The 67,141-nt window shown below is 41.5% G+C and overlaps 1 protein-coding gene across 1 annotated transcript; it reads right to left on the bottom strand.

Moving 5' to 3' along the window:
• Positions 1–12,492: 12,492 nt before the first annotated feature.
• On the bottom strand, positions 12,493–63,913 carry SPTLC1 (serine palmitoyltransferase long chain base subunit 1). The gene is made up of 15 exons (XM_055310436.1): positions 63,819–63,913; positions 60,851–60,958; positions 58,808–58,902; positions 49,448–49,541; positions 48,805–48,877; positions 42,404–42,536; positions 35,219–35,348; positions 31,487–31,576; positions 25,351–25,458; positions 23,135–23,230; positions 22,693–22,789; positions 21,607–21,661; positions 18,455–18,572; positions 15,478–15,551; positions 12,493–13,910 (listed from the first exon to the last, which is right to left on the bottom strand). Exons 1-15 carry the CDS (start codon positions 63,873–63,875, stop codon positions 13,817–13,819), a joined length of 1,422 nt encoding a protein of 473 aa, XP_055166411.1. The 5' UTR covers positions 63,876–63,913; the 3' UTR covers positions 12,493–13,816.
• Positions 63,914–67,141: the final 3,228 nt, after the last annotated feature.

Below are 67,141 nucleotides of genomic sequence, written 5' to 3'. Positions count from 1 at the left end.
TCTCAGAGATCTGTGAAACAGATGTCTAACTAAGTATCCAAAATATCCAACATTTATCATCTGAGTTCCAGAAAAAGAGAAAGAAGCTGTGGCTAGCTGACAACTTCCCAAATTTGGCAAAAGACATAATACTACAGATTTAAGAAGCTGGGGGAAATCCAAATTGGATAAACTCAAAGAAATCCAAACAAAGACATGTCATCATTATTAAATTTTTAAAAAACTAAAGACAAAAAAAAATCTTAAAAACCAGGGAGAAGTAATGCATTACTTGTACTGGGACACTGAATTAATAACACCAGATTTCTTTCCTGAAACCATCAAGGCCAGAAGTCGGTGGTACATTTTTCTAGACATAAAAGAAAAGATCTGTCAACCATGTATCCTGTATCTGGCAAAACTATCCTTAAAAAATTAGGGGGAAATAGACTTCTCAGATGAAGGAAATTTAAAGAATTTGGTGCTAGCATACCTACATTTAAAGGTTGGTAAAGGAAAACCCCCAAACATTAAAAAAGAAAAAAAGAAAGTTACCGATTGAATTGTGCCCACTCATTCCTATGTTGAAGCCCAACCTCCAATGAGACGGTTTTTGGAGATAAGACCTTTAAGGAGGTCTTAATTAATAGGTCTAAGGTCTAAGCAGGTCTAAGTTAATAAGCAAGGCTCTAAGGATGGGGTCCTACTCTGATAGGACCAGTGGTCTTAACAAGAAGAGGAAGAGACCCAGGGCATGTGCACATAGAAGTCATTTGAGGACGTGGCGGGGGCGGGTAGCCTATGAACCAAGGAGAGAGGCCTCAGGAGAAACAACGCCTCCCAATATCTCTCACCTTGGACTTGTAGCCTCCAGAACTGTGAGGGATGCACTTCTGCTCCTTAAGCCCCCAGGCCGTAGGATGTCTAATAGCAGCCTGAGCAGAGTATAGCAGAGAATGACAACAGATGGTAGGACCTACAGAGGAGAAGACAAGGACAGTGGAATGAGAAGACAGAGGCAGGCAAACCTAACAGACTGTTCTTTCCCTCTTGAGTTTAAGTATACTTTATATTTGAAGCAAAATTATAACACCATTTGATGTGGTGCTCAGTGCATGCAGGGGAAAACACTTAAGACAATTATATTTAAGAAGTGTGGAGAGTCAAAGATCTAAATGGAGGTAAGGCTTCTACACTCAGGGTAAAACACTGATAGAGCACAGGTTGTGGTGTATCACAGCGGTATCGGGTCACAGGGCAACTGGCAGTAAAGTTACACAAAGCGGTATATAAAAAAATGTTATAAATAAAGAAGAATCTAATGCTGAATAATGGTCAAGTAACTCACAAGAAGGCAAGCAAAACAAAAACAAAGACAAAAAACCCCACAGAGGAATGAAAAAAGAGGACAAATAGAAAACAAAACACTAAAATGGCAGACTTAAGCTCTAATATAAAAGACTATTTTAAATAGTAGTAGGAAAAATATACCAGTTAAAAGACAGAGACCAGTTGTTCTTCAGTAAAGTTGGAAACAATTAAGAATGCAGAAAGGTTGAGATAGTGTGGGTAACACACATGACTCAATCACTTGCAGCCTTTAAGAAACAGGACTTCACAATAACACCATAGATGCAAATGTGAATTAGAAAAGAAGCAAGAGCGACTATAATAACACCAAAGAAAGTAAGCTTCAGAGCAAAAAAAAAAAGTTATTTAGGAACAAAAGAGGGCATCACAGAATGATAAAGGCTCAGTTAACCCCCTAAGATCCAGCAATCCTAAGTTTGGGTATAGCACACAGCAAAGTTTCAAGTTTTTCCACGGAGCAAAAACTGGTGAAGAAAAGAGAAACAGACACACTCACGGTTGTAGCTGGGGATTTCAAAACCCAGCTTGCAGTGTTTGCTAGGACTATTAGAGATAAAACCAGCAAGGCTGCAACAAACAACGCCACAGCCCACTGGGTTTGCCTGACATTACGGAATACTCCACCCGGTAACAGGAGGATACATACCGTAGGCAAGTCTCAGGGAAGACTCACTGTGAAGAAAGGCCATATCCTTGGTCATACAACAAACCTTAGCCAATCTGAAAGAATTTAAATTGTACAGAGTGTGTTTTCTAACCAGAACAGAATCAAATTAGAAAACAGTAAGTGAAAGACGACAGAACCATCTCCAAATTCTTGGAAATTCAATAACACACTTCTAAATAATTTGTGGGGCAAAACAGAAGTCTCAAAGGAAACTGAAAAATAAATGAATGAAGGTGAATGAACATTGAAATGAAATTGAAAATACAACATCAAAGCTTGTGGGGTTCAGCCAATATGGTGTTTACATTAGAAAATAAATGTTTACATTACATTAGAAAAGAGAAAATATATCAATCAGTAATCTAAATCCCCAGCTCAAGAGGCTGGAAATAGAAGAGAAAGGAAAAGTACAGCAACTAAAAGCAACAGAAAGAATGAATTTTTTTTAAAAGGGCAGAAATTAATGAAAATAAAAGCATGAAAATGAGAGAATTAGTGAAAACAACAAACATATTTGTCAAAAAAGTCAATAAAATTGACAAACCCTAAGCTCAACTGACAAGGATAAAAAGAGAGAAGAGACAAATCACCAGCGTCAAAATGAAGGAAGGGCACCACAAAGGATCCTGCAGACATTATAAATCATACATTTGTCACACGTGTCAGAAATTTGACAACTCAGAAGAAATGAACTAATTCCTTGAAAACCACAAACTACCAAAACCCAACAAGATAAAACAGATACATGACTAATCCTATAACGTCGAAAGAATCGAATCTGTAATTTAAAAGTTCCCGAAGAAAGAAATTTCCAGGTTCCAGATGTTTTCATATAGAGAGTTTCTCCAGCATTTAAAGAATTAACATCAATTCTACAAAATGTCTGCCAGTGAAGAAAAGAGGGAGGGAACACCTCCCAACTCATTTTATGAGGTCATCGTTACCTTGATACCACGGTACAAACAGGGCGTGCATAAAAATAAAGCTATACATCAACCTCTCTCATGAATTTAGATGTATAAATCCTCAAGAAATATTAGCAAAGTGAGTCCAGTGATGTATTAAAACAATCGTACATCATGACCACGTCATCCCCACCAAGGATGCAAGGCTAGTTCGACGTTCGAAAATCAACCAGGGCAATCCATCATACCAAGAGGCCAAATCACTTGCGCGTCTATTTCTGTCTTGATGTCTGCTTCCCAGAGGATCCAAACTCCATTCATTTGCTGAGGGCTATAATACCAAAAATCCCACAGCAACTTAAGTTGAGAAATGTAACACAGACACTTTAGATGGGTTTTCTTTATGATTAATTACAAGGTAGGAATGCCCAGTGCCACTGCCACCATTTAATCTTGTTCTGGAGATCCAGGGCCATGTTGTAACAGAAGAAAAGGAAGTAAGCAGCACGATGAACATCTACCTAGAGAAAAACCAAAAGAACCACCAAACTGCGTTGACCCTTGAACAATAGGAGGATTAGGGACAAAGACACCCATGCAGCAGAAAATCCCCGTGTAACTTCTGACCATCCCCCCCCAAACTTAACTACTTGATAGCCTACTGTTGACCAGAAGCCTTACCGATAACACAGCTGATTAACACATATTTTGTATATTATGTGTGTGATAGACTGCATTTTGACAGTAAAGTAAGCTAGAGAAAAGAAAACGTTATTAAGAAAATTATAGGAAAAATACATTTACAGTATTCTGCTGTATTTACTGGGAAAAAAATCTACGTAGAAGAGGACCCGCGCACTTCAAATCCATGTTGTTTAAAGGTCAACTGTGTCAGAACACATACAGAGTTCAATGCTCCAGACCAACTTACAAAGGATTCAGTGGTCTTGTGCTCGCTGCAGCAGCACACATGCTAAAATTAGAAAAATACGGCGATTAGCCTGGGCCCCCATGCAGGATGACACTCTAGTGAAGTGTTCCATGCTCTTATTAAGGAGGGCCCTTGTGATGAGCTCCGTGTGTTGTACGTTAAAGTGTTGAGTCACTGAATTCTACACCTGAGGGCAGCCCGGGTGGCTCAGCGGTTTGGCGCCGCCTTTGGCCTAGGGCGTGATCCTGGAGACCTGGGATTGAGTCCCTTGTCAGGATCCCTGCATGGAGCCTGCTTCTCCCTCTGCCTGTGTCTCTGCCTCTCTCTCTCTCTGTCTCTCATGAATAAATAAATAAAATCTTTAAAAAAAATAATAAATTCTACACCAGAAACTCCTACTACACTGTATGTTAACTAACTGGAATTGATAAAAACTTGGGGGGGGGGGGGAAGCAAAAAATTGATGGTCTTTCTCTAATAACTATACTAAATATAATAAAAGATACAAAGTACAATTACTAAAAGTATAAGATATCTAGAAATTATCTGAGAATCCAAAATCCTTCTATGGGGAAACAAATACTCTAATGAAGGAGATTGAAGATCCGAATAAATACAAAGACATCCCACACTTCAAGATAGGAACATTTAATATTATAAGATGTTGATTCTTTCTAATTTAATCTGTGAATGAAATGCAGTACCTGTCAAAATTCCAGCTGGTTTTTTCTTTTAAGGGAACTCAACAAAATTATGTAAAAATACATGTGAAGATGTAAGAATCTATGCATAGTGAGGTAAATTTTACATACTGAGACATGCTGAAAAGCCTCATTTTATTTTAATTTTAGTTTTATTATTTTATTTTTTAAAGGATTTTATTTATTTATTTGAGAGAGTGAGAGAGTATGAGCAGGGGGAGGGGCAGAAGGAGAGGCCGACTCTCTGTCGAGTGGGGGGCCTGACTTGGGACTCGATCCCAGGACCCTGAGATCATGACTTGAGCTGAAGTCAGACACTTGACTGCCTGAGCCACCCAGGCACCCCAAGGGCCATATTTTAATAAAGACATACTGAAATCCGCACAAGAACAGATGAACAGACCAAGGGAAAATGATGATTTGGAGATGACCCACATGTTTGTATAACACTCAGTATAAGATAAAGTATAAAGATAAATTAATGAGGAAACAACAGACTGTTTAGAGAATGACCTGTGAAAAGAAAATTGGGTCCCTATCTAATCCCGGATACAGGGGCAGACTCTAGATAAAGTCCTGAATGTGAAAGATAGAGACTGGATCGAAGTCAAGAGAGAGCAAAGAATGCCAGAAAGTTCTCAAAGAAAAGCACTAACCGTAAGAAAAAAAAAAAGTCAGTAGCTCTCATTACATCAAAATTCAGGCTTCTGGGCAGCCCCGGTGGCTCAGGCATTTAGCGCTGCCTTCAGCCCAGGGTGTGATCCTGGAGATCCATGATCGAGTCCCATGTCGGGCTCCCTGCATGGAGCCTGCTTCTCCCTCTGCCTGTGTCTCTGCCTCTCTCTCTCTCTCTGTGTGTCTCTGTCTCTCTCATGAATAAATAAATAAAATCTTAAAAAAAAATTCAGGCTTCTGTTCAATGAGAGAGCTAAGATACAAATGGTAGATATTTAACAACACAGCTGCGTGAAACTATATGGGGTTGGTGCCTCACACAAACCAGGAGCTCCTAGAAAAATAAACCAGAGAAAGGAGTGTAAACCACATAGAAAAATGGGGAAAGGATACATACAAAACATACAAGGATCTTCAAAATAGGAGATCCTAATGATGACCTCAGGGTGATAAATGAGGAAATGGGGCCATAACATATATTTAGACAGATGTTTTATTCTCCAGAAGGAACAAAGGGGAAATGCTTTCGGTGGTTGCCTCCTCAGAGTGTGGCTGAGTGTGGGAACTGTTGGGGTGAGAAATCCTTCTATACAATTTGATTTTTTAACCATGTACATGTTTTGCTTTGCTGATTTTTTTAAATTTAATTTTTTAAAAGTAGGCTCCACACCCAGCATGGAGCCAAAAGCAGGGCTCTAACTCATGACCCTGACGTAAAGACCTTAGCTGAGATCAATAGTTGGACACTTAACCGACTGGGTCCTCCAGGCACCCTGGACATTTTTAAATTTTAAGAGAAAAGGAAAGGAGCTAACGGCCAATACCCTTATCCACATCTTTCAGAAAGTTAAATATTTCACCCAAGAATCATCTAGCCCAAAAGAGTTTCATAAGAATGAAAATTTAAGGATATACTTCCCCAAATGATGGCAACCTATTATCATTCTTTGGATTAAATATAATCAAGAAACAGAGGTAGCACAATGAAGATGTGATCTTGCATAAGAAGCTGTATGATTTGGCGGTTTCTTCACTTAGCAGAATGTTTTTGTCTTTGAGATTCATCTGTATTGTTCTTTATTTTTTTAAGATTTTATTTATCTATTCATGAGAGACACACAGAGAGAGGCAGAGACACAGGTAGAAGGAGAAGCAGGCTCCCTGTGGGGAGCCCGACAGGGGACTCGATCCCAGGACCCCAGGACCATGACCTGGGCCAAAGGCAGTGCTAAACCGCTGAGCCACCCAGGCTGCCCGAGATTCATCAATGTTGTAACACGTGTTAGCTTATTTAACTGCTGACCTGTACTCCACTGTATGGATATACCATCTTTTGGATGTTCATCAGTTGGCAGACGTTTGGATGGATTCCAGTCTGGGTCTACATGACTAATGCTGCTATCAACATTCACGTATGAGTGTTTGCATGAGCAGGTGTTTTCATTTCATAGAGAAAAGTTATGCTTCTTAGAAAACTGCCACAATTTCTCCAAAGTAGTCGCACCATTTTACATTTTCACCAGAAATGTATGAGGTTTTCATTTTTTTTCTCTATCTTGCCAATGGCTGGTATGACCTTTTTTATTATACTCATTCTACTGGGTGTCAGGGGCTATGTTGGAAGTTTTGATTTGTGTTTTTCTAATGATTAATGATGTTGAATATATTTTCATGAGCTTTTATAGACACTAAATGACTCTTGGTGGCATCTTTTTCACCATTTTTTAAATCTAGTTTTTAAAAATTATTTTTATATACATGGATACGCATCCTTTATTATATATGATTTGCAATATTTTCTTACAGTCTGTGGCTTGTCTTCATTTCCTTCATTCTGTCCTTTGAAGAGCAAATTTAAAACATTTTAAAGCATTTTCTTGTTGAGAGAGAGAGAGAGAGAGAGCACGCACAGGGAGTGTATATAGAGAGAGAGGGAGAGAGAGAAAATTTTAAGCAGGCTCCACACCCAGCACGAGGTTCAATCTCACATCCCCAAGATCACCACCTGAGCCAAAATCAGGAGTCGGATGCTTAACCAACTGAGCCACCCAGGGGCCCCTGCAAATTCAGAAAAATTTTAATGAAGCTTATCAATGTCTTTCTTTGGCTTATGCTTTTCATGTTGTACATAAGGTATCTTTGCCTAACCAAGGATTTACAAAGATTTTCTCCTAGGCCTTCTCCTAGAAGCTTTATAATGTAGCCTGTTATTTAGGCTTCTGGCCCATTATGAGTTGATTTTTATATATCGTGTGAGGTAAGGGTTTATTTTAAATAAAGGTGTCATAAAGGCAACACTCCATCCATGTCTCTGGGGGGAATCTGTTCCTGGAACAGATTCTGGTGGTTGCTGGGCTTCCTCCACCTGTCTTCATAAAGCCTTCTTCTCTGGAGTGAGCTCCTCTGCGCCTAAGGGTCATCTCCTTTTGCCTCTATCTTAGGACATGTGTGATGGCCTTTAGGGAGTGCCCACCATTGTAATTCCTGGCAATCACGGACAGCCCCGGTGGCTCCGCGGTTTGGCCCCGCCTTTGGCCTAGGGCGTGATCCTGGAGACCGGGGATTGAGTCCCATGTCGGGCTTCCTGCATGGAGCCTGCTTCTCCCTCTGCCTCTGCCTCTGCCTCTGCCTCTCTCTCTCTCTCCCTCTCTCTCTCTCTCTGTGTGTGTGTGTCTCTAATAAATAAATAAAATCTTTTGAAAAAATAATTCTTGGCAATCTCATTTTAAAATCCTTAACTTCATCACAGCTGTACAGATCCCCTTTTCCAGATAAGGTGATATTTACAAGTTCCACGGATCAGAACTCAATTCTTTGGGTGGCCCATTATCTGATCTACTACGATACCCAATTTCTCTCAGCAAAGCAACATTTTTTTTTTTTTTTTGCAACATTTGTTTTGAAAAGGCTATCCTTTTCCCTTTGAATTAGCACTCTGGCATTGTTGAAAATCAACTGACCATAAATGTAAGGGTTTCTTCCCGAACTGTCAAATCTGTTCCATTGATATATCCTTGCATTGGCACCATCTTGTCTTGCTAACTGTAGTATTAGGGTAAATTTTAGGATCTAAGTATTGTAAATCATTCAACTTGATTCTTCTTTTAAAAAACTGTTTTGCTACTAGAGGTCTCTGTTTTCATATCAATTTTAGGATCAGCTTATTGATTTCTGCATAAAGGTCTGTGGAAATTTTGTTAAGAACTGCATTGAATCTATAAATCAATGTGGGAAATCTTCCCATCTATGAACATGGAAATCTCTCCACTTATTTGAATCTTCCGCTGTTTCTCATGACAGTACTTTATAATTTTTATACTTTTCAGTGTATGAGTCTTACACTTTTTGTTACATTTATTTATTTTAATGCTACCATTCATGGAATTGTTTCCTTAATTTCATTTCAGATTACTTGTTGCTAATATACAGAAATACAATTCATTTTTTTTTAAAAAAGATTTTATTTGAGAGAGAGCACAAATGGGGAGAGGGAGAAGCAGACTCCTTGCTGAGCAGGGAGCCTGATGCAGGGCTCCAGCTCAGGACTCCCAGGATCATGCCCTGAGGTAAAGGCAGATGCTTAATCCACTGAGTCACCTAGGCACCTCCAATTCATTTTTGTGTATTGATTTGATACCTTCTGATCTTGCTAAATGCATTTTTACTATAGTTCTTTAAGAGATGCCTTAAGATTTTCTTTTTTTTTTTAAGATTTTATTTATTTATTCATAGAGACTCAGAGAGAGAGAGAGAGAGGCAGAGGGAGAAGCAGGCACCACGCAGAGAGCCTGACGTGGGACCAGATCCAGGGTCTCCAGGATCACACCCCGGGCTGCAGGCGGCGCTAAGCTGCTGCGCCACCGGGGCTGCCCAAGATTTTCTATATATAGTGTCATCTGTAAATAAATTTATTTCATTTTTTCCAATCTAATTCCTTTCCCCCACACTTATTACACAGGCAATAATTTTCTCCCTTAAAATTGTGACTAGGATTTAGGACTTTCTAAACCCATGTTCAGGAGGGAAATTATATGTAGCTTTCTTTTCTTGTGATTTGTCTGGCTTTGGTATCACAGATACCAAATAGAATGAATGGACAGATGTTCCCATCTCCATTTTTTTCTGAAAGAAATTTGTGAATAATTGGTATTACTTGTTTTTTAAATGTTTGATAGAATTTACTAGTAAAGCCATCTGGATCTGGACATTTTTGTGGGAAGATTTGGAATTACTTAATCAATGTATTTGTTATACTTCCATTCAGATTTTTGTAACTTGTTAACTGTCTTCCTTGGAGTTCATTCACATCATTTGTCTAATTTTTTGGCACAAACTTGTAACATTCTCTTATAATCTTTTTAATTTCTCTAGGGATGGTAGCAATGTTACCCCACTATGTCCTGGGTTTGGTAACTTGTGTCTTTTCTGTTACTTCCTTGGCCAGTTCAGCAAGGTTTTGCCAATAGTTTCATTTATTTCCTCTATTTCTGTTTCCTATTTCATTGATTTCCTCTCTATTCCTTCTTTCAGGCTTAGTTTGCTCTCCTTTTTCCAGTTTCTGACGGTGGAAGACTAGGTTATCAATTGGAAACCTTTTTTTCTGATATGGCATTTAAAGTTACAAATTTCCTTCTAACTCCTGCTTTAGCTGTGTCACATAATTTTGTCATTCTATTTAACCAGTTCAGAGCATTTAAGAAGCCTCCTTTGTGATTCTTCTTTGATCCATGAGTTATTTAGGGTTTTTCCAGTTTTCTTTTGTGACTCTCATAGTTGTGTTGTGGACAGAGAACATATACTTTTTATTATTTCAATCTTTTAAAATTTACTGTGACTTGTTTTACAGCCCAGTATATAGTTTACCCTGAAAACTTTCATAGGCAGTTGAGAAGACTATGTTCTGGAGTTTCCAAGTAGAATGTTCTACAAATGTAGGCAGGTTTGATCAAGTTGGTTAACAGTGCTCTTTAGGCCTTCTTTATATACTAATTTTCTTACTGGTTGTTCTATCAGTTATTTAGAGTGGCCTTTTTCAAGGTTCCAACTATTACTCTTAAATTATCTATTTTTTCAATTATGACAGTTTTGCCTTATGTATTTAAGAAGTCTCTTTTTAGGAGCATATATGTTTATAATTATTATTTTCCCTATGCACTGACAATTTTATTGTTTTGAAATATCTCTATGTCTGTAGTAATCTTTTTCGTCTTAAAAATCCATTATTTTTCTTTTTTTAAAAAAGATTTTTATTTATTTATTCATGAGAGGCAGAGACACAGGCAGAGGCAGAGGGAGAAGCAGGCTCCATGCAGAGAGCCTGACGTGGGAGTCGATCCCGGGTCTCCAAGATCAGGCCCTGGGCTGAAGGTGGCACTAAACCGCTAAGCCACTGGGCTGCCCTCCATTATTTTTCTGGCCTACTCCAGCTTTCTTATGGTTCTTGATTGCACGGCATATTTTTCACCTCCTTACTTTCTACTTATTTGTCTTTGAATGTGAGGTGTATCTAAGCATATTTAAATTTTAAAAAACTTTAGTCTGCCAATCTCAGGCTTTTAAATGAAGTGTTTTGTCCACTTATGTTTTAATGCAATTATCTATATGGTTGGGTTTTTGCGATTTGTTTCATATTTATTTTTGTACCTCTGTTCTTTTATTGTTTTGTGTTAGATATTTTTCAGCTTACTACTTTAACTCTTCTAAACTCAATCAATAAAGTTATTTCTTGATCAGATGGAGCAGATTCCTCAGGAAGGGCTCCATGAACACAGTACTGAACTCTAAGTTGTTTTTCTACCAACTTCTTCCTTGAAAGACTGCTTTTCTGGATACTTGATTCACATTTCTTTTTCCCTCAAATCTTTTGACAATGTTGCTCCACTTGTTTTGCTTTATATGTTGCTTTTCAAAGATGATCTTTTACGTGTGTCACCGTGATTAAGCCTCCTAGCTCATTATCTTTACAAGGCACGAGGTAGGAAAATGAAGTTTAGATCTTCTCTACAGCATAATCCATACCGTAGGTGTGGGTTATGGATGATTTGATGTCCTCATAAGGACAGTGTTTTGGGTAGACAGAGATAACTGAGATATAGGTGGCCATAAGTGTCCTCACACATTTTGTCTTCAGGGACACTAAGGTTTTAATGTCCAAGAGGAAAGAGGGCATTAGGCCTGCACATCCAGTGATTACTGTCCTATTTTACAATTTATTTTTATTTTTAAAAAGATTTTATTTACTTATTCATGAGAGACAGAGTGAGAGAGAGGCAGAGACACAGGCAGAGGGAGAAGCAGGCTCTACACAGAGAGCCTGACGTGGGACTCAATCCCAGGTCTCCAGGACCACGCCCTGGGCTGAAGGCGGTGCTAAACTGCTGAGCCACTCGGGCTGCCCTTATTTTACAGATTTAAAGATGCACCTTTTCCACACACATTTTTATTTCTGATATTGAAATGTATCCTCCAACTGGCATATTACATTTCCGTAGTACATAAAACAAATGCACACGGTCTCATTAGTGAAATTCTAGATTTGAAACAATGCTCTTTCCTATCCCAACTTGTTCAGAGCCCCTACATTTCCTGAGTTGGAAGCTAGCTATAGACGACAGAGGGGAGCAGTCATTTGGTTCTTCCCACCCCTGTGGGAAACCAGTCCCCAAATGGTTTCCATGCTGCTTGCCCCAGCCAGGTCATGAACAGAGCCTTATAGAACCTTCTCACTGCTTCTCAGAGAAATGTGTGCCCTGCTTCAGATTTGACGGTTTTCTCTCAGTGTTCTGCCTCAGTTTTATATAACTTTATTGTTTCGAGCATATTGTTTTTGTGGTGTATGTCATTTGATGTTGCTGTGTAGTTTTAATAGAAAGACTTTAGTTTTATTTCGGCCAAAATGCTGATGTGTCCCAAGGGCTCAAGTTGTTTCCACCATCTTTTCCAGAAGCTTCTGTCATTTTTAAAACATAGCAGTGAATATCTAGATGTTGAAATGTTGATTCAGAAAATATTATAAAAATAGCTGAAAAGTTGCTATCACCACCTGCTAATAATGAAAACAAAGGTTCAACCATCTGTGTAGTAATAGTGGCCGAGGCTCACGCCAGTAGGAACCCAGGGAATTCCAGATACTATACACTGAAGAAAGGTACTAAGAAATTTAATTATTTCCTAAACACAGACACCAAGATTACTCTTCTATGTATGCAGATAAGTTAAAATCAAGAGACTATTCTGTTGAATAGATTACATATGCAAATAGACTGATTGTCAGGAATGTAGGTTTATTTCATTAAAAAACAAAGCAAAAAGATTCATCCCCCCAAGAGTACTGTACCCTTTAAAGCAGCAGCAATCACAAGGCACATATGTACGAAATACCTCAAGCAAAATAGAAACAAAATGTTAAAAAATATGTTATTTAAAAAGATGTTGGAAGACCATTTGTTAATATGAACATAGACTGTAAAAATGGCATTCTTAAACATATTTTTTAGAAGTTTTATTCCTTCACCTTTACTAAGAGAAGAAACAATGATGTAATATTTATGCACTACCTTGTGGCACAGAGCACAAACGTTTACACCACCTAACCTGGTTTGCTAAAGAAAAAACAGCTAAAGTACAGCTTAAAAAAACTTTATTTTTAGTGTGTTCACATTTTTAGATATTTGAAATTCATAAGCTAAAAAGTTATTTTCCTTAGCTTAGAAAAAGACTGTAGTTATATGTCCTTAGGCAAACCCAGTCCACAAAAGGAATACATTCAAGATATTTTAAAATATCAAGGACATGATTTCTATTCTAGCTAGGATCATCACAGTAACCCTCTTCCTAAAACAGATTAGAAGTCAACACATAAATGTGAAGGTCAATTATATTAAAATAAAGTAGCATTTGATTTAAATCATTGCTCACTTAAGAAATACAATGACTATTCATTCTCTGGTCAGGGCTGTTAAGATTACGTATTAAGAAATGGTGTAACATCAATACTTAGTGTATATAAAAATTCTAGGATTCAAATATATTATAATGAAAAGTTCATCATAATCACACAAAAAGTGTTTCCTTTATATTAGCCACCAATGAGCCGCACGGGACGAAGGCTGAAAAAGATGCGGTTGAATTAACTCCTCGAGAACAGGTTTTGTGTCCTAGATGGCGAAGTGTTCCTCCAAGCTCTAGTGCTGCAGAGACATTATTCTAGGAAACGTTAAGGAGTGCTTACACGCTCTTTACTATTAGAGGGAGGAAGATAAACTGAAGCTCCGTTTTTAAACAAAAAAAGAATATAAAATACTAGTATAATAAAACATTTAAATAGTACTAAATCGCACAATTTAAATACTAGTTATATGCTGTCATTAGTTTTCTTCTTTAAAAAATCAGTTCCTGGGCTTTTAGATGTGTTTTCTTTTTAAAAATAACCAGCATCCTCCTCGTGGTTGGGCGCCAAGTCCACACCCATGCCACCCGGTGGCCACCCCTCCAGGTACCCACAGGCCTCTCCTAGGTCACAAGGAAGTGACACAGAGGCCTGTGCGTGTGCCGTGTGGCAGCTGCCCGCCGGGTGCTAAGACCCAGCCTAAAGCAGCACAGCCTGGGCCACCTCCTTGATCGTGCGCGCAGCTCTCTCCAGTTCTTCATCTGTTTGTTCCACTGTGACCACAACCCTGATGCTGGGAAATAAGGACACAGAAAACCGTCAGAGGGGCGAGTCTATGGCAGCTGTATCTGAAGTCAAGTTCTACTGGAATATGGCCCCACCCATCAGCGGGCCTACTGTCTAAAGCCACTTCCTTGCTGCGCAGCAGAGTTGGGTGGTTGTGGCCAGGACCCTCCGTCCCAGAGCCTGGACACTGGCCAGTGACAGACGTCTGCCGCTCCCAGCCCCACTGGTGGGAACCTGGGGGTGGAGCTCTGCCCAGGGGTGCTGGGACCCCCGCCCTCTACATCATCTACTGCTCAGGCAGCACTAGGCCCCAAGCTGCAGTTCAACATTTCTCAAATTAAGGGGTGTGTGTGTGCCCACACTCATACTTACAATTCAGTAAGTCATGTGGAAGTTCTGTACTACTTTGAGGCAAGGCAGAAATGTTTAAGTTTTTAGGAAACTGAAGACAAAAACTATCAGCTTGACAGGGCAGTTCTACCTCTCTTCTCCCAGGCCCCTCTGCAAAAGTCGGTAGCATCCATTGGACATGTTCACAGAGCTGTGCCAGGTGGCGCACAGAGCCCTGCGGGCACAAAGCAAGTGTGGCCCCTGTTCTCCCACAACACAGGATTATACCTTCGCCTGGGTGCGATTAGGAATGCGAGGGCAGGATCTTTAGGGCGTCTCTGAGCCGCTGCCAGTGGTCTGCCGCCAGAATCCTGGCCTGGCCCTCCATGTGTGCACGGTGCTCGGGACCCCAGGGCCTTCCCTGTTCTCCAGGGCCCTCTCGTGCATTCCCCCTAAGCTTGTGCTCTGGCTCCCCAGAGGCAGTTGAGGGTCCCCATCCCACTGCGCAGCCTGCAAGAAGGCGGTATCGACGAGTCTGACATACCTGATCTTTCGGGCTCGCCTTAACCTTCACCTGCTCTTGGAAGCCTGAGTCCCTTCCAGCCCGGAATGACTCGCGCCCTCCTCCTGTGACTCACCGACCTTGTGCTATGACCCTGAGCACTTCGTGTTCTGGGTGTCTACCCCCTACGACTACACTTTAAGTGCTGATGAACAAGCACCAATTTTCAATCAAGAGTCCAAGTACCCTCCTCCTGTGTATGGCTTCTTGAACCTCTCTAGATTTTCCCCACTGTTGCTGTTTTCCTCTGGATGGTTTGTAAGTGTTTGCCAGATGCAGTACCACACGGCCTCCAGCCGGCAGCGGGGTAAACATCACCACCCAGATGTGCCCCTCGCACCAGATGGCCGTCGTGGCAGATGTGGTTGGACCGGCGCGTGCACCTCAGGGCCTTGGCAAACCTCTGCCGATCAGAACTGTGGCCATCCCAGTTCAGTCCTGGGATCTCAGACGCTTCTCTGAGTTAACTGGGAGGGTACAGCGAGTCCTGGTGGGGCTTTAGAGTTAATTTTAAAATGGCTGGTTTAAGAGGAAAAAACATGATGCACTAGACTTTAGTACAGTACATACTCTTCCTTATCCTATGATAGTCTTTCAAACGTTTTCAGAACAGAATGTATTTTATACAGAATTCTGAAAGGAGGAAAAACAAAAGTCAGGTCACATTTTAACGTCCACCAACCTTGGAGGAGGGAGGTACTTCTCTTCTTTCTCCAGGTAGCGTGCCTGAGTTAATGCGATGCTTCTGTCCATGCACTGTATGAAGAAGAGGGACACATTTGCAAGCTTGGTGGCAGACACTGTGCTCACTATGACAGGAAGGTAATCTGAAATGCTATCCTTAATGGCAGCATTAATTCATTTTTGCAGTTACAGCTGCGAGAAGGCAATACCGAAGATGGTAATACCAGGACAGTCCCCAGCAGCACCAAGTGGCACGGACGTTCTGCGGCGGCGGCCCTCACTCTGCACTGCCCAGGGCCACTGCCGCAAACCGTGTGGCTGCCAGGCACCGTGAGACAGGGGTAGTGCCACCGAGACTGAACTTTTAATTTTACTCAATTTAAATTTAAATAGTCACACATAGCTAGGAGTTTCATTTTAAACAAAGTAGTAGTAAGACACAGGGAAATAGTACCTGCAAAGCCCTGGAAACTAGCCAAAAGTTGAACTTAATAGTAACACCAGGATAGTTACAGAGACAAAGGGCTCACACTTCAAATGTCAACAATTCCTCTGATTTCCATGGGCTACCTTCGAGCAGGTGCTACCAGGCTAAGAGTCTGGTGTCCCCCCATAATTTGCATAGCTTTTCCATACATTAACCATTTGTAAATATTTAAAAAAAAATTAAAACATCTCTATCAAAATAAAGTATAAAAATCAGATTGAAGTAATGGTTTATCAGGTTTTTTTTTTTTTTAGATGATGAAAATATTTTGGAATGAGGTGGGTGTACTCAAAACTACTCAACTGTATTATCTTAAAAGAGGGTGAATTTTTTGGTATATGAATTATATTTAAAACAGCATAAGTCAGAGCAAGGGACTCATAAAAGTAAGGAAAAGTATTCCCAGTGCTGGGCAGTGAGTCTGCTTAGAGGGCCCCACTGTCTGCCGCTGGGCTGCTTTCCTGCTGCTAAAAAACAGCACACAGAAAACAACAGCAGGCGACAATGACAGACTTCTACTGATGCTACATCTGGAGTGTACTTGGAGAACCTAACTCCTCCTGAAAACATCTGGACTGGCTCTGTTCCTAGGCCTGGCTAAGAAATGTTATAAACCATTGTTCAGTTTATAAAAACAGTGTCTTGTCAAGCAACAAGAACTTGGCAAGAGCTCTGAGTTCTGCAAAGCTCACACGAGAGTCTCTGCACCGCAACCGTCTCCTCAGATACTGACCAGGGTGTGAAGCAGAGCTGGAGATGAGGACACAAAGACACTGTAAGACTTCTGTTCTTTGCGTAAACACAGTTTCCAGGCTGTATTTTGTCCCTGCCTGGAGCCCCTGCTCCCTGATTCAGCTCTCACAAGGACTTCTTGGAGACGGTCAGCCTTGGGCCGGTGCCCAGATCTGGCATCCGTGAGCTGTGCAAACTTTCGCCTTCTCTTCTGTTCTGAGGACAATTCGCACAAGTGCGGCCTGCATATCCGATGCTTCTCTAACTTGCCCTCTTCAGTGTCTCTGGTACAAGTAGAAGGAAGACCCTACTGCTGCGATCTCTCGAGGAAAGAGCGGAGGGCGAGGTCATGTGGAATAATCACCCTGGCAGCCAGGGATGGCCTGGGTCTTGTGGCGTGGAGCAATGCAGGAGGCTGTCTTGAGGGGGGTGGAAGGAGACTGGGGTTGGAGGGCAACGGTGATGGGACTTGCGGCTCCAAGAGGCTGCTCTACAGCAGCTGGTGTCCGGGACCCCAATGGGCAATCTGCTTAGCGTACAAGCTGTGCTGTCACATGAAGCCAGTATGATCGCTCTGACTTTTACTGCTGTGTCCATTTAGCTTGTATTTAATTTATAAACTGTTTCGGTGCCACGTCTGTGTAAGAACCCTAACCACAAGGATGCTGTATTTTCTTTTACGTCTCTACACACTTACGTGACATTATAGTAAAAAACACTGAGGTGATAAAAGCGCCTGTGGGGTGTTTCTTCCTTTGAAAGAAGTCTGTCTCTTTTTGTGCTTGCAGAGCTGTACCCAAGGGACATGTGTGGCACCTCTGCACTCAGACGGTGTCGAGACTCACTCCAGCCGGACTGCTCATGATTCACACATTCACTTAGTGAGGAATCTCAGGGTCTGGGTTTGGTTTTGTTTTATAAGACGACTGACTCCAGAAGGCCACAAGCTGCTTGAAGCTCTCTCTCCACTATCTGTCCCCCCAGGTGATGCAGTTCACACACCGTAGGAGGCAGGATGCTAGAGCAAGCTGTGTAGCAGAGGCCAGCGTTGCCTGGTCTCCTCGTGGAGCAGCCATGTGACTGGGGAGAGCGGCCTAACCCGCTGGCCACAGCTGGACAAAGGCACACAACAGATGACAGCCATCACCCTGATGCCTGGAGCATGGCCTCAGAGCAAGAGCCCCTGGAAGGAGCCATCAGGACAGGGAGGCAGCACAAGCCTCCTTTCATCCTTGTGTGCATGCTAGCATTCTGGAGGAGTCTCGTCAAGGTAGGGCTGCCCCGGCACAGGCTCATCGAGCTGCCACATCCACACCTCTCTGAGGAGGAGGAGGAGGAGGAGCTGTGTGGAGGCAGGGGAGGGGGGTTCTAGGAAACACAGCTCTACCAAGCACAGAGGGGCAAGTGGTCCTCCCCAGGGAGGCATATCTTAGTCAATAGCTAAGGTACAATTAGTAGTAAGATCACTTTCAGGAGATAAGAATGTTTAAATCAACCTCCAAATTAGGCCTGGGAAAGATACCGTCTTTCTTCCTTTCTGGTAATAAGAGTATTGTGACTGGTCTCTGGGCTATGCTGGGGGTTCACCCTGGAGAGCTGTCCAGGGCTGTGTCTGATCGTTACTCATAATGTCAACCTGGCCCACATGTATGAAAGCCTGGGTTTGGAAATGCTAAGCGAATGGGTTTTCTGGAAGGCTAAGTATTTAGACATTTCAGCACTGTGTGGATTAAGGGTAGAAGAACTACATACTTACATGATTTACAATCTCCTGAAGTAGTTTAACATCTTTTTCTCGAGACCCAGTGCTGTCTTTTAGCTGCAGGTGAAATGCTGGAGAAAGGCACTCCCCCACCACTTTTAACCCAGAAATGCTGAAAGGAAACACACACACACGCAAGCGTAAGTCCCTTCTAGGCACAATGATATCCCACGTCTAAGTAATTGTATTAAGTCTGCATTAATGAGTGGAACAGAGGCTTATGGCTTTTCTGGGCAGAATCATCCAGTGACTCCAGTCCTGACAGAGACAGCAGAAATCCAGCTCTGGGTAGGGCTTGCTCATCTAGGATGCACCTGCAAGGCCACTTCTGTGAGTGTGGCTGTGCAGGTGCTCCCTGTCTTGGTGGACAGCTCTGGCTCACGCTGCACAGAAGATGAGAGTCATCCCCAGGCTCCCACCAGGAGGCCTGCAGGCTGCTCCCTCCCTCCACAGCCCAAAGGCCCCCTCCTCAATCGCCTCCTCCCCATCTTTTGCAATGGCCAATAAGCCAGGTCCCAGCCTGAGGACTGCCTCCTGGGGACTCCCTCCCAAACCATTCCCCTAGAGAAGCATCTACTCCATGGTTTTCTATTACTGTTTCCTTCATGACCACTTATTATTGATACTGTTCCCTTGTTCATTATCTCAGTCTTAGTTATATCTCGCCTTTCATAAATTATGCTCATATTGTATAGTTAGTTCCCTTATTTGCGTGTTTACTGTTCAGTTTTACTTGAATTATGATTATTTTCATCTTTCTTAGGATAAACAGAACAGACATCTGCTTCTCAGGGAGGGAAGAGAGACTTCTTTAGGAGTGAAATCCTGTATTTTCAAATGATTTTTATAGATGTCATGAGAATTGCAGGTCAGGTTCATTTAAAGTCCATTTTTATCCGATACGATTAATAGTTTGATTTCTGACTTATCTCCTAGGCTACAAATGGTGACACATGACTTTGAAATTGAGCTAAGCACTTTTAAATGTTTTAAACATTTAAAAAAAGATTTTATTTGAGAGAGAGAGAGAACACGAGCTGGGGGGGAAGGGCAGAGAGAGAAGCAGACTCTCTGCAGAGTACGGAGCCTGAGCTGGGGCTCTATTCCAGGACCTTGGGATCATGACCTGAGTTAAAGGCAGACACTTAACTGACTGAGCCACCCAGGCGCCCCTAAGCTAAACATTTTAGATAAACTCTGTTTAGCAAGCTTCACTTAGAAAGATTTGCTTTTCCCTTAGAATAAAATTAGCACAAAAAACACTTCATAGCACATTTGATTCCTTAAGTTATTTAGGATTCAACAAACTTTACTGAATGACTGTGTCACACCATGCGAGGTGCCAGAAGCCAACTTCACCTGCCTTTCAAACCACCAATGAGCACTATAATTTGCCACTTTTCTTTAAATGTAATGCATCCTACTAGACCTCTCAATAAACTAGGCTGCAAAACAGTGCAGTAAAACGTACTATAATAAAAGGGATTTACTCCAGAATGCAAGCATAATTTAATACCAGAAAATTGTAACAGTGTAATTCAGCATAAGACATATCTATGATTTTTTTTAAACGTCTCCAAATCTAGGAATAATCTGATAAATACTACCTATAGAAAATTTAAAGTATGATGCTTCATACTTCATGAAGAAATGCTTTCATACTGTGAATGACAGAAGAGGTGTACCACTACTACAATGGAAGAATCACTAATGTGCTAGCGACTTACACCAATGCAGTAAGACAAGAAAAGGACCAAGATGTCTAAGAATCTGGAAGGAAGAGAAAACCATTATTCAGATAACAGGACTTTTATAGATGTCATCATAAAGAGAATGAAACGAACCATTAGAATAAACAGGAGTTTGGAAAGACTGCAGGATATCAGATCCTAAGGACAAAATGCAAACACCAGAGAAGACTAGCTACAAGGAGAAGCTGCAACTGGCTAGCAGCTGGAAGGGAAGGTGGGGTCCAGGGAAAGAGGTAGTTAGGAGGCTAGAGGATGGAGAGTATTCAATGCTAATCAAATGATTCCAGAAAGCATGACAAGAGGAGAGACAGCCAAAGGCACCGGGTCCTTGAGGAGAAAGGGCTATGATACCACGAGAGGAAATTTCTTCTTCGGCTGTACCTGGAGGAAAGACTGGTTCGGATGGATGGCTGTGTACAGGTTTGTGAGGGAAAAAATGGGAATCTGTGTGACAGCAATGAAGCCAGGCTGTCGCGGGCAGTGGGCGGATGCAGGTGGGGAGTGGGGAAGGGATTGAGGGGCTGGGGACTGGGGAAGGGGGAAAGATGGGGAAGAGAAGGAAGGTGGAGGGCTGGGCTTATAAAATGAAGACAGCAACACCACTAGACAGAATGAAGGGCACCTGAGGTTGGTGTTCCTGATTTTATAATGAGTCCAACATGCTGCGCTGTATTGGGATATCAATATTTCATAAAACAAAGTAACTGGAACCAACACAAATATCATCTCCTAACCATAAATCATGCAAGAACTTTTGTTACTATCATGTAGACACACCCAGAACTTTAATTATTTCTGCCCCGACTGTACCTGGAACAGCTGTGACCTGCTCATTTACTCACTGCCCTTGTCCATTAGAAGTACTCTTGTGTAGTTAAGACAAACAAGTAAAAACGCCTAAGGTTCATTTCAATTTCACCTGTTGTTCTTATATTAATTTAAAATAAAACTTAGTATTTTTCTAAAAAATAGGGCCTGTATGAATCCACTGTCACCTAATTCCATAGCGTATAATGATTATCATTTTATCTGTATGGATGTGAAGAGATTCTCCTGTGCTCACCTGAGTTATTTCTGGTGGTAGCATGTTTGGTGGTTATTTTCATCTTTGAAACAAATATATTGCTATAATATTAATGAGCTTTTAACCTTTTTAGAAAAACAAAGTCATGGTTCTTCAATGACAAAATGGGTCCTCTGGCTTCAAGCCCACAGACAAATCTGGCTGAAGAGAGTTTCTCATTTCTTAGTTGTAGTTCAGCTAAACTGACCCAAGCCTATGGGTCTGAACTGACCCTGACTTAAAACCAAAGAGGTGACATTTAAAATTGTTCATGAGTTAATTAAATGTGGTACAGACAGACTTTAAGTTGGTTGACAATATATAAAACTTACCCTTGTAAAGCTTTATGAATTCGCTTGCACTTTTCCTTCAACACTGAAAAAATACCTGTACAGAAAAAAATGCACTTGAGAGTAATTCTGCAACATCTGATACTACTAAAGATATTTTTAAAGATTTTAAAGTTCAAGTTCATCAATTTAAAACGCCGCAAAGCCTCCTACAGACTCCTAGCACACAGGAACACTTCCAAAGGCCCAAGCCTCGGTCTTCGACATACATCATAGCACCTCCTCACCCACTTTCAGTAGAATCTAGGATGAGGTTTTCCACAACAAAACAATTGCTCTTCTCATCAAGATAATCTGGCTAATAAAGGGTATAAACATACTACTTATTTCTGGACCCTTAACAATTTGGTAAAAGATACTGTAGGAACGTTCACGATCTTTTCCTTGCTATTTTCACTTTATTCATGGAAAATTAAAAAACTAAAATATCTAAGCAAGAAGCAGGAGTGCTAGGCCTTCTGACAAGCATGAATGTGTACCCAGAAACACATTTCCTGATTCTCTGAATTAAAGCCATTAACAATTTATAAATTAAAAAAAAAAAACAGGTAAGGCTTGCTTTTTCATTTCTGTTTTAGGCTTTGTGAGGAGGTACTAACAAAGCCTAAAGACACATTTGAAATTTAGTCAAACTGGCCCATTAAATAAAGGAGCTTTAATGGTTGATAAACTGGGTTTGGCTTTTGTATAGACTAATGAATCAAAGGCTGAAGGGAAAAACTGGATAAGCTATAAATTATATGTACTGAGCATCAGCAGCACACTTCAGCTAACTTCTCAAATGACAACCAGCCCAGAGCTGACTCCTCCTCCTGGCATTTCCGCCCATCCTGGGATCCAGTCCCACTTTGGCTTTGGCTCTGCCTCCTGGGCTGGAGAAGCTCTACACTGAATCTCAGGCAGGACAACATCTTCACTGCAATTCTCCATATAAACACCAGGTAATATCATTCACATGCACAGTTCTGTCTGGTAAACACTTTGCCTCTAGCTAATTCCTCCAAAAGCACACCACAACCAGGCTGACATAACTGCGATGTCTGCTGTCCTGGGTTCAGAAGATTATACCTGGATTCTCCTCCATGATGTTGAGAGCCTCAATCGCAGCAGCAGCCAACAGCGGGGGTAGTGAAGCTGAAAAGCAGTATCCCTGGCCAGAAAGTCGCTGAGAAGAAACAAAACAAGTTAAAGACATAAATATGCTTCTCATTTTTGTGGGCTAAAAAACCTAAAGGCACCAGATCTGCATCACCTCAGGTGAAGGTGTAAAGATTTATGCATGTATAAAAGTTATACATGTAACACAAATAAGGCTTTTTAAAAAAGAGATAATTTCAAATATAAATATTCTGAGTGATTCTACAAATCGACTTTTAAATAAAAATTGTGATAAATTAAGTCAGAATGAAATTCTGGGATTGGAAGTTATATGCTGAGTAACTTTCAGCATGACCAGTGGAGCAACTAGTTTCAGTTTCTGCTTTTGTTTTTAAAAAGTTTAAGAACCCACCTGGTGGTCAATTACAAAAGATCTGCCACAGCAGAAACCTCCAATAGAAGCCAGGGAATTCTCCATGTTGGCGCTGATAAGATCAATATCATCAATCTGCCAAAAAAGTGGGACAGTGGTAGTTATTCTTCAATTTAAAGAAAAAATAGGGCAGCCTGGGTGGCTCAGTGGTTTAGCGCCGCCTTCAGCCCAGGGCGTGACCCTGGAGACCCGGGATCGAGTCCCACGTCGGGCTCCCTCCATGGAGCCTGCTTCTCCCTCTGCCTATGTCTCTGCCTCTCTCTCTCTCTCTGTGTTTCATGAATAAATAAAATCTTAAAAAAAAAAAAAAAAAAAAAAGACCCCTGTCAGGCCTAGAGACAAAATTTCAGCATTGAGCATATCAACACCTTGGTTCAAGCAAATTACCTTCATGCAAATTAAAAGATAAATCATACAAAATCTATCGTTACAAGGATGGATGTTTCAAAGTGCACCTCTGAAATGGTCTCACTTTACACTTTTTGGCCACTTCATCATGCACGGACAATTTATTCACAGAGGAAGGAGGAAGAGAAATTAAAAGATGAAATTCAAAACTGCTTAGTATTAAAAATATTCAAAGGTACAAAATAAGATCATTTCCTTGCTTAAGTAGTAGTCCAGCTGGCCTTTCCCTAAAAGGTATTTGAGATAAATACTAACAAATCTATCAGAGTTTTGAGCATTTTACCCCTGTATTCAATTTACCTTTCACCTTTTCAAAAATAAAATCAATTACTGTGTGTCTTGTGGGCTTCTGAGTCCCCATTATCTTCTCAACTCCATGCTTTGCTGACCCTCACCTTCTGCTCCAGCACTAGCACCTGGTGCATGCTGGGCACACAGCAGCCATCCTAAAGCACTCACTAATGGTCATGATCACAAATGGTCTGAGCACATCTGGGGGTTTCTAAATGGTCCACAGACCCAACAAGGAAATCTGTGCAGTTTTTTAGAATAACCTTTTATTATGAAAAATTTCAATCACACATGGAAGTAGAACAGAGTATAAGGCCTCATCACCAGATTTAGCAATTACCAGCTAGCTCATGGACAATCCTGTATCATGCAGAGCCCCCTGCTGCCCTCATCATTTTTTTGTAGCAAATCCCAGACTTCACATGGTTTCATCTATAAATATTTCATGTGCATTTCTAAAGGATACAGACCTTTAAAAACATAATCACAAAACTATTTTCACACCTAAAAAATGAATAATTTCTTAATATCGTCAAATATTCAGTGTTCAAATACCTGCCTCACAAAGCTTGTGTTTTGCAGTATTTGCTGAAATCAGGATCTAAATATAGTCTATATATCCTGCACTTTTCCTCAGTGCATTTACTCACCAAACAGCAGTCTGTCTTTGAGGAGTATGCATCAATCTAATGTCATGTGATATTTGGTCTGTTCTCCAGTTTTCTCTGGACCATATGGGCAGTGGGATGGAGATAATCTAAGGTGATTTTATGTTCTTTAGTTCAACTTTTTAACATAGGTTGTAAAACTTTTATGCATAGGATTTGCAGGCAAGTTCCCTTCAACTCAACCAGTTACACAATGGTGGGTGAAGACAGATCCTACGGACAGGCTGGCACTGCTCCTCCCTGAGGCTCCAGGGGCATAAACCATTAAGACTGGGAGCAGCTGGGACTCATTTCCAATCAGCAAAAGAACACATGACCAACTCACTCCAGTTGTCTGGGACCTTGAGGCTTTGTGTAATCTGTACCAGCACTGCTTTAGACACACTCTCTCTCTCTCAAGAAGTCATAACTAATACCCCATACAAAGAAATAAGGGAGAATTCAGAATTATAAATATTAGAAAGAACATTCTTTCACTGCCATAATATTTTCTCAAGAACTACTTTAGGGAATTCTTACTGATTTTCAGAAAAACACAGCAGGCAAATTTACTGGTTTCTAGAGAAGAGACATTGAAAGCTAAGATCAAATACTACCAGGTAAACAGACCACAACTGTATGAGTAGCCACTGTGAGTTATAGGTTCTGAGGGAGGACAGGCCTGATGTGGCTGAGCTGATCCTCTACAGGCTCAGCAAAGTACCAGATACCATACTGCATGACCCTGCACACTGATGATGACCATCATCTTGTGCCCATGAAATGTATGCAGCAGGACGAACTGCATGTTTTCTATATGAGGAAATGTCCCAGAAAAGGAAAACTTACACTGATTCCAAAATGTTCTGTGACTCCTCGACCATGCTCCCCCAGGACTCCAAACGAAAGGCTTTCCTCCAGAAAGATTCTTGCTTTGTATTTGTATTTTAACTTAACCTAAGCGGTAAACAAAACACAACTTTAAAATACTGATGATTAGCACCCTAGAGTATGTACGAGGAAGAACAAAGTTAAACAAAAAATGAAAACATAGATCCTCAACACTGATGGATTTGTACTTGTACATCTGCTGACTGGCTGAAATTTCTTTGTAATCTATGTGCAAGGCAGAGGGGGAAGCGGCAAAAACTGCATGTTCCCAGCTGAGTGTGACGACTTCTTCAGCTCATACCATAAACAAGTGTCCTTTCCAGGGTCTCTTTATTGCCATGTTTTTTGCATTCTGTACTTTTTGCTAGTGATTTTGTTTTAGGATGGTCCTGCGCAGAGCGCTGAAGTGCTGTCTAGTGTTCTTAAGCTCCAGAAGGCTATGATGTGTCTTAGGGAGAAATGGTTGTGTTGGATCAGCTGAGTTCAGGCATGAGTTAGAGTGCTGACCGCCCTGAGTGCAATGTGAATGAACCAATAATATGTGTTAAATAATGTGTCTTTGAGCAGAAAACACATAAAACAAGGTTACATACTAACTGATGAAAAAGCTGTGATCAGAGGCTTGCAGAGAACAAATGACATTTTTGCAGCCCATTTACAGAACATAACTATGTACGTGCACTTTGTAGAACATAACTACAGGTGGCCCTGGAACAACACAGGTTTGAACTGCGGTCTGCTGAGTTGTGGATTTTTTAAATAAATACTGTCCAGCACTGTATTTTCTCTTCCTTACGATTTTCTTAACATCTTCTCTTCTCTACTTACTTTACTGTAAGGACTACAAAATATGTTTTCATCAGTTATTTATGTGATAGGGCTTCCAGTTAACAGGAGACTATTGGTAGTTAAGTTTTGGGGGGAATCCAGAGTTATGTGGACTTTCAACTGTGTGGGGGTCAGGTCAGTGCCCCTAGGATCTGCATTGTTCAAGGGTCAACTGTACCACGATGATGAAAACATACTGTACTTTAGATGCTCTAAATTTAACTAACATAGACAGCACAATGCCAATTTTTAAAGAGAGAAATATTAAGATATCTCTTTGAATAAAGACATGTAATCTCCCTGTTAAATACTGTTTTGATTATACACAAAACTCCTGAGGATATGCACATATTCTTCCCTTTGTGGTACTATGTTTTAATTTGAACTTATGGTACTTTTTTTTTTAAATCAGAAAAAGCTTTAATATGCTTTACAATCTGTTTTTCTTTTTGATTGTAGGCTTGTAAGAAAGTCTTTTCCCGTCAAAGGCTTAGATGTATATTTATCTGTAGATTCTTCTAATTATTTCATGTTACTTTTTTGTTTACAGAGTGGAAAGCTGAACATATGCATGTTTGTATATGGTTTTTTCCCTCTAATGTTTTTTAAAATATTCATTCATTCATTCATTCATTCATTCATTCATTCATTCATGAGAGACCCAGAGAGAGAGAGAGGTAGAGACATAAGCAGAGACAGAAGTAGACCCCATGCAGGAAGCCTGACACGGGACTCGATCCCAGGGCTCCAGGATCACACCCTGGGCTGAAGGCAGCGCTAAACTGCTGAACCACCTGGGCTGCCCTCCCTCTAATTGCTTTATCTCTAAATAATACGAATGTAATCAGTTTCACAACTGAATTAAAATGCAGCTATTATTAACCACTAAATTTAGATGAATTTTTACTAACAAAGAATAAGCTAATTTGGGGGAGAATTCTATCTTTTCAACACTGTTTTCTATTCATTAATATGTATGGAACATTATATGAATATTTTCTAAAATTCTTATTTTAGAAAAAATTTTATATCATGACAATAGTGGTACACAATTAGACAAATCAGTGAAACAAACAAGAATCCCAAAGTCAAACCCTAATTTGTATCCTATAACCTTTACAAACTCATTGCTAATATATACTTGACCCGTTCCTTACACTTTACATTTGTTTCATGGTTTGGCTGTATATCTATCCATTGGTACTGCTTTACTATTAATAGTCCTAAATATGCAATGCTGGTATCTTTTGGTCTTCTATCACTCCCATATCCTTCTATCAGTCTTTGACACGAAAAGAAGAACAGGAAAATGAATACATCTCTTTTACTGATACTTAAGATACACCTAGATTTCCTCACGAAACAGTGAAAAGCTTTAAAAACAAGATATGAAATCCTTATTCTGAATCCTCATTCAAATGATGGACTTATAGATTCACATTTCAGTGGCTGAATGCAAGGGTTCAACATAGGAAAATTAACTATATTAATAGGATGAAGGAAAATCACACGATCAACTCATCCACCAATGCAGAAAAAGCATTTGACAAAATCCAAATCTCTTATGGTATAAATACTCAACAAATTAGGATGAGGAGGGAACTTTCTCAACCTGATAAAGAGCATTTATAGAAAACCCACAGCTAATATCATACTCCATGGTGGCAGCCTGAAAAGCTGCTCCCTCTTGCCACTCCTAGTCAACATCGTATGGGAAGTTTTAGCCAGAGCAATCAGACAAGAAAAACAAATAAAAGACAACCAAATTGGAAAGGAAGAAGTAAAACTATCTCTGTTTGTAGATTATAGGAGTTTTATGTATAGGATAAGATCCACAAAAATACTATTTGAGTTATAGTAAGTTCAGCAAAAGTTCCATGATACAAGATCAAAACACAAAATCAGGAGCACATGGCTGGCTCAATCAGTGGAGCATGCAACTCTTGATCTCAGGGTTGTGAGCCTGAGTCCCATGTTAGGTGTAGAAATTATATTAAAAGAAAAATCCTTAAAAAAAAAAAGAAATAAATAAAAATAAAAAATAAAACCCTACCAAATCAGTATTTTTTATTGTATTTCTATAAACTAGCAGTTAATAACCCCTAAAACAGGTCCATTTATAATAGCATCAGAAAGAATAAAATACTTAGGAATAAATTTAACCAAAGAGATAGTAAAAATCACAAAACACTGCTGAAATGCAAGATCTAAATAAATGGAAATACTTTTGTGTTCATGGATTCAAAGAATTAATTAAGCTGGAAATACTTCCCAAAACAATCTATAGATCCAATCCAATCCTGATTCAATACAATCACTATCAAAATTTCAATTTACAGAAATGGAAAAGCTGATCCTAAACTTCCAATGGAATTTCTAGGGACCCCAAAGAACCAAAACAATCTTATTAAAAAAGAACAAAGTTGGAGAATTCACATGTCTTGATTGCAAAATTTACTATAAAGCTACAGTAACTGAGATGGTGTGATAGTGACATAAGGCTAGACATACAGATGTGGAACAGACTTGAGATAAGCCCATCTCTCTATGATCAATGGATTTTTGACAAGGGTGCTAATAAGACCATTCAATGGAAAATAATAGTTTCTTCAACAATTGTACAGGGACAACTGGTAACTACATGCAAAAAAGAATGAAGCTGGACACATGGCTCATAGCACATACAAAAATTAAGTCAAAATGGATCAGAGACCTAAAATAAAAGCTAAAACTATAAAACTCTTAGAAGAAAACATAAGGGTATATCCTCATGACCCTGGATTTGACAACAAATTTCTTAGGACACCAAATGCACAAGCAACAAAAAACTAGATAAAGTGTACTTCACCAAAATTAAAAAGTTCAGTCCATCAAAGGACACTAATCAAAGATGTGAAAAGATAACCTACAGAATTGGAAAAATATTTGCAAATCATATACCTGGCAAGGGTCTAGTTTCTAGAATATATAAGGAACTCATAACAGTAAAAAGACAACAATCCATTTTAAAAAGGGCAAAAGACCTCTAAAGACATTTCTCCAAAGATATACAAATGAACAAAAAAAAGAGGTTCAACATCATTAGTCCTTTGGGAAATGCAAATCAAAACCATGTGCTTCACATGGCAAAAACTGAAAACAAACAAACAAACAAACAAACAAATGAGTGATGAGGATGTGGAGAAACTGGAACTCTCCTCCACTGTGGATGGGGATATGTAAAATGTTGCAGCTTCTGGGGACAACAGTCAGGCAGTTCCTCAGTAAGTGAGACACAGAATTACCATTTGACCCAGCAACTGTACTGCCAAGAATATATACAAAAACACTGAAAACAGGGCAGCCCAGGTGGCTCAGTGGTTTAGCACCGCCTTTGGCCCAGGGCATGATCCTGGAGACCTGGGATCGAGTCCCACATCGGGCTCCCTGCATGGAGCCTGCTTCTCCCTGTGCTCCCCCCTCTCTTTCTGTGTCTCTCATGAATAAATAAAATAAAATAAAATAAAATAAAATAAAATAAAATAAAAAAAAAACACTGAAAACAGGGATTCAAACAAATACTTGTTCATAGAAAGTGTTCATAGCAGCACTCATAACAGCCAGAAAGCAGAAACAACCCAAATCTCTGTCCATAGATAGATAATGCAACAGGTCCACATGACAGACTATTATTTGGCATTAAAAGGTTCATGAATGAAGGACTGATACATGCTAAAACGGGATGAGCTATGAAAACATGGCAAGTGGAGGAAGCCAGACACAAAAGGTCACATGTTATATGATCCCATTTATCAGAAATATCCAGATTAGGTAAATCCACAGACAGAAAGCAGATTGGTGGTTGCTAGGGGCCACAGGCAGGGAGAAATGAGGACTGACTGTTTAGTGGGCAGGGGTCTTCTTGGGAGGTAACTAGAGAGTTGATGGTTGCACACCACGGTGCCGATGCTAAATGTTAAAACTGTACTCTCTAAAATGGCTAATTTTATCTTATGTGAATTTCACCTCAATGAAAAAAAAATCTCAATAGTCATGGTTTCTAAAAACAGTATATTGTGGATGGAACTAGAGGATACTATGCTGAGGTGAAATAAGTCAATCAGAGAAAGACAATTATATGACCTCACTCATGTGAAATTTAAAAAACAAAACAGAGGATCATAGCGAAAGGAGAAAAAAATAAAAGACGATGAAATCAGAGAGGGAGATAAACCATGAGATTCTTCATAGGAAGAGGGTTGCTGGAGGGGTGGTGGTAGAGGGATGACGTAACTGGGTGACGGGCATTAAGAAGGGCACGTGATGCAATGAGCACTTTTTTTTTTTTTAACACTGGGTGTTATATAAGATTGATGAATGACGGACCTGTACCTCTGAAACCAATAATACATTATATGTTAATTGAATTTAAATAAAATTAAAATAAATAAACAAAACTGGTATATTGCCTTCCCTGTTAAAAAAAACTGAGTTTTGGGGCACCTGGGTGATTTAGCTGGTTAAGCATCCAACTCTTGGTTTCAGCTCGGATTATGATCTAAGTAAGGGTCCTTGGTCCTGTCAGGCTCCCTGCTTCTCCCTCTTCCTCTGTCCCTCCCCACCACTTGTGCTTTCTTTTGTTCTCAAATAAAATAAATAAAAATCTTTAAACAAACCAAAAAAACTGTATACTTAAGGTAAATATATTTGATTATTCTTTATTTTTATTTACTTATTTATTTTTAAAAGATTTTATTTATTTATTCATGAGAGGCATAGAGAGAGAGAGAGGCAGAGACACAGGCAGAGGGAGAAGCAGGCTCCATGCAGGGAGCCCAACGTGGAACTCGATCCCGGGTCTGGTCTCCAGGATCACATCCTGGGCTGAAGGTGGCGCTAAACTGTTGAGCCACGGGGGCTCCCCCTGATTATTCTTTAAAGACCAGGGCTGGCAGCATGTGGATGGCTCTGTCAGTTAAGTGTATACCTTTGGCTCAGGTCCTGATCCCAGGGTCCTGGAATCAAGTCCCACATTGGGCTCCCTGCTCCACAGAGGGCCTGCTTCTCCCTCTGCCTCTCATGAATAAATAAATAAAATCTTAAAAAAAAAATAAAGACAAGAGTTTCCATGTAATGTTAATCTACTTCCCTGGTATGGTCAGAACATACTTATGGTACCTATTGTGCAAAGCAATGAAGATGTTAGATGCTATGAAGGTTCATAAACAAAAAGCATTACTGCCCCACCGTCCAAGTACTAAAATACTGAGTAAACACAGTTGCTTACCAGTTCTGGAAGAGGACAGATAGTTCCGGTATTCATATACAGCCCTTCTGCTACAATGAAACGTCGTGTGACCCGAGCCTTGCGAGGATTCTTTAGAAGAAAAGAAAAAGACATATGAAATTTCAGTAGCTCCAAATGCAGACGCTGTTAGATGCTCCCGAGCACTCCACCTGACAAGATCTATCCATCTGAGTAAGTAACAGTCTGGGTAAGTTTCAAGTTCAAGGTTTCATACCCCTGTTATTTTGAGACAAAGAACAGTGCTTTTCTTCTCTTGTGTTTTTCAGTTCGCACAACCAACTAGGTGACCACACACATGCATGCACACACAAGTATAGGCGCTTGGGGTATACTGAAACACAAACAAACCCCTCCAAACCCAGAATGACTGAGAAGGGGCCTGAGGGAAATTTCTGGGGAGATGGGCATGTTTTAGTTCACAAAAAGGCCATGACACTGGGGTTATTAATCGATCAAAATGTATGGCTAGGATTTGTTCACTCCAATGTCTTAAAAAGTTTATCTAAAAACAGAAAGAACTAAAATGATGCTGGCCATCATCACAGAGATGAGGTGGGGAGTTTGGAAGAGGCTCGGACGATACAAGAACGGCAGGATGTTGATAAAGCTGAGAGAAGGGTACAGGGGCTTCTTATACTACTGTGCTTCCTTTGGATGCAGCGGAGATTTTCCAGGATAAAAAGTTAAATAGGCAAACCGTGCTCATCTTCATCTACCAAATAGCAGATAAAATCTTCTCCTTCCTTACTACTGGGTAAAGTAAAACTCAACTATGACCTCCTCCAGGCATGTCTGAGGTGGTGGCAGAGGGGCTATTTCAAACATCTCACTGATGGCAAGTCACTGATAGTAAAGCACTCACACTGGTGAATATGTAGATGCTTCAGGTGTGTGGGGCTGAAAAAATATTGAGATCCACAGCCAGAGTTCACACCATCTTCCTACTCAAAGGTTTCTTGCCTCTAAAGCTTCTAATTGGGGACATTTTAGAATCCACAGCAGTAACACTCAGAAGCCTGTCTGCTGCTGAAGTATGCACAAGTACAGCAGCCATCCTCACTCTGTTCTGAACTTACACTCAAATGCCATAGGTTTGCCAGGGGTCATGGGTGAGGATATGAGGAGAGCTGAGCCTCTCCCTACCTTTCCAAAATCAAGTATTTTTATTATGACTTAAAAAATATTCAATATAGAATTCTTGGGAAATGGGAAAGCGCACAAAATTTTTTAACAAAGTAGTTACACCACACATTGATAACATTGGTCTTTCTTATGAAGATGTATCTTTATAAATGACTTGGTTCAAATCAGGACTGTACTGCAATAGTGTTAGGATCTGAATTTTAAAAAATTACTTTAATTCATATTACTGTAAACATGATTTCAATGGAGATGTACTATTCTACCTACGGATATACTATATAGTAACTATTCCTCCAATGCTAGATGCAGGCCGTTTCCTTCCTTTTGCTTTTTTACATCACGTTGTGAGTATCTTTTATAGTTTTTAACACCACTTCTGATTCTTTTCTAAAGACAGCACCCCAGATACAGGTCCAAGGGTACAGACATTTAAGAATTCTGCAATAGGGCAGCCTGAGTGGCTCAGTGGTTTATGTCGTCTTCAGTGCAGGGCATGATCCTGGAGACCCGGGATCGAGTCCCATGTTGGGTTCCCTGCATGGAGCCTGCTTCTCCCTCTGCCTGTGTCTCTGCCTCTCTCTCTCTCTCTCATGATTAAATAAATAAAATCTTTAAAAAAAAAAAAAGAATTCTGGAATATCTTTGCCCATTTACCCTCTAGAAAGGCTGTGCCAACTGGCACTCTCCCCAAAGTTATGGGAGGGCCTCTGTTCCTGTACATAGACCAGTGCTGGCATGGGTTATTATTATGAAAAATGTTCCCTAATCGGACAGGTGAAACCTCCTTGCCTAATTTTGTTAATTCTTAGGGAGACACAAGTATTTTTCACTTGCTCACATTTATTTGTATTTCTCCCAAGAACTGTTTCTACCTACTGTCCTTTTCTAAAAGAAAAATTAATATAGAATAAGAGAATCCTGTATGAAAGAGAATGAAAAAAACATCTGTGAACTATTTAAAAAACTGACACAAAATGCTTGTTCCGAACCTGGATGAAATCACAGTATTTTAATTCACTTTCGAACAAAAGAGGAACATCTAAAGTAGAAAATATTTAAAACTGGGCATTAGTACTAATGTGAAAATGAAATTGAAAAAAAATTCTTTCCAAAAACCAGAATGTAATGTTATTTAGAAATCCTACCCCTGCCAGGAAAATGTGGTATAAATTATTTAGTAAAAAAGATAAAAACTGTAAAATGGAAATAGATTTCAAGAGAATTTTGTCATTCATTAAAAAAAAAGCTCTACAGATAATAAATCTCATAAAACAAATATGCATGCGTGTACACACACACACACACAAAACCTATTTTCCAAATCAATACAAACTCCCTTGGGAAAATATACTCCACAGAAGACTGGTTCATTGGTCACATCTTCAAGTCCAAGTTCTCCAATCTGGTAGCATTCTATTACTGAATCAGAATATGGGACATCTTTTTACAATTTGTCAAAAGAAATTCATCAGTGGAACGGTCAGTTCTAAGACTTTCCTGACAGATTTTTCTAAATTATGTAACTATGAAACATTCGCCTACAGCATATCTATCATCAAATAGAGTCTATGCATATTCATCAGGACAAAGTGTGTATTCATCAAGCGCTCCTCTTAGGCCATCACCTAAGTAAAGACAACAGAATCTTAAAGGAATAATGCATGTATCTTATCTGGAAGAATGAAAATTAATGAAATTAAGGAACATGATGTGTATTTCTTATCCATTACTCTGGTAATGAATGAGCTGCCCTGGAAAAGTCCTCTGGAAAGTAGTGTTTGTGATGAAGGATGTGGTGCCCAGGCTGTGTACAGTCCCCACACAACAGTTCGTGCTGCAGAGCCACAGATCAGAATTGCCTTCTCCAACCGTGTCATCAGGGAAGTGAGTGACAACTCTACCAGTGATGCTCTGGGCACCTCCCCACTGCTGCACTCTGATGGGAACACCAAGGAGCTGGTTCCACCCCCACTGCCTGCCCCTCAGAGGTCTACACCTGTGCATGTGCTTGGGAAGGGGAGGTGCCCACAGGCTGCGCCGTGGACGGAAATCAGGCTGGGGTCACTGTTTCCGGCAGGCAATAGCTGCTCAGAGCTCCCAGGGGAAGGTGTCTGGAGGGAGACAGTCACTTTGTTCATAAACTCATGTATTAGGATCTGCTGTCACTGTTTCTTCCAGTTAATTGATACATGATTTATTCTGTTATAAATAAACTTGTTTTGAATTCACAAGGTACATCTCATCACCACACTAATGCATTCTGCTGTTACTTCTGTAGAGTGCAGAGTACACCCCCAATCCCCCAACACACACACTGTTTTTCTCTTTTAGAAAGCTGCCTACATTACCTCTTCTCAAAGCTGCCATATGTAATTATGGCAACGATGAGGCAATTACAATCAGGCTTGGCTCTCCAACACGGAGTGCGTTTAATAAGCAGGAATGCCCTCACTTCATATCCAAATGTGATCCGCAGGCAAGTTTTCATGACAAATTACCATTTCATATATAATTTAGCTGGTTAGCAAGTACAAAAGAACTGTATAATTTTCTTCAAAAGAATCATACCTTTTGATCTTCCATCTCTTGTTCTTTTAGTAGGCGCTCCAGGTCAGCCATATCATTATGCTTAAATAACTTAATGTCACTACGTGATGCCTGTAATCCTTTCTGAATGGCAAAGCAGGCAGCTCTATCTCTGCAAGGAAGAGAGACACACCAAATTGGGGTTTTAAACGGCCTTGTCAACATTATCAGAAAAGGAATGCATGTTTTTGTAAGTTGACCAACATCCACTTGTTAACCTGAGCATGGCAAGTCAATAAAACACGTTTGACCACTTACACACCATTGTTTGCATTTGACTCTGCAAGTGCTTTTCACATAGCTACCATGTTGATTCTACTCGACGAAGCACACCCCTGCTGAATTTAACCCTCTCAGAATTCCGCAAATATCTGACTATGGATAGCATGTCTGTTCACCCACAGCAATTTTCTCTTTCTGAGAAACACATAAAACACCGGTGATCTCACCCTCAGTAGGGTCACAGATTTGACCAGCACAAACCTGACATGCCTTTGCCAAGAGAAGTAATACTGATTTGACCCTGGGTCTTGCAAATGAAACTTCAGTAAGATCTTCTAAATGGGGTTAATCAGGGACGGAATTTTTTTTTTAAATTAAGTTGTATTATTTAAAAATATATGGGATCCCTGGGTGGCGCAGCGGTTTGGCGCCTGCCTTTGGCCCAGGGCGCGATCCTGGAGACCCGGGATCCAATCCCACATCCAGCTCCCGGTGCATGGAGCCTGCTTCTCCCTCTGCCTATGTCTCTGCCTCTCTATCTCTCTCTGTGACTATCATAAATAAATAAAAATTAAAAAAAATAAAAATACATTACATATAAAACAAACATAAAAAGACTCTGAAAAGTGGTAAGGTGAGATAGGCCAAGGACCTGAGAAATGACGTCTCGTGGACTTCTCTTAGTTGGAGCTGACAAAGTTGGCCAAATGGAAGTGCCAAGGGGCACAGGCAAAAAAGTTCTCACAGAAGTCTGCTCTCTGTGGCCAAAGGGACAGAAAGGGGGAGGCCCAGCAAGCAGAAAGCACTCGACTGCTGCCAAGCCACAGAAAAACCTGGGCCCACCCCTCCTACACACACCAGCAGAGGCTGAAGGGTACCTAGATTCTGAACCTCACAAAGCTAAGAGGCACCCCAACAACTGCCATGATTGTTATCAGAGAAGGGATCCAGGACTTTTATCCCTGCGAGATGGTACCAAATGGCCCTCAAGCACATGGAGAGCCCAAACTCCCTTGCAGAGAGGGGTACTCTCCTCTTTCTAGCTTGGGCTGTGTCAGAGGAGGCTCAGGGCAGAGTAGGACTTTCATTAACACCAGTGGAAGTGAGAACACCCCCACCCTGGGGTCAGTGGAGGCAGAATGGAGACCCTGAACTTGTAACTCTATCTGGTGGTAATGAGGCAGTAGTGCCCCCGTGCCCCTAATGGAACAGTGATAGGGAAAGCCAACTAAAATGTAAGTTTCAATAAAGCATAAATTGAATACATAATAAAATGTCCTGATTTCAAATATCACTTGTTGTAACAAGAACCTGAGATAACAAACAGGATGAAAGAAAATGATCAACAAATACCAATATTGAGTTGACAGATGTCAGGGTCCCTGATAATGACTTTGGAGCTGTCATGACAAAAAGGTTCCAGTGAGCACTTAGGACCATGCTTGCAACAAGTGAAAAAACAGGAAGTCTCAGCAAAGAAAGAGGAGACCAAGAATCCCATGGGAAAACTAGAAATGAAAAACACAATGACCAAAAGAAAAAGTATAGTGGCCGAGAGCTGGTAGGCAAGACAGAGGAAAATCCAAGAATGGAGAGACGTAACAACAGAAACTAGTCAACGTGAGTAAACCAGAGAGAAACAAGCGCCAAAGAACAGAACCTCGGGGACCTGTGGAACTACCACAAAACATGCCACACTGGCCTCAGTGGGGTCCTGGGGACAGACAGAGGAGAGGGTAAGGCTGAACAGGGAGTCAAAGAAATCAGGGCTGACAATGCCTCAGATGTGGCAAGAACCTGAAACCTATAAAGAAGCTGAACGAAATTCATATAGGTAGACTCAAACAAATAAATGCCAAGATTACAGTAAAGCTTCTGGAAACAAATGACACAGAGAAAATCTTGAAAATAGCTCCCCTAAAATGACACATAATTTGAGCCACCAATTTCTCATCAGAAATCATGGAGATCAGAAAAACGTCACTCTGTTCCAAATACTTGGAAGAGAACTCTGAACCAAGAATTCTATATAACAAGCAAAAAGATCCTTTAGGAGTAGAAGGGAATCCAAGGTACCCCCTAAAGGAAAACTAAAATGTCCCCAGCAGACGTCCTCTAAAGGAATGGCTGAAGGAAGCTCTCTATAGAAAAAAATAAGAAAACAAAAGAATCTTAGATTGTCAGGCAGGAAGAAAGGACACAGTAAGTAAAAAATATGAACAAATACACTAGGTTTTTCTTACCTTCCTGAGTTTTCTAAATTACTTTGGATGACTTAAGTAAAAATTATAGCACTATCTGATGTGGTTTTCAATGTATGTGAAGGAAATACTTATTAAAAGGATTATAAACGAGGAGAGCAGAGGAATGTGAAGGAAGGTAAAGGTTTCTCTACCTGAGCTGATAAAATGATGAAACCAACAGAAAAACAAAAAAGAGATAACAAATAAGAAAAAATATAATGTCCTCATGTATCCAATAATTACCTTAAATGTAAATGGCCAAAATACACAATTTAGAGACAAAGATTGGCAGAATGAATTAAAACATGGCCCAAAAATATCCTGCCTATAGGAAAATATACAAGAAGATATATAATAATGTAGTAGTGGATGCATATATAATATATACAATAAATAAACCATGCCAACATTCATCAAGAGAAAGCAGAAGTGCCTATGTTAATATCTGATAAAGTAGACTTTGAAATGAAGAAAATTACCAGAGACAGAGAAAATCACATAGTGATAACCAGGATCAATTAACCAAGAAAATGTGCACCAAACAACAGAGCTACAAAAGATGAGAAACAAAAATTGAAATAAGTGAAAGGAAAAATCGATAAATCACAACTATAGTAACTGTAGAACTACTAGACAGAAAATCAGCAAGGACAGATTTGACCTCAATACCACCATCAACTAAGAAGATCTAATTGTTGGGATGGCTGGGTGGCTCAGCAGTTGAGCATCTGCCTTCGGCTCAGGGTGTGATCCCAGGATCCCAGGGTGTGATCGAGTTCTGCATCGGGCTCCCTGCGAGGAGCCTGCTTCTCCCTCTGCCTGTGTCTCTGCCTCTCTCTGTGTCTCTCATGAATAAATAAAATCTTAAAAAACAAAAAAAGAAAGACAAAAGAAGATCTAAGTGTCATTTATAAAACAGTCACTGAACAATGGCTGAATATTCTTTTAAGTGACTAGGGAACACATTCCGAAAAAGACCACATCATGGGCCATGACACAAACTGCAACAAATTTAGAATCTCCAAGCACCTGGAACTAAACACACTTCTAAATAATTTGTGGGTCAAAGAGAGTTTACAGGAAAATAAAATACACTGTAATAAATGAAAATGAAAATAAACACATCAAAGTGTGTGGGACAAGGCTACAGGAGCACTTCCGTAGTACACAGCACTAACACATTAGAAAAATGTCTCAAATCAACAATCAAAACTTCCAACTAAAGAACCTAGAAAAAAAGAAAAGCAAAAAGAAACCAAAAAAAAAAAAAAAAAAAAAAAGAGAGAGAGAGAGAGAGAGAGAGAGAGAAAATGGTGGGAAATAATGCCAGAAAGCAATAGACCTGAAAACAAAAATACAGTGGAGAACGATCAGTGAAACAAAGAGCAGATTCTTTGAAAAGATAAATGAAATTGACCACCAGTAGCAAAACTGACTATAAAGAGGAGACAGATTACCAGATAGGAATGAAATGTGTGATCATTTTCAGGCTCTGCAGACATTAGAAGAATAAGGAAATAGTATAATTAACACTAAATATAGAAGTTTGACAACTGAGAAGAAATGAACCAATTCCTTGAAAAACACCAAACATCTTATCAATAGGACATTCATCATTTGACCAGCCTTTAAGAACTAAGGATATTGAGTTCATAATTAAAATACTTCCAAAAAATAAAGCCCAGCTGGCTTTACTGGAGAAGTCTACCAAATATTTAAGGAATTAACGGTAATTTTATACAATTTCTCTAGCAAATACAAGAGGGAATCCCAATAGATGTTATGGAATAGTCTCCTGATGCCAAGACCAAAGTCCAAAAAAAGTAAACATCCACCACTAGCCATCAGGGAAATATAAATTAAGATCACAGTAAGATATCTCTACACTCCTATCAAAATGGCTAAAATTTAAAAAATGACAACATCAAATGTTTCTGAGGGTGTGGAGAAAACGCATCACTTATATATTATTTATGTGAATGTAAAATGGTACAGCTGCTCTGGAAAACAGTTTGGCAATTTCTCAAAAAATTATGCAATACCATATGACCCAGCAATTGTACTCCTTGGGTTACATCCTGCAGAAATGAAAACTTATTTTTAGAGAAAACTTGTACATAAGTATTCACAGCAGCTTTGTTATAGCCCCAGACAGGAAACAGCTCAGATGTCCTTAATAGGTGAATGATTCAACCAACTGTGGTGCCTATGTGCCATGAAATATGATTTAACAATGAAAAGGAATGGGTTCTTGATCCATTCGACATGGATGGATCTCCAGACAACTAAAGCCGAGTGAAAAAAGTGAATCCCCAAATGTTACTTACTGTATGACCATACTTGTATTAACAATTTTGAAATGACAACATTACAAAAAGGGAAAACAGGTTAGCGGCTGCCAGGGGATAAGCAGTAGGGAGGGAAGGGGGACCCTACATGTGTGGTAACATGAAGGATCTTTGTGGTGACGGAAGTGTTCTGTATCCTGACTTTATCCATGCCAATATCTCAGCCATGAAGTAACCACTGGGGGAAACTGGGTAAAGGGCGCACAGAATCTCTGTATTATTTGTCATAAATGTGTATGAATCTACAATTACCTCAATATAAAATATCCCATTAAAAGAGGGTACATGAAGTAACGTGCACACAGACTTAGCAGTGACAGGGACAAACTTAGCATATGATGATCCACTGTGCTGAGATGTCTGCTGGCACAGCTTTACCACAGCTTTACCACTATTTACAAAGAGGAAAAAATTAAGCCCCGGACATATTGCCTAGGCCTAATAAATTTATCAAATAATTTATCATTACCTCTAGTGTTCCTAGTTCTGAATGAATTCTGGGCAGAATATTTAAAATTAAGTGTAAGAGAATAATTAAGCTGCCTGAGTAGCAACTGAAGTTCTTAGATATGGCATCTGCATGTGGGGGTGAGCGTGGCCTGGGCCTCCCAGCATTTAAAATGGAGAAGACAAGACCTTATTCGTGGTCTGACAAAGGAAGTACACATGTTCAGCTATAACTATACGTTTTAGGGGCTTAAAATTAAAAAAAGATCTGCAAGTGAGGTGCTTGCATTAAATGACACTGAAAGCACTGGTTGTCTGCAACTGTTAACTAGAAAAAACCTAGAGATACAGTTTAAATCAGCAGCTTCAGTTGTGAGGAGTCTTACTTGATTTTTTAACTAACATGTAGAACATTAAGAGAATCCTGCTTTCATGGTCACATTGGGAAATGTTCACTTTGGCCCTGGCCGTCTGTCAGTGTTTCTAGGCTGCTGCAGGGCTGGGGAGAAGGAGGGGCTGCATGCACCCCAAAGCTCAGGCAGAGCCGGCTTGCTGCACCAGCAGGAGCCCACCAGTGAGATGCAGGGGGATGGTTTAGGGGCCACAGGAAGCTGGACCACTGGCCACTCAGACTCTGCTTCTAAGTGCCAATCTTATTTATTCACTGAGCTGGTACTTACTGAGCACAGCTGAATAGCAAATGCTATCCTAGGCAATAAACTAGCTTAGACTGATGAAAGCACAACAAAAGAAGAGCACGGTGAGTCTGAGGCAAGATGAGCAGAGAACACGGAGGTTGTGTGGGTATGTGTGCAGGTGCAGGTACACATGTGCCTATGGGAGTCCTGAGGAGCAGAGGGACTTTGATGGGCAGTATGAGCACCCATTTGATCATAGATTCACAAGAACAGCAAACTCCTCTGGCTGTAAGATTTTCTCCACATGCAGCTGAGGTCTTGGCTTGGTCTGAGAGGTTGGGGAGGGCTTCCCTACGGAGGTGATATATGTGCAGGGTGAGCAGGATGAGCAGGCGTCCAGTAGGCATAGGGACTGGTGTGTGCACAGGCCCTAGGGCGAGAGGAAATTAGCACCCAGGGCCGATGAGGCTAAAGAGTGAGCACCTGAAGAAAGGGTTACAACATGAGCCTGAAAAAGTAGTCCAGAGTGCAGAAGATGGTAACAAGGACTGGAAACTTTATTTCAGGAACAACAGAAGTTCTTAAGCATGACATAATCAGATAGCATTTTTAAAAAAGATTATTCTGGCTAAGATATTAAAAAGGAAAAGAGGAAACAAAAGTAAATTTGAGACCTCAAATTAAAAGTCACTTAATAGTCCACTCAAAAGAGGACAGAGGCTTGGGCTGGAGGGGAAGTGCCTGCGGTGGATGTAGCCAGTTGCTCTGCTCCACCCTACTGCTCTCCGCTCTCCACAAAAGTGGCGTTGCCAATGCCCGTGTGCTCGAGTGTGCAGATTTGCTCGTGGCTTCTGTGATCTTACCAAGAGACAAGGACTCGGGGTGGGGCGGTGAGCAGTGGAGGACTTTGCCAGGTAATCTGGGTGACCCTGTGGGAGGGGACCATGGACTCTCAAGGACACGACACTATCACAGAACCGCAGAGGGATGCCAGGGCACGGGCCTCACCCAGGCTAAGTCTGGCTTTCCCAATAGCAACAAATGAAACTAATCAGTAAAAAAAAAAAAAAAAAAAAAATGCTTTAGGCATCTTTCTAGTGACAGTCTTATCAATGCTGCACAATTACTTCACTGCAGTTACTTTGTATTTCTTTAAACAACAGAAAGTCAGCACTACTGAGAGCAGATAAGATCTAAGGAAGGAATTTTCTAGGAAGAGCACCATTCTTTCTAAAGAAACTGATTAGAAAGATGGGTAAAGTTACTCACACAAACACAATGTCCCCTCTCTTAGAGTAAGCGGGAATAGCACTGGCTATAGTGGCAAATCCGTAGGAGTATATAATGGCTTCTTCTGTCTTCATAAATTTTGCCAGGCGGTCTTCCAAATCCAAGTGAACATCTATAATAAGATGGTTATATTACATGGTTAAAACACCTTCCAATTCTTTTTCTTTAAGTAAAGAATAAAGAAAATAATGCAACCAGTTTAGTTTAGTAATACTGTCACCTCATGGCCAAAATGATACTGTTTTTGTAAAAATTATACATTTGTTTAGGTAATTCTGGGCCAAAACTATTTCTAAAACCTGAGAACAGAATTAGCTACTCATCTGTCCTTACAATGCATTAGTGGGGTGGCTCCAATTCTGGGTTTTGCTTCTATGTCATTCTAGCATGGGATTCAAGGCTGTGACTTTACCTGCTTTAACTTCCCTCACCCAATCACACTGAGGCTCTACCAACATGTGACACATTTTTGAAGCCTTTTTGCATTTTAGCAGAAGGCACCATACCAGACATTAAGAAAACTGGTGTCCAGCTTTTAAAAGGAAAAGAGTAAAATAACCCCATATACTCTGCATCAAGACAGTGCTCCCTTTTTATAGCTGCACCAGCACACACCTGTGCACCTGCTATCACTGAGAAGCACTGACTTTTCTGTCTCAATTTTTTCTTAAGTGTAATGGGGACTTCAAATGTACAGCACAAAGAGAAATGCAGTATTTTACAGACCCGCTTGAAAAGAATGTTGATGTAATAGCCGGGAAGGACTGTGCTTGTGAAACTGGTACCCCTCTCTCTTCCTGTGATGGTTCTTTACCGCCACTCCCCTTCCCAGGCTCAGCCACGAGGCTGCATGCCCTGGCATAGAGGGCCCAGCGAGGTCTAGAATCAACAGTGAACTGACCAGCTTTGAATCTGAAAACTTCAAAGTAGTCCTAAAATGAGGCAATACCCAGCAAAGAAGAGGATTTTTAAAACTTCCTTTAGCTCTTTTAACTACAGCAGGACCCAATCCTGGACAACAAACCAGAGTCCTGCCACATGCCCTGGCAAGCGTAAGGTAAGCATACACATAAAGTGTGCTTTATTTTATTTTCTGGGTATTGCTGCTAAATTTTTGGATTCCTCATTGTATGTCTCTTGTCATCAATTGGGGTTTAGTTTATGACACCCATGCATCCTGCCATCTTGGGTCCGGTAGCTAGTTCCCCCACCCACACCCTCAGCTTATAATCATGTGCTCTCAGTCTTCAGTCAGTAATCATGGCCCATGTGCTGTACTTCTGAGTGTAGAAAGGATCAACGTGCTTCTGGCCAGGAGGCTGAAGGTCAGACTAGGCCTGATAGCTTCCCCTAGGTGTGGAGTTCTACACCAGTGGCCACCTGCCTCTCTCTGTGGTGTCACTGTCAGGTGGCACACACACTGTGTTTCTCCCTGTGCTTATCCTGATATCTGATAACCCTGTGCTTATCAGACTACCTGTCTTTATGTGACAGTCACTGCACGTTTGGTTATTAAATGAACTGAGATTACTGGACTTCCCTCATCTACTTTTTAGGATAGATTTTATTATTACTTGGTTGGAATAGGATAAACAACTCATTTTCACAATTCCTCTAAGACAAGTAGACATAAAAGACCAAAGACACTTCTTCCTATTTATAAATATATGTCAACTGAGTCTGTTACAAAAAGCAAACGAAGTGTTGTTTGATGTCCATTATCGAAAGGTCACAGTCATTGTACAATGCCATCAACATTATGTAAGTGTGGGATTTTATAGTAACAGAGTTAAGATGACTATATCCCATCTGATCCAAATGGTATCAAAGGGGTGCTTGGGTCTTCAAGCATCAGACCTATGACACCACTGCCACACAGGACATGACCCTGACTGCCTACCCTCTACATCATGCTGCCAGTGAAAGGTTTCAGAGAAAATTGGATGAGAATGAGGAAGTGGCCACATGTCAGAGAACTGGGCATGTCCCACGCTGAGCACAGAGCACTTCCCTCTTCTTTAGGGTGCTCTGGGCAGCCCACTACAGGCAAGTCCTCGTCACTCCTACTTCTGATCAGAGAATCCCCGTAGCAGGTCCTCGTAGGAGGCCTCCTATGAATGACAATGTGGCCTCTAAATCGGGACTATCTATCTCAAATCTCCATAATTTAGCTAGCAGATGGACAACTGGGAGTCCCAGAACTGCTCTTATCCAGTATCTCCATTTCAAAAAGAAAAAGCATGCTATAGACACAAACTATTTTAGCTAACTGCAAAAAACGACTTTAAATCATTCTGTGGACTCTAAATGACTCATTTTTTTTTTTTTCACTGATTAGCAATGAGAAAGTAAAACCATCTTGGCTCAATTTCAGGGCTTTAGGGTTAGTTACCCAGTTGATGAAAATTGCACGTTAGAAACATTCTCGTTGTTGTACATACACATAACTGTGTTTATATCACTGCCATAAAGTGGTTAAGAAGAATCTACAATAAGTCAATGTCTTACTGATTCTTGCCTTTCCCAAAAGTTTAAAGAAGACTGGCTTTGTTCTCCTCATACCTGAAGACGCTGGGTTTTAGCTGATGGCAGCCTTGCAAAGCAGGTTTTGTGACAAGCAGATACGGAGAGCTGCACAACTTCTTCTGATGTGTGATAGCTACTCTGTGCAATGAAAAACACTCTCAACCCAAGGCAGCAAAGAGGAAAAGTGCCAGGCCATGTTCTCCTACTTCTGATGTCTGTCTTCTGTGCAGATGATCCATTCCACTGACTGGTGCCATAGGTCTGCATGATGTGTAGGTAAAGCACTATGTCCTCTGATTCACTGCTAGGAACAAACATGGTAGGGGAGAGGCCACAGAGGGAGTTGCCCAGAAAGCTTGTGTCCCTCCCAGCACTTGCTGCCCTTTCTTGCACCTGCTCCCTAACTAGAACCTAAGAAGGGATTCAGGGCTGGTACAGGATGTCTGGCACCCAGGCAGGGCCTGGTCATGGCTGTCATCACAGGGGGTTCCAGATCTGGCCTCCCTCCTCACTGGGTGTGGACTCAGGGCAGGCCTGAAACTGCTCCATGAGGTCCTTCCTCTGTCAAACAGGTAACAGTTGGACCTGCCTCAAAAGACTGCTTCCAGAACCACGGGTCAATGCCTATGAAACACTCAGAGTAATGCTTGGCATGGAATACACCATTTAAGTGTTTGTACAATAGAATTATTTGTAGAATAAAAGGTTTTCTTTTAAAAGGAAAAAAAAAGCAGTTATGCTATCTTCTAATTAAGTTGTCCAAATCCTAGATATTTAAGAACTTCATATCATAATCACTTGTTCATTTCAGCTTCCCACTAGATCTCCTCTTTTATTCTGATAAGAGGTATCCTGGCCTTGGTCGTCCTCCAAAGGAAAGACTTATAAAATAGTCAACTTTAGAACAGTTTAAAAACAATCAACTACATTTTTTTCTTAAGCCTTCTATACTTTTGCGTTACATACTGCTTTTTTTAATTCCTCAAGACTCGGACAACTTTTCTTAAAAGTCCAAATAATATCACTTCTGCACTCATCAGAACATAAATACAGGGCTGAATGTTTTCCAAAATGTTTTTACGTGCAGTATCTTATGTGATTCTTGCCAAAATGTTCTAAGATGTGCAAACAAGGATTGTTCCCCTCCTACACTGTAAAAACAATCCCATGACTGGTTAGTACAAAGAAGTAGCAGATCTAGGAACTTTATGACCAAATGTTCTCCCTAATAAAACATGCAATCATGATTCCGTTAACTGCTCTAAAACAAAGATAGAATATATTTTGAAAAATAAACTGAACAATTTGTTTACTAATAGCTGTTGAACACAGTTAAACGCCACTACCCCTCACCATGAAATCCTGCCATTCGTTGTATTTTGATTTAGTTTAAGACCTAAGTAAGCATTGTATATGCAAAGTGGATCCGGAGAAACTGGTGACAACCTCAAGCAAAAAAGATCTGAATGTATTCAAAGAAAACACAAGCAGGATAAGAGAAAGTACCAGAGTGCACAGACTGTTAGCTCTAGAGGAATCTGACAAATCCGTTGGCACTGTTCTCAAACACATATTCAAATAATAAAATGAGAAGGTGGAAAAGCTCCTGATCATACGGCCCTTGTAAGATTATCAGAACTTGTGGAGTTCTACTTGCCAAAGGCAGGAGAACATGTAACCTAAAAAACTAAATGAATTTTAACTCAACCATTCTTCGATTTTTTTTTCTGTGTTAGTCTTTTAATGTCATATATGTTACCATGAAATTAAAAAGAGAACATTTTAATAAGGAAATTTACAAGTGATTTACATTCACTTATGAAAAGTTGAGAAAAGAACTAAACAAGGAAGTATTTTCAGCTTTGAAAATAGATGCCTGAATGTGTTACTTCCAGGATAAAAAAAAAGAGAGATGATATTAAAAATAACGTTTTAGGAGGCACCTGGGTGGCTTAGTCAGTTGAGCGTCCACCTCTTGGTTTCAGCTCAGGTCAATATCTCAGGGTCATGAGACTGAGCCCGGCATTGGGCTCTGCACTCAGTGAGGAGTCTGCTTAAAACTCACTCTCCAGATCCAATTTAAATTTCAAACAAACTTACTCTGACAGCAAGGTATAGAACACATGCAGTTTTGTAAAAATAGAGGGAAAATGTATGCATGGAAGTGGTTTGCATTTGCTGACAAAGTTTCTGGAAGAACTGACAAGGAACTGCTGATAGTAGCTGTCTTTTTTGGGGAGTGGAGTAATGGTAGGGGAGGGGAAGACTTTCACTCTCTATAAAGCTTCTGAAGTTTATCTCATGGGATGAATTATTCAATCAACAATATTAACCTAAAACCATTAACTAAAGACTGGGAAAACTGAGGAGTCAAAACCTTTCTTTTTTCATGACTTGATTTAGCAATAAATCTGCTATCTGTTTTCTCAAATTAACTCCCAAGCAGGAGCCAAGGCCACAAATGCAAATAAAATCCACTTGAAAGAAAAGCCTTTAAGAAAGTAATTTTTTTAAACCTAGCAAGCAAATCATAGAAAGTCTTGTTGATCAGATTACAACAAACAACCCATAAAAAATGCCTTTTCTAGTTTTCTAATATTATGTATCTAGGAAATAATCCCTTACTAATAAAAACCAAGCAAACAACCCATGCTTGCACCAGACTGGGGTGAAGAGGGGGACTGACTGGCGCTCTGTAAGGTGTTGATCTTGCCATTAAGACTGATGTCAGGATACCTGGTTTCTAGTTATAAGTTTGAAATTAAATGAGCTGTGTGATGTGAGGAAGTCACATAACCTTTCTGAAGTTTCTATGCTGCTTCTGAATGGCTACGTTGCTGGAATGCAAGGTATTTCAGATCCTTCTCAGCTTAAAATGCTTGGACACCTATTCTGTTGTCTGTTTCCAACACAAATAATTTAACTGCTAGGCTAGCTAAGGAATAACGAAAGTGCTCCCTTAAATAAAAATATCCCAACTGTTTCAACGAAACACACAAAGGTCTAGAAATGGAAAAGGGAACAGAAGACAGAAGAGACTTCCCCACACACTGACGTGTGCAAGCCAAAATGTTATTTCCAATAACATATTCATTTGAACGATTATTCTACATTTTCTCTGAGGACTCTGAGTTAGGGTAGGGACTTTGTAGTATTTGAAACCACACTCATCCTAATATATAGTTGGAAATCAATGACCCTTCCTCTTCATTCCAGAAAGAAAACAGCTACATAATCAATCCTTTGTCCTGCCCCCCCCCCCCCCAACTGTTCTCATCTTCCTTCCCATAGGAGGTGGCTGCTCGGCTGGAGTCAGCTCCCAGCCCTTTCACAGACAGGCTTGACCCAGGTTCTGGGCTCACTGCCTAGCTGGACCGTGGGCAGAATAATGTGCAACCCCCCCGCCTGCCTCAAGGGGTACTGTGGCCACAAGCTCCTACTCCCCCCATACTTGTCACCTGGCTGCGGCCTCGGACACGGAGTCTCTGGGACAAGGACAGGGCCCTCAGCACTAGAGGAAGGGGATGGGGAAGAACCAGGTTCCTGCATGACTCTGAAGCATGGAGCCACCCGCAACAGGGCCCTTCTCCTTCCAACAATTGTGCACGACAGAAACAAACTGGGTCCCCTTATACCACTATCATTGGAGTGCCGGCAATAGCAGCTCAGGCTTCACCCTACCGACACGGTACACCTGAGGGACATTCAGTCCCGGTCCAATGTGTCTCCCACAAACAGTACTCATGCTCAGCATCACCATTAATCAAGGATGTCTTTTCCAAGGAGTTTTGAAATGAAATTGAATCAATCTTTAAAAGCAGTTAAGTAGTTTGAAAAGTATGGCAGAAACATACCAAACGTGCCATAAAATCCTCTAGGCCCACAAGTCCCCACGCCATACTTCTTTAGAGATGCCAAAGCTGCTGCCTTTGTGGAAGAAAAATCAGGTTTCAATAATATGTCTTTCAGGGTTCAAAACTGACATTTCCAATTCTGTAAGCCACAACTTCCCCCCACCCCTGACTACTTTCCTTCCTTTCTTAGAACTGTGGCAATTTTAACAATAGGATATGAAGAGCAGACACATGTAAAGATTTAAGGGACAGAACTTAAAACATGGAAAAGTTGTATTAGTTTGATTATCAAAACGTGGTTAACTCAAGGCCTTTATAATATATATATATATATATTTTGGGGGGCATTTTTGGGCATGTCTTTCCTCAGAACGGTTCACTGGCTCACAATCGTCACAGGACACGGAGCAATGTGCACATGTCTGACGATTACCTGGGTCTGGCTCACATGTTCTCTGGACGTTACCACCACTAACCCACATCATTATTGCCCACCCTTTGTCAAAACCCAAGTCACAGCTATGCCAACAAAGAGTAATGGCAAATGCCAGCGGAGAGAGCCTTTTCTGATGATCTGCATGTGTCTTATCTCATGCCCAATCTCCTAAGTAGTCATGCTGTCTTCAGCATAGGTGCTACTTACCTTGACCCGAGGGTTATCCAACAATCCAAGAAAATTAAATGAGGCAAAATTTACACATTTTTTTCCATTCACCACAATGTTGTGGCTGGGAGGGCTGGGGAAAGAGAGGAGAGTGGTATATTCGCACATTCACATTATAGGGCACACGCTATCACATCACCATATCACCCTGGTGGCACACAAGACAGAAGTGCTATCACTACCCTATTTGTATACCAGTCTCCTAGCTCTTTACCTTAACTAATTATTTTAAAGATTTATTTCAAAAAAAAAAAAAAAGATTTATTTCCATAGAGAGAAGTGTGAGTGCATGTGCTTGAATGGGGGGAGGGGCAGAGGGAGAGAGAATCTTAAGCAGACTCAGAACTGAGCACTGAGCCCACCATGGGATCCCATGGGATCCCATGGGATCCCTGGGTGGCGCAGCTGTTTAGCGCTTGCCTTTGGCCCAGGGCGCGATCCTGGAGACCCGGGATCAAATCCCACGTCAGGCTCCCGGTGCATGGAGCCTGCTTCTCCCTCTGCCTGTGTCTCTGCCTCTCTCTCTCTCTGTGTGACTATCATAAATAAAAAATAAAAAAAAAAATCAGAGCAAAGATTTGCCATGATCTGTGTTGGAATTACAGCTCACTTTTTTTTTTTTTAAGTATTGCAAGGTAGCCTAATAAGAATAGAATTAATGGCTGATTTTTAATGCACCACTTTCTGATTTTACATTTTAAAAATAAGAAAAAGAGGGGCACCAGGACCGCGCCCCGGGGCAAAGGCAGGCACCAAACCACGGCGCCACCCAGGGATCCCTCTGCTCTGATTTTAAAACTCATTAAGAAAAAAGTAGCTAAGTGAAAGAATGAAGTACCTTCGAAAAAAATCTGGAATAAGACAAACAGGAAGGAAATATACAAACATCTAGATCAAAAGCAAGAATAGGTAGAAGTAGTTATGGCTTTACAGTTAGGTAGTTTAAAACTACATATTAACCATAGAAAGACACTAAAAAAGTAAGCAGAATATGTTTCCAAGTTCCAAAGTTAGGGTTGGAATACTGATAAAAGAGGAATTCCTTCCCTGTCCCTTGGGGAAAAAAGAAATAGGGTGGCCAGCAGCACAGGAGCATGGATCTCAGTTGGGCTGGGACAGGAGACGAGCTCTTGAAATGACTTAGTCCTCTGCTGACAACTCTCCCAAAAGCCATGCTTCAAAAACAGGGCCAAACTGTGGGTCAGGAGCTAGTGAGGCCAACTTAGTCATGACCAGCCTCCTGTAGTGGAAGGAAGCCGTGAGAACAGAGCAATACAGAGACCATCAGAGCGCCTGGCATAGCACACAGGGCCTGGGGTTGTGGGACGAACTTGCTTCAGGGGTACAAATGCCCTGCTGTGCACACAGGCTGCTCTGCTAGATGCACTACAGTCAGAAAAGACTGGGAAACCTTGCTCTCAGTAACATTTCAACAGAATCAGTTTTCTAGGAGAGAAATAGAAGATGCTGGAGAATCAATCAGGGAAGGAAGAGAATGACCCCCAGAAGCAGGGAGACTCACACAGAAGGCAGAGGACTTAGGGAAAAGAACACAGGGTGCAGTTAGTCAGATGGACTCCACATGCATTATCGCTCCCTAAGGCTTCAGGAGCCCGGGGCAGCTCCCTGGCCTCTGTGAGTCTCAGCTTCTTCATCCTTAAGTGGGGGTAAGACCTACCTTTCAGGTAATTGCTATAAAAGTGCCTGGTCCATAAGAGGTGCTGTCTAAATATTCCTTCCTTCTTTTCCTTCAAACCACCTGCTCTGACTCTGAATCCACCATGCCATTTAGTTGCCTACTTCTCAAGGCTTCTTAGGCTTCCCAATATTCCTGGTGTGGAAGTGATGACACTCACAAAGAGATGCGAAAACAAAATCCCTATGGAGACAAGTCTGTACTAAAGGTTGCTGCTGGAACAGTCAAGGCCATTCTACAAAAACTAATATGCAGAGAAATCAAACCATCAAGAAAAAGTAGGCCCAAAACTCCTGACCAATTGATAAACTGCCAAGAGGCACTGTGATGTAGATACAGGGATCTTGTTTCCATTGGCACCTGGAGCAGAAGGAAACCAATTTCCGGTAAGAAATGGAAGGCTCGGGCACCTGGGTGGCTCAGTGGTTGAGCGTCTGCCTTCGGCTCAGGTCGTGGTCCTGGGGTCCCGGGATTGAGTCCCGCGTCCGGCTCCCTGCAGGAGCCTGCTTCTCTCTCTGCCTGTGTCTTGCCTCTCTCTATCTCTGTCTCTCATGAACAAATAAATAAACTTAAAAAAAAAAAAATGGAAGGTTCACGCCTGTGTTCCACGCAGGCTTGCAGGGATGTCACACTGGACATGCAAATGCTGGAGCATAAGACCCTGAAGGGTCTCTCACAGAAGCAAATAGAGCCAATCTAAAAAGACAACCCTAAGATCAAAGCCTCAGAGAATGAGAAGGGGGGAAAATAAACCCCATTCTAATAAAAAAACCACAACCTCACTATTAGTGACAGTCAGTATTGCAAAGTGAACTTAGAAGTAAGGGGGACAGTGCTTTCCCAGGAGACTAGTATTAAAAAACCCCATTAATGATGGGTGGGGCACCAATGTGAGAACAGGCACCCAGAGTAATGAGAGACTCTAGAACTCAAGAGAACCAGTGTACATATTAATACCTGGGGAATGACAGCAGTTGCTCCACAAACTACCAAATCAAACACATTTCTTTCTCTATGGAGAAAAATAAAATTGGATAAACATGGACAAAGGTGAATTCTAGACATATTAAAAACCTAGGAGATATTATAGAAGAAATAATAGAAGAAAACGTAGAAGACTGTCCTGTGCCACTATGGAGTAGAAATGATTTCTGAACAAGTTCTCCCCACACTCAAAGAGTGAGACTAAATGGATGAATTAGAGTCAAAATTAAGAATTCTGGTTGGGCGCCTGGGTGGTTCAGTTGGTTGAGTGTCCGACTCTTGATCTCAGCTGAGGTCTTGATCTCAGGGTCGTGAGTTCAGGCTCCCTGTTAGGCTCCATATTGCCTGTGGAGTCTTACTCCACAAAAAAGATTTTGGTTCAGTGAAGAGACCACAGACAAAACAGACTGGGTGATAGACATTTACTGTATGTCCCTGAATCTACAATGCTGTCACTGTTTTTTATGTACCATTAAGAAAGAAAAACAGTGCTGATGAAAATGTAATGATGTTTTCTTATGTGTGCTTATGATTTCTGAGTCGACAATGAGAAGTTCTACTAGGTTTGCATAGACACAGATTTCTGTCACAATGTCTGCACATCTAAAAGGGAAACCGTAAGATAAATCTGTCAACACATCCCTAACCTCTTTACCCAAGGCCCCCAACTGTTTTCTTCCTGCTGCTAAGCCATGGATTTCATGGTGCTCCTCCGATATGCTCCTTCCTGCTGTTGAGAGTACCTGTCTCATGCAGGAGGATGCTCCCCCATCATCCCTGATAACACCTGACAGGTTAGTGCCCCCATGCTTCAAATTGTGATGCTGGAACTTTCCCACTGGACTAAACTCATCATTCCCCTCAATCGAACTGCATTTCTGAAAGTAAGCTGTGATTATCAACAGGCAGCAGAGATTTACAAAGGGACGTTCGAAGCTTGAGTTGCTGCAGCCTGTGTTCACTGGCTCAGAGTCTGGGCCTCTCTCCTGCCGTACACCGCCTTACCTGCCAGCAACATTCACGACTCAGTTCAAGCGCTGGCAGTAAGTTCATGGATACACAGGCAAGGACACCCTTGCTAACAACGGCTCTCAGCAACCATAAGATGCACCCCCATTTCAGAGATCTTAAAACAGGAAAAACAAGAGCGTGGATCTTGAAATGAACATAATGGAATACTACATCAAAATCAGACCACAGATTAAAGTCTACCTGGTGTAAGAGGTTCTTGCAAATCAAAAAAGAAGCTAGGAATCCAGGAAAAAAGAGGTAAAAGATATGAGGAGGCATTCACAGAAGCTAGTAAGTATATGATATGATACTCAATGGTTCAAATAATCAGAAAAATACAAAATAAAACAATGTGGCCAAACAGGGCTGTGGCGAATGTGGATCCCCATACAGTAACTCAGGGGAGCAGAGATGGATGGAGCTCCATGCAGAGAAGCCCTGCAGGGAAACTAGACAGGCACGTTCCAGAGAGACTCAAGCAGCTCCACAAGGGGACAGTGATCCCACCAGATTCTGTGTGGCAGTGGGGAGCACAGGCAGCTTTGGTATCCTGAGGGAAACAGCTAAGTACACCACGGAATCACGTGTAGCAGTCAGGAGGAATGAACACGAAGTATATCCAGCCCTCCCACATCTTCTGTTTGCCCTGTTTTGAGATTTTTTTCATTATCATTTAACACCAGCTTGCATTCTATTTATTTCACTGTTGGGTTTGTCTGTCCCAGAACTGTGATTTACTGTATGTGCTCAGCATATTCCTGGAACAGAGTGGGCACTGAAATATATGCTCAAAAAACTAAGTGTGAATAAAAAAATCAGAATGAAGTCTGGAGCACAAAATTAAAAATATACATTCATAAACCGTTAAAATGTGGTTCCAAAAGTAGTGTGAAAATTGACATCAGGAAACCGTGCTAAAGTGGACTAGGGATGCTGGCAGATGGCCTGGCCAGGGAGCAAGATGGCTCCATGTCAATCACAGGAAGAACTGTCCGTTACAGACCCTCAGAGGAGTCAATCTCCAGTTACAGGTGGCAATAGGGAGAGATAGACACTGCATCTCCTACCAAGGATCCACCAACCCTGCAACTCAGCTAACGAGAAACCCTCACCACCCTGAAATCTTGCTTTTTCTCTAATAAACTTACATTAAAGCAACCCATCTCAAATGTCTCCTCTTCCTCCAGAAAATAATCTTCTTCTCCCTTGTTTGTTGGACTTGCCTAGGGTTTAGCTTCCTGGTCCCAAATTGTAATTTTTATTCCCAAATAAACCCATTCCTGTTGATAAAAAGAACTATTTTTAAGGTTAACAATACATGCAAAATAAAAATAAAATGTATCATTTTAATCATTTAGAAATATATGCCATCATGTGATGAGTGAAAGCTCAGCACAAGTATTTCCATGGGGTGGCTGAGTGGGTGCAGGTGAGTGGGCGAACAGATGAAAGGAGACAAAGGCTAATGCACCCGAGAGCAGAGCGCTGCCTGGCGTGGGCGCCGACCAGCAGGGGAGACAGAGGACAGAGTCAGCACCCATGTCCACAAGAAGGGCCCCATGGGGAGAAACTAACACAGAGTCCCTGGCAAATCTGAGAATGGGACGCACACGATCACCACCTGCAAGGGACACATGGCCCACAGCAGAGCTCCTCTATACATGTGTACGTAAAGGGTGTGTGTGTGTGTTCCATCTGCCTATCAACTACTTCAATTGAATTCAGGCCAATACATTCAAAGACATTAAGAAGAAATGGACAATGAGTAAATGACGGTAACCAAACCCTCTCAAGAAGGAGACCCGAGGGCAGCCTGGGTGGCTCAGCGGTTTAGCGTCGCCTTCAGCCCAGGGCGTGATCCTGGAGTCCCGGGATCGAGTCCCATGTCGGGCTCCCTGCTTGGAATCTGCTTCTCCCTCTGCCTGTGTCTCTGCCTCTCTCTCTCTCTCTCTGTCTCTCATGAATAAATAAAATATTAAAAAAAAAAAAAAAAAGGAGACCTGAGCAGCTAGGAGGACTCACTGAAGACATTAATTCAGGACAAAAGATCTAGGCCCCAGCTTTTATGGAGCACAGGGCATGGTGGTGATGTCACAAGGCAGTTCTTTAAAGTGGGGCCTTCTGTACGCCAGTGGTCCCTACTAGTTCCCCTAAGGTGCCTGATGTACAGAAGGTGAGAACAAGCCTTCCCCCTTTCCGGTCAGTGCAGACATTAACCTCCGTGGAGCCTGAACACGGAGCCCTGAGAGAGGTCACTGAACAATCATGAAGAAGACAGAGGGCCAACGACGACAGTCCATGTGGTCAGCATGCCTACAATACAATTGATAAGAAAATGTTAAGACCAACTCTACCAGGCACAGTCAGGGCAAAGAAGAAAGAAACAAAACTCCTCTGTCAGCACACAGGTTATTAGCAACACGAACTGGGAATGTATAAAACTAACCAAACAGCCACGGTTAAGTAGACCTTATTCCAGGAAGGTGAGAATTAATAGGAAAACCCATCAGTGACTTCTGGTAAACAAAACAGAATGAAGAGAAAAACCCGTCAGCCTTTCGTTCCTTCTAATGGCACGTAAAATGCCTCCAAGGTCTAAATAGCTGATGCTACTAAGACCATGATGCAAGGAGAGATGGACAAGTTGTATCTGAGAAGTCAGAGACCAGAGGGGAAGCTGCAGGTGGGCTGACCATGAGAGGCTCAGCCACAACACCTGGAGAATGCTCCCACGCTATGGGAACATCTCCCTGTGAGCATGCAGATGGTTCGGAAATCTTATAAGAAGCAGCCGTTTGCTCAGATCTCCTTCCTGCTCTGCAGAAAGACAGGAGATTTACTCTCTGGAAAGGCTTGAGCATAAACTCAAAGTCCTAAGGACAGCTGAGAGAATGGGGCCATGGTGAAAAGAGCAATCAAATATACATCTGCATCATGAAAAATGGGGACACTGAGCTCTCCTCCTGGAAAACAAAGGAGTAAATCTTAGTAATTTTGGATGAGAGAAGGATTTTAAGATCTAATACAAAAGCACAAGCAAGAAAACAACAAAACAGATAAACCGGACTTCATTAAAATTAGAAACAATTGTGCTTCAAAGTTCACTGTCAGAGAAGTGACAAATCCATAGAATGGGGGAAAATCTTTGAATTTCATATATTTGATAAGGGACTGGTATCAAAATACATAAAGAGCTCTTGTAAGTCAATGATAAAAAAGACAACTCAATTAAAAAATGGCCAAATGAGTTAAGTAGTTATTCTCCAAAGAGAGTAAGTGGCCAATTAGCACATGAAAAAATGCTCAACACTATTAGTCATTAGGGAAATGCAAACCTAAACCGCAGTAGGATACCACTTCCTACCTACGTGGAGAGAATGGGACTCTGGGGTGACGAAGGGTGGCATGGTGGACTGTTTTTCTCTGAAAAACTTAACTGCTATACATCATTTAGAAAAACCTATCAGTATAATTTGACATAGTAACTGATTAGAGCTGGGAAGTCATACCATCATCTCAATAGATACGGGAAAACATGGGATAATATTTAACATTCTGATTTAAAAAAATGAATGAAAAAGTTCCCTTAGCAAATGCAGAAGAAATAGGAAACCTGTAACTTGGTACAGGTTATCTCCCAGAAGCCACCGGGACACTGAGGTCTCTGTCACCACTACCATCCAGCCGTACGGGAGGTGTCCTAGCCAGCGTAGGTAACACAGGAACAGAAGAAAAAGATGCTCCTCATGACAGCATGAACACACCCTGGTTCCTAGAGATGAATGCGTTATAGAGATGAATGCGTTAAAAGATACACAACATTCACGTCCTGGTTGTTAAGCAGGCGTAGGGTGGGTGGACACTAATGAAAGGTACGTGGGATCTCTCTGTATTACTTCTTACAACTGCGTGTGAACCTACTATTATGTCAATGTAAAAAGTAGGAAAAAAAAAAAAGAAAAAGAAAAAGATAGGCAGTCTTTATGAAGAAAGTTACATAACTTTACTGTAGGACATGAAAGACCTATGTGATACACCAGGTACCCAGTGATAAGATTCAGTACCAAAGAACCTCCAATTAATCCAAATCAGTACACTGCTAGTCACAAACCCAAACTCTTTTTCTGGTCAAATAAGATCAGTTAAACTGAAGCTCGAAAAAGAGAGCCACAAATAGCCCAAGCCATTCTGAAGGACAAGGAGGTGAGGACTTGCTCTAGTCAAGGCCTATTCCTAAGCTGTGCTATTTATATGAAGTTCTGGCACAAGGAGAGACAAATACACTGAAAGGATAGAAATAAAGCCAGAAACAGACCCGACAGAAGGGCACACAGGATACCAATAAAGGGAAATTTCTACTCGGTAGGTAAAAAAAACGGACAATTCTACCAAGAACGCTAGGATAGCTGGCCACCATACAGAAACAGGAAAATCCGACCTCTGGGGTGAGGAAGGACTTCATAACCACCGCATTAATGATGAGTAAGTCTGGGTTCAAAACATGTAAAGATTGACTAAAGAAATCCATAGAGTGAAGAAGGCAAGCCTCCCTGAGAGTAGACCAGAAGTGGAAGTATATACTCGGGAGAACGTGCTGCATCACACTATCAGACAAAGTACCGAATACCTTCATGGCATCAAGAATATGTGTTATAAGTATAAACATAGGGGAGACTGGGGGCTCAGTTGGTTAAGCATCCTAGTCGATTTTGGTTCCAGTTGTGATCACGGGATTGTGAGTTCAAGCCCCATGTCAGACTGTGCTGTGTGTAGAGCCTGCTTAGGATTCTCTCTCTCCCTCAGCCCCCCTCACTCTTGGGCATGCTCTCTCTCTAAAATAATCTTTTTTTTTAAAAAAAAAAAAATATGACTATAAGTGAAAGACATCCACCAACTTTGTGATAATGGCTATCCTTTGTGGGAGGTAGGAGTAAGTGGTAGATGGAAAGGGGTTTCTTTATATATATTTGGAATGTTTTATTTAAGATAGATTAGAAACAAAGAAAGCAAAATGGTAACGCCTATTAATTATGGACAGGGGGAATACATGTGTCAGATATTTCCTGTAAATTTTAAAATACTTCTTAAGCAAGTATATATAGTAAAGCAAAGATAAGCAACAGGAGAACTAAACACAAAGACAGACGAGACCCCGGAAGCAGGGAGAGAGGCAGTGCAAGGAAGGTCACGTTTTAGAATTCGTACTGAGAGTCAAGTGCTGCTGTCTACAGCTAATCACTAAGAAGTGTGAGCACACTATTAATATCTGGTTACAAAGGTTACCTACAAAAGACCTAAAATCAGAAACAATCAAGCTAAGAAAAGGCAGGAGTGTTGCTTTTCATTTCAAGTATGTCTCACTATTTGAAATATTATTGGGAACCTGTATTATTTCACAAAAAAAAGTTGTTTTTTTGTTTTGTTTTTATAAAGGAAGAAAAGGACAAACTGGATGCCCAAATTGGAGACTATAAAAACTGTCCATATAGCCTTAAAAGAGAGTTACATATTGGGCACCAAGGCAGGGAGTTTCTGATCTTCAGAGTTTTCTGTTAAAAAAGAAATACTATGTAAACCTCTGCATGCTTTGGCAAGGATACCTAGAGGAAACCAAAGATACAAGTCCTTCAAGAAGCAAACCAACTTACCCTGAAACAATGTTGTAGTTGAGAGCAGGATGGTCTTTTGAGATGGGAGGAACAAGAGGTTCTGGCTGCCACTCTTCAATCAGTTCTTCCTTTTCCTACAGGAGAAAAGAAATTAAAATACAGCAGGGTACTAGTCTCAGGACAGTGACTTATTTTGTTCCTATACTTCTATTATCAACCAACCAATAAATTGCTCATCTGTCCACCTGTGACCATGAAGACAGAGGTTAGAAGCCATTCAAAACCTCTCATACTCAAGAAACTGCAGATCCATAAAACAAAAGGACACTGTATCTAGTTGCCAAAGTTAAGCTTTAAAAACACAGTTTTGTTTTTCTTCCACGGCTTTTAGGGTAAGATGTCTGTGATTACCAAATCTTGCTAATTTTGGCTTTCAGAGGATTACTCTAAAATTATGTCTAGTCATTCTCTTTAAAAAATGTGTAGTATGGATTGATAGCTTTATTTTTTTAAAAAAGATTTTATTTATTTATTCATGGAAGACACAGAGAGAGAGGGAGAGACACAGGCAGAGGGAGAAGCAGGCTCCATGCAGGAAGTCCGATGTGGGACTTGATCCCGGGTCTCCAGGATCACGCCCTGGGCTGAAGGCGGCGCTAAACCGCTGAGCCACCCGGGCTGCTGATTGATGGCTTTATAAATAAAAACTCAAACTACTTAAAAAGCTAAGCTAGAAACCAGTTTCATGGCCACCTGATCATTCACAAGGAGTTCTGAAACACCAAGGGAAACAGCAGAGACAGGACCTCTGTCCTGGATGGCCCAATCTTACTGCAATGATATCAAGAGTATTCCATGGCACACTAATCCCACAAGGCAGTCAGGACAAAATGGTGGGGGAGGGAGGGATCTGTGGTCAAGGTCAGGGCATCTCTCCAAATGGAGGTTCAAATATCCACTGGCCCAGGAAAGGTTACACAAAATCATGCAATAAGACATCCCCTACTCTGCTTCAGCCAGGTTTCCAGAACGTACTGGCCCTAAGAACCGCAGGCTGAATGTCCTGTGGGGGACACTGCCTGACCATCCTCCAGTTATTGGTAACGACGAGGACAGCGGGAGCCCGTCAGTGCCAGCAGGGAAGCAACTGCCGCAAGTCTGCGTTGATTCGACACCATCTTGCACTTGTTCCCCTGAGTGCTCCATCTCCATGATCTCCGAGCTGCATTCAGTGCACCCACTTTGTGAACAAAGCTGTAGAGATTTTTGTGGAAAAACCTTTTTCACAGTCACTGGTCTCTCTAAACATTCTGGCCCAAAGCTACAGGGGCTAGACAGGGAGATGATGGCAGTGACAGCAACGACAGTGCAGTCAGAACGTGCTTCCCTCTTGCTCTGGGCACAGTTCCTAGGTGCTCCCACCTGAGCCAAAAGGGTAAGCTTCTCTTTTACCAGCCGCCTCATCCTTCCAGCTAATGGAACCCCATGTGGGCAATGCCACGGGTCCTCTACACTTCCACTTCCTAAGGTTTGCCTGGCTTGGGCTGGGTCCAGAGAATGTGTCACAATTCAGTTTGGGGTGGGGAGATGAGAGGATTCTTTCCAGCTCCAAATTTCCTTTATGAAGAATACAGGGAAATCCTTCATTTTCCTCATGGTGCTCCTCATGAGCAGCTCATGTAATCCCGCACATTGGCAAGAGATCCTGGAGATCCTGTCCCTGTCCATGCTTCCCTTCTGCCATCTATCCCTAACACTGCTGATTCCCCTTGACAAAGTACAGAGCTCTGTGGCAGGGTGTTCCTCTGGGTGTCTACTTTATTTCTGGCTTCTCCAACTTTGCTTCCCTGATATTTCATTTCCCTTGATTTTTTCACACTTGATTCCCTTGATTTTTTCATTTCAAGTGTGTCTCACTATTTGAAATATTATCAGGAGCGTATATTGTTTCACAAAATATTATTATTTCACTACAGAAAACATTCCAACATATATAGGTAAGCTACCACAAATACTCTTTGAAAAGATGTAGCAACTGTAATCAAACACTGAGTAATAAATAAAAGAGATTTAATTTCTTACCTTGACTGTAAGATCAGATCGTTCTTGTAATTTGTAAGTTTTAGAGAACAGGAGTCTGATTATCCAGAGAATCAGAATTCCTTCCAAAATAAGATGGTAAGCAGGAGCCTAAGAATGAGTCAAAAACCAAAAAAAGAAACAAAATAAACACTTCAAAAATCTGCACATAAAATGTAATGTACCTGTATATACTGTCTTCCATGACCTTTAACCTATTACTTCTTAAGATTAAAACTTAATCTTTAAAACTCCTTTCATTTCTACTCACTCCTTTCCCCATTTCTAACAGTTGGCAATTTCTCCTTCACATGGAAAATCTTTAATAGTAAACCTTTAACACCTCTCTATGAAAGAAATTTAGGGATCCCTGGGTGGCGCAGCGGTTTGGCGCCTGCCTTTGGCCCAGGGCACGATCCTGGAGACCCAGGATCGAATCCCACATCAGGCTCCCGGTGCATGGAGCCTGCTTCTCCCTCTGCCTATGTCTCTGCCTCTCTCTCTCTCTCTGTGACTATCATAAGTAAATAAAAATTTTAAAAAACTCTAAAAAAAAAAGATTTATAGAAAGAAATTTAATTCTTAAAATAAAATCTGATGCAGAATCCCAACATGAGGAACAATGTCAACTATCAGATCCTTCAGATAATGTACATTTCTACTGGTAGGAAAGAACAGTAACCAACATTTCACAGCTCCACCAGGCTTCTAGCGACCCAATACACCATGGATGAGTTAGGAGTTATCAGAAAATCAGTTTCCACAATTCTTGGAGTTTTGCACATTTTACTATATTTTCCGAATCCCCGATAAGCCTCTTTAAAACCTTCTTGGATCCTGGCTGAGGAAAAAAAAGCTTTATAAATGCCAAAAGGAATGGCAGGTCTTTTTCCTATAGCAGTTTCCCAAAAGTATGCAGTTGCAGTGTAGGTGTGTTCCATGTCAACAGGCCTAAAAACACCTTACTAAAATTATCCATGCCAAGTCTTCTTTTCAACTGTGCATTTCCCAGATAAAGGCCAGGCTTTTATGTTTTGCATAACTAGACACTCTAGGTGTGTGTGGAAGATTCCGACCTTTGTAACTGACTGTAAACCACAGTTATAAAGTGATCCACTCCAATAGGCTGGCACTGGAAAGTCATTTAAAAGAGGTGTTTAGAACATAATCACAAATCATTTTCAAACATTAGACAAAAAGAAAGTGAAGATGATTCCTCATTGTTTAAAAAAATCTAGAATGTGGACAGAAGAAAAGCAGACAAATTCGAATGTAGGTAAATAAGTCAATACACAAATAGTTTTCTAACTACATACATGTCACATACACACACTATTATTTCTCTTTTGGGTACAAGACCCCTCAAATTCTACACACTAACTATATCAAAACTGGAAACAAGAATGGAAATCTCGGGGATCCCTGGATGGCTCAGTGGTTTAGCGTCTGCCTTTGGCCGAGGCTGTGATCCTGGAGTCTGGGAATCGAGTCTCTCATCGGGCTCCCTGCATGGGGCCTGCTTCTCCCTTTGCCCCTCTCTCTGTGCGTCTCTCATGAATAAATAAACAAAATCTTAAAAAAAAAAAAAGACTGGAAATCTCTCTTTAAGATGATTTTTAAACATACTGATCCCCCTTGAATACAATTCATTTAAGAATAAGGACTGTGGTCTAAGCATTCTTTCGGTTTTCTCAACAATTGCACTCTAATAGGCAAGCATCTGCCCAAGTCTCTAAGCATCTCGCTCCACAAAGAAATCACCCTAAGAAAAACTGAGAGACTGTCTAGTGAATTAAATCAAAATCACAAACGCAGCTTCTTTCCCTGGGAATGTCACATCTAAGAGAACACCTCACTCTTGGTCAGTTAGGTAGCCTTCAAAAAGGAAGCAACAACACAGAACAGAAAATTGGTCATTAAACACACACACACACACACACACACACACACACACACACACACACACAGAACCCTTCAATTTCAGAGGCTCTTATCTCAGTTACCATAATTAGGTTAAGGTGGGCCATCACTCACACCACATCTGTTGTCAATTCTTTTTTCAGGAAGTCCTGGTAAGTCTCGCAGTGGAAGGCACCAGGGTCCCCCCTCACCAGTAAGCAGCTATGTTCAAGTTTTACAGAATTATCAGAAGAAAATCTGAGGCTCGCTTTCAATGAAGAGGAGCTCTATAATATAGCACAGGAATTTTTGCCCTGTTTGATCAGTGCACTAGCCCTCGCCTCTAGATCCGTAGCCACCCGTCACCACCTAACTGTAAAAATATACATCTAAACGAAATCAAAGGAAAAATTCAGTCCCTCCGCTTGCACTGGACGCATTTCAAGGGCCCAGCAGCCACATGTGGGTAGTGGCTACCACACTGAACGGCTCCTGCACCGGGTAGCGCGGCTCAGCTAGCCTTTCAAAAAAAACCCTTAATTATCCGGAATAGCCTTTAAAAAAAAAAAATCTCTAAAAATTGTTGTATCTTTACAGAACAGAAAACGTGGCGCATGTGGAAGAATGGGAAACGATTTCGTATTCCCAGTTCCTGAATCGTTCGGCTTTCGTGACCCCTCGCCCGGACAAAAGCAAACTCCAGTACACAGCCCTGTCCCCTGCCCCCTGCCCCCTGCCCCACAGCCCCCACGACCTCCCCGGGCTGCGATCACCCCGTCCTACCATCACTCCCAGCTCCACAGGTTTTCAAGCCCAGCCTCGCTCCTGGCCCCCTCCCACCTGCTCCTCTCCTGAGCGCCCCTCACCCCCCGCCCCCCGTCCGCGAGCCCAAGGCGCCCCTGGGTTCCCGCTCCCGCCGGTGCTCCCCCGCGGGGCCCTCCAGCCAGAGGAGCCGAGGGTCAGGGCGTGACCCAGCCAACCCCGCGTGGGTCGCAGACCGCGAGTCCGCCAGAGCCGCCCCACGCCTGCGGGGCTGGGTATGGTCGTGGGCCGCTCGGGCCGCCAAGCTCACCTCGTAAAGCGCCTGGACCATCTCCACCAGCACCCACTGCTCCGCGGCGGCCGCCATAGTCAGCCACTGGCGCTTCCTTCCGGAAGGCGGGTCGCGGGCACGTCAAACAGCGCGCGGCGCAGCCCAGTGACGCAGCAGCGCTTGGGGGCGGGGCTGGAGAGACTGGGCCCCGCCCCTTGGCGCTTGCGCGCTGGAGGAACGCGGGACCCGAGGCCTCGGAGGCGTGGGGCTCACCTGGCGGCCGGCAGGGATGCGAGCCCGGAGGGGGCTCCTCCGACAGGTGTTGTGCCAGAACCCGTGCTGGGCCCTCGGGAAGGAGGCATTAATAATAAATGGCCCCTGCCTTGGGCGGGGAGTGTTCTGTAATCATAGATGTGCTCTTTACTTTTAAATGACAGAGGAACCCAGGAATGCATTATCATAAAAAATACAGAAATTATTATATATCACATATATAATAAACATATGTAACCTCTTATAGAGCACTTAGGGTGTGTCCTGCATAGACCAATGCTCGGCGAGAATTAAGCCATGCAGTACTTTGGTGTGGAACCTTCTAGAACCTTCTTTGGCACATGCAAATGTGGTGTGCACACACTTATTTACTTGGCTTGGATGTCTTAAATCTAACTGAGACCCTAGTGATAGTAGTGATCTACAATTTGCTTTTTTTTTTTTCTATTTATTTTTTTCTTGGGGTGTTTTGCCCATTCATCCATAAATCTTGCATTTTTCGTCTTAAAGAAGACTACGTCTTGGAATAACGTTATAAATACATATTTCTTGTTCCATTTTACTTACATATTTTCCTGTTAGTGGACACTTAGGTTGTTTTCTACTTCTGCCTCTGTTACCAATAATGCAGCAAGAAGCATCTATGTGCATGTATCTTCCTGTTCATGTGGGAATATTTTTTAATGCAATTAGCCAACATATAGAACATGGTCAGCTTTAGATTAGAGTTAGTGGGGATCCCTGGGTGGCGCAGCGGTTTGGCGCCTGCCTTTGGCCCAGGGCGCGATCCTGGAGACCCGGGATCGGATCCCACATCGGACTCCCGGTGCATGGAGCCTGCTTCTCCCTCTGCCTGTGTCTCTGCCTCTCTCTCTCTCTCTCTCTCTCTCTCTCTCTCTCTCTCTGTGACTATCATAAAAAAAAATTAGATTAGAGTTAGTGATTCATCAGTTGCATGTAGCACTCAGTGTTCATCTGTTACATGCCCTCCTTAATGCCCATCACCCAGTTACCCCAACTCCCCACCCCTCCCCTTCAGCAACCCTCAATTTGTTTCTTGTAGTTAAGAGTCTCTCATGGTTTGTCTCCCTCTCCGATTTTTTCCCAGTTTTCTCTCCCTTCCCTATGGTCCTCTGCACTGCTTCTTATATGCCTCATATGAGTGAAACTATATCATAATTGTCTTTATCTGACCAACTTACTTCACTCAACATAATACCCTCCAGTTCCATCCATGTCCATGTAAATGCTGGGTATTCATCCTTTCTGCTGGCTGAGTCATATTCCATTGCATATATAGACCACTGCTTCTTTATCTATTCATCTGTCAATGGACATCTCAACTCTTTCCATAGTTTGGTTCCTGTGGACATTGCTGCTGTGAAAACTGGAGTGCAGGTGCCCCTTTGGACACTACATTTGTGTCTTTGGAGTAAATACCCAGTAGTGCAATCACTGGGTCTTAGGGTAGCTCTATTTTTAGCTGCTTCAGGAACCTCCACACTGTTTTCCAGAGTGGCTGCACCAGCTTGCATTCACGTGGGAGCATTTCTGAAGATCATTCTCAAGGTGGAGTTTTGGCCACAGAGTATGCACAGTGTTAACTTTGGTAAATACCACCATAGTGTTCTCCAGAATGGCTCAAACACTTTAAAATGTTTGAAAGTGTAACCGTACTCTAGCTCATTGATAGATATAATCAATCTTTTAAAAACTTGCCAACTTAATGGAGATTAAATGACACCTCACTGAGTTTTCTTATCATTCTGGTTGTTTATGAGGTGAGCAACTTTTTATTGGCATTTGTAGCCCCTCTGTGAGTCGCCAATTCAGATCCTTTGCTCATTTTTCTTTTGGTGGTTTTTCATTTTCTTATGGATTTATAGGAGCTCTTTCTACATTCTGAATATCATATATTTTTCCTATTTCATATGGGATGTTTCTGCCTGATTTCTTTCTAGCTGTTTATGTTGTCTTCTGTCTATGTTTTAGATTTTACATCATGTGTCAGCGTGTTCCCTTATTGCCTTTGGATTCAGATCTTGCTTAGAAAGGGTATCTATCTCCAGCACACCTATGCTTTCCTCCATGCCTGCATCAGCTTGTTGTTGTTTACGATTAGCTCTTTAATTACTCTGGAAATTATATTACTGTAGGATATATATTCTGTAGGATGAGACATATGGGCCTTACCATTATTTTTTCCTAAAGGAACAACTGATTTCCCCAATGCCATTTATTTGAGTAATCTTGACTATCCCCAATACTGTGAAAGGGCACAAGCACTACACAACCCTGCTGGAGTGTTGGGGTGCCCCTGTTTCCTGCTGTAATGCAAAATTGAAAGGATGTGGGCACATGTAGTTTCCCAGGAATCCCTTCACAGGGTAGATGACTTGAGCCTTCTGGGATAGAAATATTGCAACTTCCTTGTGCCCCATAGCAAGGTGACTCTGAGAGGTCAACTTCACCATCTCCTCTGGGTTGAGTCAGTTGCACTGTCTGCAAACTCTTTGATATGCCCGTTAAGAGGCAGAGTCTGTGCTCTCTTCCCTTGAGGCTGGGCATATCTTTGCCATAGCTTCTAGAGTAGAATGCTGCCGCCATGTACAGAGATCATGTGGGTCCCTGTAGAGGGAGAAAGAGATGGCCAGGAGGCCCCGAGCTCCCCCTGCACCCAGCTGTTTGAATCCTACTAATCCAGGTTCCAGACGTGGGAGGGAAGATACCCTCGGGACAGTCCCAGCTCTAGCCACTGTCTGGTTACAACCCCCGAGAGACCCTGAATGAGTAATGTTTAGCTAAGCCCAGACAACCCCCAAATATGTTAGCAAAATAAATGGTATTATTTTAAGCCACTGCTTTGAGATTCTTTTGTTATATGACAATTATCTGCTACAGTAGGTAACTGGAATAGGTACTCTGTCAGATTTTGCTGGCTTTTGCACTCTTGCTTCCAAAGATTGCCAAACAAATTATCACAAACTTGGTGGCTTGAAACAGAAATTTATTATCTCACAGTTCTGGAGGTCAGAAGTCCAAAATCAAAGTGTTGGTAGGGCTGCATTCCCTCCAAAGGCTCTGGGGAA

The sequence above is a fragment of the Nyctereutes procyonoides genome, unplaced genomic scaffold (assembly GCF_905146905.1).
Source record: "Nyctereutes procyonoides isolate TBG_1078 unplaced genomic scaffold, NYPRO_anot_genome, whole genome shotgun sequence".
Classification (NCBI taxonomy): Eukaryota; Metazoa; Chordata; class Mammalia; order Carnivora; family Canidae; genus Nyctereutes; species Nyctereutes procyonoides.
This window is presented reverse-complemented; position numbering and strand designations above follow the sequence as displayed.

Bases quoted from the DNA above. Each gene is read 5' to 3' on its own strand.
- SPTLC1 (XM_055310436.1), bottom strand. From the start codon at position 63,875: ATGGCGGCCGCCGCGGAGCAGTGGGTGCTGGTGGAGATGGTCCAGGCG. The intron at 42,537-48,804 runs GTATGTTTCTGC...ATCTTATTATAG, and splicing joins AGGATTTTATGGCACGTTTG to ATGTTCACTTGGATTTGGAA. The intron at 22,790-23,134 runs GTGGGTTCTTAA...GTTTCTTCTCAG, and splicing joins CTTTTGTAATTGACCACCAG to CGACTTTCTGGCCAGGGATA.